General features: G+C 34.4%; 3 protein-coding genes across 5 annotated transcripts; 2 read left to right on the top strand and 1 right to left on the bottom strand.

Annotated features, from left to right (window-relative positions):
- The first annotated feature begins 37,994 nt into the window (after nt 1-37,994).
- On the top strand, nt 37,995-39,667 carry LOC105788485 (UDP-glycosyltransferase 89B2). Its single transcript, XM_012615403.2, has one exon. The coding sequence runs from the start codon at nt 38,118-38,120 to the stop codon at nt 39,561-39,563; it is 1,446 nt and encodes a 481-aa protein (XP_012470857.1). The 5' UTR covers nt 37,995-38,117; the 3' UTR covers nt 39,564-39,667.
- Nucleotides 39,668-39,755: 88 nt separating this feature from the next.
- LOC105788487 (pentatricopeptide repeat-containing protein At5g04810, chloroplastic) lies at nt 39,756-41,923 on the top strand. 3 transcript variants are annotated; one of them, XM_052627343.1, is made up of 3 exons: nt 39,756-40,188; nt 40,541-41,374; nt 41,466-41,923. In XM_052627343.1, exons 1-3 carry the CDS (start codon nt 39,895-39,897, stop codon nt 41,496-41,498), a joined length of 1,161 nt encoding a protein of 386 aa, XP_052483303.1. In that variant the 5' UTR covers nt 39,756-39,894; the 3' UTR covers nt 41,499-41,923. The 3 variants fall into 3 exon arrangements, with proteins under 3 accessions (XP_052483303.1, XP_052483304.1, XP_012470859.1); XM_052627344.1 differs by having other exon boundaries at nt 40,541-41,353; XM_012615405.2 differs by having other exon boundaries at nt 40,541-41,923.
- On the bottom strand, nt 41,787-43,666 carry LOC105788486 (UDP-glycosyltransferase 89B2). The gene has a single exon (XM_012615404.2). It carries the CDS (start codon nt 43,310-43,312, stop codon nt 41,906-41,908), a length of 1,407 nt encoding a protein of 468 aa, XP_012470858.1. The 5' UTR covers nt 43,313-43,666; the 3' UTR covers nt 41,787-41,905.
- Between the last annotated feature and the right edge of the window lie 28,423 nt (nt 43,667-72,089).

A 72,089-nucleotide genomic window follows, 5' to 3' on the forward strand; every position in this document is an offset into this window, starting at 1 on the left:
GTAAAATAAGAAAATAAAGTGGCAAAAAGGGAAATTTTGAGTTATGTCAACATTGGGAAGTATATTATGACATTAGTTCAAGAAATGATTAAATCGCAAAAATGAGAAAAGTTTTATTACCCGAGTAAATACTTAAAATTAGGGGGTTAAAGTATAAATATGAAAAAGTAAAAGGACCAATAGTGAAAATATTTTAAGGGTGGAATAATCTAGAAACTAAGGAAAATGGATGAATTAGGACCAAATTGAATAGGTGAAGAATTATGAGGGACTAAATCGTAATTTTACCAAATTAAGTGATGACTCAAGAATGAAATTTTAAAAGATCATAAAGGACAAAATGGTCAATTAGAAAGAGAGAACTCTAGAAGGTAATGATGATGTTGGTGATATTTTAATTAATTAATTAGATAAATGTTATTTAATTAATATTTTATTAAGATTTTTAGTATTATTTTATTATTGAATGATTAATATAAAAGGGAGGAAAGATGAAGAGAATTTACCATCTTTCATGCCTCCAATGTGAGAAGAATAATAAAGACAGAAATTTTATTTTCTTTACAATTTGGTCCTTTCACCAAAAATCCACCATTTTCACTTAGAAATCAAAAAAATTTTGATAACCACCAAGAGAAAAAATTGATAGGGAGACTATGGGGAGCTAGAATATCAAGTTAGATTCAAGAAATAGAAGCTGGAGGAGAGAGAAAATCAAGTTAAAGATTAAAATCAATAAGGCAAGGTAAGAACATCAAGATTTCAATATATTTTTGAGTTTGATATTATTGAAAAAGTATGAAATTGATGTTAATGTAGAGTTTTATTATATAAGGTTCTATGTTCTTGATATGTTAGTGAAGGGAAATAAGAGAAAGTGATGGGAAATATTGTAGAGAAAGGAAAGGAGGGTGTTATAAATTTGATTATCAACATCTTGCATTAAAACAGTTTTGGACAGCAGCAGTAGACTAAATTTGAAAAATCACTATAAATTTTGGAAATTGAATTAGAGGATGAAAAACATACGGAATTAAATATTGTTGAGTCTAGTTTCTCATAGAAGAAACGGTGTAAGTAATGGAATTTTAAATCATGAGATATAATCAATTTTGTGAGACAAGGTCATAATGAATTCAGGTTCCCCTATTCTGACTTTGGAAAATCATTAAAAATTGTATAAAAATGATTATGGGTTATATTTATATTTTTAAAATTATTAATGAGTATATTTTCATTAGAAACAAATAGAAACATCATCTGAATCCCGTACGAGGAGATAATTAATTTTTAGTGAAGAAGGGTTGAAACTGTTAGACAGTAGAATAGGGATGACTTTAAAGAATAAAATGTACTTATTGGATAAACCATAAATTCTTAAAATTTTATGGCTAGAATATATGTGAGTATAGTTTCAAATAAATTTAGCGGATCTTAATTCGGGGTTCTGTAGCTTAAGATATAAATAATTTTGTGACTATGACTCAAGTGGACAGCTTTGAATGAACATATAAATAAATAGTGAAATTAGAGATAATGTTACATATAAGCATGTTATATGCATTAAGGATGTGGAGTGGAGAGGAGGAGGAAAATATATGAATTCAAATAGCATGAGTTTTCATTAAAATGACTAATTTGCATGTTTTAGGTTTAGGAACTAAATTGAATAAAAGTAAAATTTTAAGGGTAATTTTGTAAAAATGTCAAAAATGACCAAATTGCATGAAATGAATTGTTTTATTATTTAAATTAATAAATTGAATGAAATATTAATTTAGATCACGATTGGGTGGAAATTCGAGGAAAATGAAAAATTACCAAAATGTCCCTAAATTTTGGTATTTCTGCAATTTAGTCTGGTAAGTTCGTATGTTTAATAAGTATTAACTTATACATGTTTAAAATGCTTAATTGAGATATTTATGGTGAATGCTTAAATATTGAATTTAATTGTGATTATAATGATTTGGAAATGTTCGACGGAGATTCGACAAAGTAAAAGTCCCGGTTGAACCTTAGGAATAGATAGGATACAAATGTCATGACATTAGGGTTACCGAGATTACGTGTAAGACCATATCTGGGATATGGCATCGATATGTGATTTCGTGTAAGACCATGGTTGGACCATGGCAGTGTTTATATGTAAGACTATAGTTGGACTATGGCATTCTGATGATAAGACCATAATTGGGTTATGGCACTATGAACGTAAGACCATGGTTGGATCATGGCAGTGTTTATATGTAAGACCATAGCTGGGCTATGGCATTCTGATGATAAGACCATAATTGGGTTATGGCACTACGAATGTAAATGATGAATTGACGGCAAATTATCTAAGTAAACCGAGGTTCAGCATTTGTTGCAGACTTTCGTGTTTACTATTTGTTTAGCTATCAAGAGCTTCTGTTTAGCCTTCGGGCTTTTGAAAACGATGTGTTCATATCGTAAGTCATTCTTCAAAAGGTAAAATATCTAGAGTTGTCATGAATGATATATATATGTATATGAAGAAATGGTAAGAGAATGATATATTTATGACTGTTGTGTTATTCATATGGAATGAGTGTAGAAAGTAAAGAAATGTAAGTGAAAATAAAGAAATTTGGAAGAGTATAAAGTTGTTTAAAATCCTATTATGCCAAGGATAATATGTACAAGTGATGATGTGGATTTATTTACCTTGTGAGTTGATGAATATAGCCACATGAGTATTGTGGTATCAATATTAAATTATTCTTAATATTTATAAATTTCATATTTAAAATGAATGGACCTGGTTAAAGTTTATACGAGCTTACTAAGCATTTATTGCTTACGTATTTGTTTTTCTTTACTTTTCAAATTATCAGAAGCTCGATTGGGTTGGAAGCTTGTCGGAGATATATCACACTATCCATTGGTTCTATCAGTAAGTTTGGATGATTTGATTCTGGTTATAATGGCATGAATAAGTTAAATTGGCCAACGTTGGCTCATTAATGTTTTGATTTTGACCGGTTTCAAATATGAATGCTAGATGAAATGAAATGTCTGATAATTAATTTGTAAACTCCGGTAATGCTCCGTAACCCTATTTCGGTGACAGATTTGGGTTAGCGACGTTACACAATTACTGTAGAAACCGAGGGAATACTAAGCCAATATGTCCACACCTGGAGGGAACATCGAGGAAAGCACCTAATTAAAACACTAACTCATTCTCATTGATAAACATAAAAAACAAGCAAACATATAAACAAACAAACCATATCTTCGTTTATTCATTTACTTTTTTGAAAAATTATAAGTTAATATTAATTATTAAAGTAATATATATTACAATACGAAATGATTTTTTTAATTTTTCTCGTACCTTGTGAATAAATCCTTACTTTTGAAAAGATTGTAATAAATGGAGGAAAAACTTAAATGAAAAAATAACACAAGTGAAAAAATAATTGGAACTAACCATATGAATGGTATAGTACAAACCAATTTAATAAATTTGTTGTGTATATTGTAAATAAGTGTACATTTGTTATGTAAAATAAAGAATACAATTTGGTGTCAATGAAAGTGGAACAAGTACATTATAGATGGAAACATTTATTACAACACAAAATAAAATTTAACAAACTAAAAAAATGAAGTATTTGAGAAAAATTACAAATAACAAAATCATGGGCGTCCCGAATGTATGCCACAATTGGGTGGCAATCGAGTATGCCTAGGGTTTCGTCAAACAAGTTGGGGTGCCAACTCCTCATACTCATCTTCATCTTTTCATCGACCTCGATATTGATCTACATATTTATCTCCTTCCTCCGTGGTTGAGTATGTTTGGGTCCTAAGAACCCATCCTACATCCCACGTTGTATTAGTAGGCGATTACCAAGATAACCCACCTCAGTAGAACAATGATGCTGGGGATAAAATGTGAGATAATTGTATGGTGTCGCATAACTCGATTTGGGATAAGAGGTGAGAATAGTCAGTGATATCGAATGCGTTGGTGTTGCTGGAGACATCAAAATTTAATATGGTCCAATGGGTGGTGGTGGTGCGAAAAATAGACTTTGAGAAGGTGTTGATATAGTGAATGATGATGTATGTTGTGGTGCTTGTGTAAAAAAATATTAGGTTAGCACAAAAAATATGAATCATACTGACTGAGAGTTTTCACACCTATTGGGAGCAGATATTGATCCCCCCATAGCATGTTCTCCCGACCTATGATTGCTGGACGCTCATGTTGACCTCCTAAGGTGACGTTGTCTACTCCTTTCCGCATCCAGCAGTAGATGCAACTTGCCGTTATGCCTTAACCAATCCATGCAATCTGCAGATGTCACCAACTTCGGTGTGAGAAATGGTTCACACGTTGGTAAGTAATCGTACCTTACGTTGCTACATCTCGATATACTTTTTGTGGAATCTTGGTCAATCTTCATCGAGTCTCCCCCGCAAGTCGATCTTGTGTAGGTCATTGAGATCCTAGGGTGACGTCGAAATACATTGCGTACACCCAAACTATCGCATCACTTGGTCAAATACATGAATCTTGATTGTTGTAAAAATTATCAATGACACTTTGACGTTCCAGATGTTATGATTGGCCAAAAAGTCGATCGGGATGCATTATTGAATTCTCGGATCGACATATGACATCCATTCAAACTACGGTACGAATTTATTAATTTTAGCACGAGTCTAATGTTTAATTTTAAATGTTGAAATAAATATTATATAAATTTAAATTTCATAAACTAACCTCCTCTTCCGATTATTGATATAATCCTAGTTGGATATCCTCGAGCTCAGTCGGTATACCTGTGTGTCTCGCACGATTATTCCACCTATTCAAATAATAAGTTATTTCAAAATTAGAATAATGAAAAAAAATATTAGGATAATGATATTATCAAATAATTTTTACCATATTGCGAGTGGGAATTCATAAGGGATCCACTCAGAACCATAAAAATGGTAGTCGGTACCATACCCACGATTGAAAAATGAGCTTGTAACAGTCGATTTTAACTTTTTCTGGTTTCGTCGCCCGACACATCTCTTGGTACAATATCTCCAACACCACTGATCCCTGACTGACATGCCCCACTTCTTTCAAGTCAAGTAGTAGTAGTAGCCACCTTAAATGTACTAGATTTTGAGATTTATTTGGTATAAGCAAACCCACGATCAACCTCAATATGAATGCACACATGGATTGTTCTTTTTCAACGTCACTCTTAGAGACATCGATACGTTTAAAGTTCTCCTCCAACCAACCCATCTCGATCCAGCTACCTCTAAACTTGTTCGACACCTTCCCTAGTAGTTGCTCGCATGTTGCGCTCCAATCAACACTCGCCACTCGCCACTGCCCCTGTAATGACTTCCCCATTGACTGATAGACCGAGTTGTAAACCAATGTCCTCAAGTGTAATTGTACACTCACCCCAAGGAAGATTTAATGTGTGTATCTCGGGTTCTCATCTTTCCACGAAAGCACTAATAAGTGGGGGATCCAATTTAGTCCCCTTAAGCATGCGAGCCATGTACAAGAATCTTGCATCTCGCAAGTGTCTATGAATGGAAATTGATGCACTCACACTTAAATTGTGTTTGTATATCTCCAAAATATGATATTCGGTTTGAGTATGTAAACATGTAATATGGTTCGGTGTTTGGAGGTGGTGGGAAAAATAGACTGTGAGAAGGTGTTGATGCAATGAATGATGGGGCATGTTGTGGTGCTTGTGTGAAAAAAATTAGGTTAGCACAAAAAAATATGAACCATACTGATTGAGAGGTTGCACGCCCATTGGGAGCAGATGTTGATCACCTCATGACATGCTCTCCCGACCTAGGATTGCTGGACGCTCTTCTTGATCTCCTAAGGCAACACTGCCTATTCCTTTCCACATTTGGCAGTAGATACAACTTGTCGTTATGCCTTAACCAATCTATGTAATCCGCAGATGTCACCAACTCCGGTGTGAGAAATGGTTCACACGTTGGCAAGTAATCGTACCTACGCTGTTACATCTCGATATATTTCTTGTGGAATTTTGATAAATCTTTCTCGAGTCTCCTCCGCAAGTCGATCTTGTGTAGGTCATTGAGATCCTGAGGTGATGATGGAATACGTTGCGTACACCCGAACTACCGTATCTCTCGGTCGAATTTGTGCATCTTGACCATTACAAAAATTATCAATGACACTTTGACATTCTAGATGTTGCAATTGGCCAAAAAGTTGACTGGGATGCACTATTGAATTCTCGGATTGACATATGACATCCATTCAAACTACGATACAAATTTATTAATTTTAGCACGAGTCTAATGTTTAATTTCAAATGTTGAAGTAAATATTATATAAATTTAAATTTCATAAACTAACCTCCTCTTTCGATTGTTGATATAATGCTAGTTGGATATCCTCGAGCTCGGTCAGTATACCTGTGTGTCTCGCACGATTATTCCATCTATTCAGATAATATTTTAATTCAAAATTACAATAATGAAAAAAATATTAGGATAATGACATTATCAAATGAGTTTTACCACATTACGAGTGGGAATTCATTAGGGGGTCCACTCATGACCGTAAAAATGGTAGTTGATACCATGCCCACGATTGAAGAATGAACTTGTAACAATTGATTTTAACTTTTTCTGGTTTCGTCGCCTGATACATCTTTCGGTACAATATCGCCAACAGCATTGATCCTTGACTGACATGTCCCGCTTCTTTCAAGTCGACTAGTAGTAGTAGCCACCTTAAATGTACTAGATTTTGAGATTTATCTGGCATAAGCAGACCCAGAATCAACCTCAATGTAAATGCGCTCACGAATTGTTCTTTTTCAATATCACTCGCGAAGGTATCGATACGTTTGAAGTTCTCCTCCAACCAACCCATCTCGATTCAGCTACCGTTAAACTTGTTCAACACCTTCCCTAGTAGTTGCTCGCATGTTGTGCTCTAATCGACACTCGCCACTCACCATTGCCTCTGTAACGACTTCCCCATTGACCGGTAGACTGAATTGTAAACCAATGTCTTCAAGTGTAATTGTACACTAACCGCAAGGAGTATGGAATGTGTATATCTCGGGTCTCCATCTTTCTAGTCCCCCTGAGCATGCAAGCCACGTACAAGAATCTCACATCTCGCAAGTGTCCATGAATGAAAATCAGTGCACTCACACTTAAATTGTGTATGTATGTCTCCAAAATCTGATCTTCGGCTTGAGTATGTAAACATAAAAAAATTATAAAATTAATCATTTTAACAACATAATAATTAACTAATTAAAATTTAATAATTTAATAATATTTTCTTACCATTTGTAAGTGGATGCCGGAGATGTGCTTGTCATCCAAACGAATACACTGATTTGTCATTTTACAAATTATAAGGAATAAAATAAAATTAAAGAGAATATGACTGAGAGAAAGATTTAAAATGAAATTATTGAGAGAATTGAGAATTGAGAGAATATTTTTGAAAGGAAAAGAATGAAGTTTAGAGAGGTTTATATAGGAAAAAATATGGTTGTTGGGGGATGTAGCCGTTGGAATTGTAACCGTTGGGGGGGGATGTTACCGTTGCCTGAAATCGTATCCTACAGGGCACATTTTCATTGTTGTTGGAGAGAGAAAGTGAAAACACGTTCACTTTCTCTCTCCAAAAACAACTTATTCTCATAAATATAAAAAACGGCCTAAATTCATAAATTTTATAAAAAAAATGACATATTTTTATAAATTAGTCCTAATTTGTTTTTGTCAAAGTAAATACTAAAATTTTATTTTGTTACCAGTTTAAGTACCAATGCTTGTTAAATTTTTTTGAACCAATCAAACTATGAAATGTAATATTTTAATTAAATAAAATGCTTAAAATTAAAATTCAATAAAAATCTCATCTCAATCTCTCCCGTCCATCTTCATCTTAACTAATAAAAATTTTTACAAAATTTTAAAATAAACTATACTTAAAAAATTTGTCCATTAAAACAAGCTCCCCATTTTCAATATTAAGAACTCAAAATAGAAAATGGCGAAAATAAAACCTCCCATTTTCTCTATTTTCAAGCCATAATAAATTGTTTTATGTGGCTTTTAATTTAAGATGAAAATAAATCAAATGAAAAGGAAGGAGAGAGATATGAAAATTTTAACTTTATTGAATTTTAATTTATATATTTTTATTTAACTAAAATGTCACTATTAGTGCAAAGATTTTTACTAAAATTAACTATTGATACTTAAAGCGATAACAAAATCATTTAAAAAAATAATTACCTAATGAAAATCATTTCATAATTTGAGTCTATAAATGGAAGGAATGGCGAGTCGTTCAAATCTAAAGGATTTACAATATTGAGGCAAGATAGTGATTAAAGAAATTATTATTACAAAATAGATTTAAATTTTAAAAGGAAATTATGTAACCAATAAATAATAAGAAAAGGACCCTACAATTGTAGTGATGCATTTTTAGAACATTATTGTAGGGATTTTTTTAAAGTAATATAGGAGACGATCTGTTGTTGTCGGCAGAGAGAAGAAAAAGGGTTATGATGAGAGATAGTTCTTTGAGCAGGAAAGATTGAGAAAGGCAAAGAAACACAGAGAAAAAAGAGACTGAAAAATTTAGAGAGAGAGTAGGAGGAAGAAGCAATTCATGTGTATGTTCATAACTACCTCACCTTTTTCCCAGTTGGTCCATTAAAAGGGTGGGTAACGGATAAAAATTAACAACCTAACAAGGGCCCTTAAAAACGTTCCGTTTAACTAAAACAGTTATTAACCTAAAACTCCCCATTTTGAACATGGATGTAGTTTCCCCCTACATGCACCGTTTACAAAAAACCAAAGTTCCAACACTACATGTTGTTACAAAACTTAAAATAACATTAATATAAAATAACTTGACGTTATTACAGTTCATCCCATATCAAGTAGTCCTCCCCCGAAAATGATCCTTGTCCTCAAGGATCAAAGAATGGAAATTTCTTCTGCAGCTGGTGCCAACGTTCTCAAGTGGAATCCTCCGAAAAGGTGTTGGTCCATTCAACTAGGACTTCAATAGTGGTTTGATTACCTTGTTTCATAATCCTTCTGACAAGAATACGAGCAGGTAACTTGATAAGATTGCCTTTAGAATCTGCAAGGGGAAGTGTAGTTGAACTGAGAGTTGTTTCAATATGTTTCTTGAGCTAAGAGACGTAGAAGGTAGGATGGATGAGAGCATCATCTGGTAAAAGTAGTGTATAGGCAACCTTTCTTCTCTTAGCTATGATTGGATAGGGCCTAAAGTAACGAGGAGACAGTTTCTGGCTACACATTTTTCTGATAGAATGTTGCTTATAAGGCTGGAGTTTTAAATAGACCAAATCCCCAATTTGAAATTCCCTTTCAGAACACCATTTGTTAGTCATTTGAAATTCCCTGTTTTCTCTTGAAATGAAAACGTAGCATGTGTCTCGCTGTTGTAATCCTCGATCAACAATGGTAACAGGAGATGAACTTGTCAAATAAGGAATATGATGGGGAGGCTCTTGGCCATACAAGGCCTCATAAGGAGTGAGTTGGATTGTTGTGTGATAGGTGGTGTTATACGACCATTTTGCCAATGGCAACTAAAGAACCCATTCTAAGGGCCTCTCCTCTGACATGCATTGTAGATAACCTTTTAAGCATCGATTTAGTACCTTTGCTTGACCATCCGTCTGAGGATGATAGGCCATGAGATATGGAGCTTAAATCATAGCTACTTAAACAAGGTCTACCAAGAACTGATCAAAACCTTGTCTCGATCAGAAACAATGCATTCAGGGATCCCATGAAGCTTGTAAATGTGGTCAAGGTACTGTTGACCCACAGTAAGAACAGTAAAAGGATGAGACAAAGCTAAAAAGTTTCCATATTTTGTAAGCCTGTCAACTACAACGAGAATTTTGTCCTAGCCCTTGGAATTAGATAGGCCTTCAATAAAGTCCAGATTGACTGATGCCCAAGCACGATCAAGAATGAGGAGGGGTTGTAATAACCCTGGGAAGGCAGGTGTATCATACTTGTATATCTGACAAACCTAGCATTCCTTCACCCACTGTTTCATTTAGAAAGGCTTTTCTAGTACAAAAGGTTGGTAATTCTGTGTCTTGTTTCATGGACCCCCGAGTGTCCCCCTAGAGCCTCTCCATGAAACAATTCAAAAAATTTCTTCCTTAAGTCTAAAATTTTCCCAACTATTACTTTCCCCTTCCTTCTCAAAACCTTGCCATCCTTAAGTCCAAATTTGAGGTTTGTGTTGCATGTCTTGGCAAACCTATTGTAATCTAAGGTCAGTAAAGCAAGAGTCCCTGATTTGACTCCACATCTCAGACCATTAAATGATGCAACACATTGTAAAAATTAACCCTCCCTTAAATGGTCTCTCCTAGATAAGGCATTAGTTACAATATTCTACCCAGTTGCTCTATATGTGATTGTATAATCATATCCAAGCATTTTAGCCACCCATTTTTGCTGATAGGAGGTAATGGCTTGTCTGTAAGATAGAAATCTCAGACTCTGGTGGTCTGTTTTGATGTGAAAGTGTCTGCCCACCAAGTAAGAATGCCACTTCTTGACTGCAACCAACACTGCCAACAATTTCTTTTCATAAATGGACAAGCCTTGATTCCTTATCCATAGGCCATTACTGAAGTAAGCAACAGGACGACCTTTCTGTTGGAGCACTACCCCCAGTCCTTGGCCACAGGCATCTGTTTCAACACAAAAGTCCTCATTGAAATCAGGCAAGATTAGGACAAGAGCTTGAGTCCCTGCCGCCTTGAGTTGATCAAAAGTTGCTTGGGTAGTGTCAGACCAATGCCAAGGGACCTCTTTCTTCAATAGAGCTGCTAAAGGTTGAGCCATCACTCCATAGTGTCTTATAAACCGTTTGTAATAACCAGAAAGACCCCCAAAACCCCTAAAGTCCTTGACTAATGTAGGTGGAGACTATTTGAGTACACCTTCTAGAGACTATTTCTGTAGAGATTATATGGCCCAAATATTCCACCTGAGTAGTTCTAAAGTAACATTTACTCTGTTTAGTAAACGATTGATTTTGTCTCAAGGTGTGCAGAACCTCTCTCTAGTGCCTTAAGTGCTTAGACCAACTATCAGAATAGATAAGAATGTCATAAAAAAAACTAACACTGATGTCCTTAACAATGGCTTAAAGATGCTGCTCATGAGAGACTGGAAGCTGGAAGGAGTATTGGTTAAGCCAAATGGCATAACCAACAACTCATAGTGCCCCTCGTGAGTTCGATGCCATCTTGTGAATGTCCCCTTCCCACATGTAAATTTGATGATAACCTAATCGAAGGCCAACTTTGAAAAATAAACAGCCTTGCCCAATTCATCCAGAAGCTCTTCGGTCATTGGTATGAGAAACTTGTGTTTTATAGTTAGCTGGTTGAGCTGCCTATAAGAAACACATAACCTTCAACTACTACAGTTCTTCTTCACCATCACAATGGGTGAAGCAAAAGGGCTATCATTCACTATCCCAACCGGCAACATCTCATGAATAAGCCTTTCAATTTCATTCTTCTAGACAGTAGGATAACGATAAGGCTTGACCTTGACTACTTGAGATTCATCCTGTAGAGGTATCATGCGGTCATGCATTCCAACAGGGAGCAAACCAGTAGGCAGTTGGAAGACTTCACCACGCTCAGCCAAAAGCATCTCAATGTCCTTGTAACGACCCAATAGTCAAGGGTGTTGGAAAGTGCATTCTCAGGACTCTATTCCCGTAAATCAGACTCATAAGTACTTAATATTTACGAAGTTAGTTGTGTAGTTAATTCAATTTCAATTAAGTAAATTTGCATGAATTAAGAGTTACTATATTATAAGGACTAAATCGCGTAAAGGGTTAAAAGTTGAATTATAAATTAAAAATTAACAGAAAGATTAAAGTAGTAATTACCCAATTACCATGTTTAGTGGACGACATTAATTAAGTATATATTATATGTAAACTTATTATATATATTATAGTAATTAATAAATTAAAAGTTAAAAGTATGCATATGTATATGTATTATATAATATATAATATATAATAAATGAAATTATATTAGATAGAAAGTGGAGAGATGTGAAAGAAGACACGCAAAATTAAATAAAAAATAAAAGAAAGAAGAAAAGGAGAGAAACGTGCGACCACAAGGGTTCAAAACTTTTCAAGTTCAATTGGTTAGTCAATTTAGTCCATTTTCTTGTAACATTTATATTTTTGGAATCCTGGTGTAAGTACTACCCGACCCATGTTGAAATTTTAGCATTGTTTAAGATTTTAGATGTTGTTAATGTTGAATAGTTTTAGTATTAGGGATTAAATTATAGATTTTAAGCTAGAAATGGAAAATGATTAAATTGTAGAACAAATTGTAAATTTTGAGTAATAGGGACTAAAATGTGAAAATTTTTAAATTTAGGGTATAATAGAAAATAGGAGATAAATTTAGTTTAAAGTGAAATGAGTATGAAAATATAGAGTTAATTGTGAAGAATAAAAATTAGTCTCGGTTTAGGGACTAAATTAGAATTTAAGCAAATATTGAGTAAATTTGAAATATTCAATGTGAAATTGAATTGTACTGTTTTGATGTATTTTAATTTTTTTAATTTCATAGCTAACATCATACCGGAATCCTCGACTAAAAAGAGGAAGGATAAAATTGACATCAAATAGCTCAGAATCCATGGTTTGTATTTCTATAATCCGAACCTAGTTGTTAATTGTTGTATTTTGATTTAATGCATATGGTAAGTGGTTGAGGTAAGTATTTTGGCACTTTGATAGTGAATTGAAATTATAGTTGATTGAAATGGATTGAATTGGTATATACATTATGAATGTATTGATTATTTAAATTGAAATGATTATATGTGTAAATGTGATAATGTGCAAATATGAGAATTGAATATTGGTTGTATTTGAAAAGTGAAATGAAACCCTATTAACTGTATTGAGCTGAGTCAGATATAGATGTCATGCCATAGGATAGGAAGATTTTAGGAATTTCTTCGACTTCGAGTTGATGAGGCACTGTGTGCCAATTTGCTTCGGTTTAATCGATGAGACATTGGGTGTCAATTTATATAGCGCTGGGCACAATTATTACTTTGGATTTATCCAATAAGGCACTGGGTGTCAAACTGGTGTGTTGGTTGGATCTGTGTATCTATTTGAGTCCGAGTCGTGTTAATAGGGGTAAATAAATAATAAAGTTCTATAATTGATATTGAAATGACATGGTATGTGAAATGGAAATGAGATAGTGGATTGAAAATGAAATGTGAAATATGTTATGAACAAATGGAATATATGAGTTATGTACTCATGAATTGAATATGGAATGGATAATGTCATTGTTTAAATGAAATGTGGATTGATATGTGAAAAGCTATTTATATAGAAAGTGATGTGAACTGAGATATTTGTTAAACAAATCAAATATGATAGAATGTGAAAATTGAGTATGGTATGAAATGATATGAATATGCATGAATTTCAAATGATGGTATATGGAAATTGTAAGCTTAGACAATAGTATGTTCGTATAATTCAAATTATGCATTCTTACATCATTATGTCTTAAATTGTTCAGATTACAGAAATATCACTGAGTTTACTCAGCGTACGATTTTATTTTTCGTATGTAGGTTAGGTACTTCTCTTTTGATCTCCGACTCAGCATCTAACAACGATCCCGATCTCAAGTGTGGTGATGTTTACATTTTTTAATGACATGTACCTAGGAAGTTTATAGTTATTTTGTGGATGGATTGTAAATGAAGTTATAAGTATAATGTTGGTTTGAGTATATAAGTATATGTTGTGATTGGAGCCATAATTTGGCATGTTGTTTTGAATCAATGCTTGTTAGGTGTATGTGAACTTAAGTTTGATGTTTAGGTAATTATAAACTACGCTTAATTGAGTGATTTTGGCATGTTTTAAACATTGATTTGAATGATGCATTGTTGATATGTTTTGACGATATAAATGTGGTACCAATGAGGGTACATTGGTTAAGCACCTAAGATGATTGTTTTGACATGTTTGGAGTATGTTTGATCGTATTTCGGATAGGTTAATTAATTGGTTTTTGAGTTGCTTAATGCCCAAGCAAGTAGGAAATGGTAAACTTGTTGTTTAAGGTATATTTTAGGTCTACACGGCTAGACACACGGGCGTGTGTCTTCGCTATGTGAGATACACGGTTGGGCAACATGGCTATGTGTCATCTGATGAGTGCTTAGGGAGCAAGCCAGCTAGCACACGGCCTGGCACACGGGTGTGTGGCTTGGCCGTGTGACCTAAGTCAGAGAGTTACACATGAACACGGACACGGGCTGAGACACGACCGTGTGTCCCTATTTCGAGAGTTACACGGCCTGAGACATGAGCGTGTGTCTCAGCCGTGTGACTCCTACAGTTGAATTTTTTTAACTTTTTCCTAAATGTTTCAAATGTTCTCGATTTAGTCCTGAAACACTAATAAAGTGATTTTAAGGCCCCGAGGGCTCGAATAAGGGATGATATGCTTGTATAATATTGGATTGTGCTTTGTTCATTGAAATGTTTGGAAATGAATGATTTAGGTTACGTTTATTTGGTAATGCTCTGTAACCATATTCCGTCGACGGATACGGGTTAGGGGTGTTAGAGTCCTAATGCAGAGACTGACAGAAAAGTGATAATGTAGCCTGATTGGTGGTTGTCAATAACATAGGTTTAGGGCCCTGTCCTAGCCAGCTGAAACACTTAGAGAACTGTGTACCAGACATGATTCGAAGACTACCAGGTAAAATCCCTTAGATAGTGCAAAGTTGTCCCAAATACTCAAACTAGATCGTGAGAGAAGAAAAATTCCAGACAATAAAGCCTAAATATAAGAGCCATTGAATTTTAAGAACCAAGTCACAACCTTTGACAATTAATACCATGAAGTTAGTAAGAAATGCATACCCTTGGACCTCCAATTCATTGCTCGACTGACCTTTTGAGTTGCCAGTTGTACTCCATTAGCAACCATGACTCGAAGCTTACATGTGGGATCAACTGAAAGTTGAAGTTGTTTCACCAATTTAGAGTCAATAAAATTGTGAGTGCTACCCAAGTCAACTAGTACAATGACTTCTAGGTGCCCTATTATGGCTGACGATCTCAGAGTATTAGGGTCCTGAGAACCATTCAGAGCATGGAGAGACAACACAGGTGCCACTGAATCCACCTCACCTTCTAGGGTTTCCAATTTCTTAAGGCAATCTTAAAACTCTACTGAAGAAAGGGCTAATTAACTCATTGGTTATGTCAACAGAAGGCTCAATCACTAACTGGTATAGCTGTGATTTAACACATTTATGCCCGAGTGTATACTTTGCTGCACACCAAAAACATAATCCCTTCTTTCTCCTATCATCCATTTGTCATTGAGACAGAGCTTTAGTAGGTTGTTTGGTACTATGGAGCATGGGAGTAGTACCCATTGGAATAATGGCATTCCCATGGTTGTGGTGAGACTTAACCAAAGAGAACAGTGGCTTAGCGTAACTAGAGGCTCCTGATGAGAGCACATTTTTTCTTGGAACTGAGACTAACAATATCCTCCATTTGTAAGGCAAGAGTTAAAGCCTCATATAGGGTTGCAGGCTTATATAGTCGCAAATACTACTCTATTTCAGTTTTAAGGTTGTGGACAAAAATACTCAACGCATAGCTCTCCAGTAAATGTAGTTGGTTCAAGAGACTTACAAAGCTATCATGGTAGTCTTCAACTGTGCTTGTCTACTTCAGAGCTACCAGCTCAGTCATGGGATCTAAGAAACGTTCATATCCAAATCGGTCTTGTAAGGCTCAAGCATAGCATTCCCAAGTGAGTTAGTGGAAACCTTCATGTCTTTGAGCAAAGAAATAATGCCATTCAAGGGCTTGACCATCTAGATTCAACATGACCATCCAAACACTTACTTGATCTCCAACATTCTCAGCCTCAAAGAATTGCTCTAGCTTGGACCACCAACTTCAAAAATTTGTTCTACCAAACCGAGGGTATTGCAGTTGTAACATTCACCTTACAGAATCGTTAGTAAAGGCTCGTGAAGGATTACCCAAGTGAGCTCCATCAGTTGGAGACATAACAAAATTGTCCTTAGGTGGAAAACCTGGTGGAAGAGTTCCCAGCAGTCCTTTGCCACGATCCTGACCCACTCCTTCTGTAAACGTGTAGTGATTCCATTGTTGGCCATGAGAATCACAAAGCTCTGATACCTTTGATGAGGGATAGTTATTCAAGCAAGAAAGATTGAGAAATGCAAAGAAACACAGAGAAAAAAAGAGCGAAAAATTCAGAGAGAGAGCACGAGGAAGAAATAATTCACGTGTATGTTTATAACTACCTTACCCCTTTCCCAATTGGTCCATTAAAAGGGTGAGTAACGGACAAAACTTAACGACCAGGCAAGGGCCCTTAAAATGCACTATTTAACTAAAATGGTTACTGACCCAAAACTCCCTGTTTTGAACATGGATGTAGTTTCCCCCTACACGTACTGTTTTACAAAAAACCAAAGTTCCAATGCTTTATTTTGTTATAAAACTAATTAATCTAACTCTTCATCTTCAAATCCCTTCCACATTAATTAATTGTTACATAATTAAATTAATCTTGCACAAAATAAATTATGAAGAGTTAGAAATGTGAAGAGACTTGAAAATGAAGAGTTAAAAATGTGAAGAGACTTGAAGATGAAGAGTTACACACATGCATGTAGATAAATAGTCACAACTCCTATAGTATTTAAGTGATGTAGATTACAACTCCTATATAAATAGTTGTATATGATAAAGCATTTGTAGAGTGTGTGAAATAAAAAAAAGAAAAGTTTATTAGAAAGGGTGTTTCTCTCTTCCATACAAAATTTATTTCTCTTCTCCATTATATTCTTCATCATTTTCTTTGTTTTATTTCTCCAAATATTAATCAATTTTCTACAAATTGGTATCAAGAGCAAAGTTCGATCGACATGAACAATTCTATTCCTCTTTTTTTCGTTCCCCAATTAACCAAAGAAAATTATGGCAAATGGAATATCCAAATGAAGGCTCTTCTTGGATCTCTAGAAGAATGGGAGATTGTTGAAAAAGGTTATAATGAAGTTGAGGCTGAAGAGGAGGAAGGATTAGCACAAGCTCAAAAAGAGAGTCTAAGGAAATCAAGGAAGAAAAATCAGCAAGCCCTATTTTGGATATTTCAAAAAGTTCAATCATATGAAGCGGCTTGGGAAAAAATCGCTTGCGCCACCTCGGCAAAACAAGCATGGGAGATTTTACAGAATTCATTCAAATGAGATGAAAAGGTGAAAAGAGTTCCCTTGCAAACTCTTCGAGGGGAGTTTGAAAGATTGCAAAAAACAGAGTTGGAATCTGTTTCTGATTACTGTTCACGGGTTTTGTCCATTGTTAACCAATTAAAAAGAAATGGTGAAACTATGGATGATATTCATGTTGTTGAGAAAATCATCTATTTTTTGGATTCCAGATTTGACTACATTGTGGTAGCTATTGAAGAATCAAAGGACTTGAGTACCATGACCATTGATGAACTCACAGGCTCGTTGCAAGCCCATGAAGAAAGATTAAATAAGAAGAAGAAAGAAGTAGATCTAGATCAAGCACTCTAGTCAAAGTTGTCTCTAAATGAGAAGGGAGATTTTAAAAATCAAAGAGGGAGAGATCGTGGTCGTGGAAGAGGAAGAAAATTTAGAGGAAGAGGCTCAAATGCTCGTGGAAGAGGTCAAGATGAAAGAACGGAGAATGGATAGAAAGAAGCCAACCAAAATCAAAATTTTAAAGGTTCACAAAGAGGACATGGACATGGAAATCAAAGAGGAAGAGGTCGTGCTATTTTGAATGTTATCATTGTCACAAACCTGGTCATTTGGTGAGTGAATGCTAGTACAAGAAAGAAGAGAAAGATGAAGCTAATATAGTGCAAAATGATAAAGCGGAAAAGTAAGAAACTTTGTTGCTCGTGCCTCATGGTGGAGAGTTGATGATGTTTGGTACATAGACAGTGGTGCTAGCAAGCTTATGACAAGTAACAAAAAATTATTCTCGAAGTTATTTGAATCTGATTGTGGAAAAGTAAAAGTAGGAGATGGTAAAGCTTACAAAGTTAGCAGTGTTGGTGAGTTAGAGTTCAAAACAAAGCAAGGAAGGGTTGAGAAAATGTCTGAAGTTTATTTTGTTCCTGGTCTTAAAAATAACATGCTTAGCGTTGGGCAACTCTTGAAGAAGGGGTATGATATTCATTTTCGTGACATGACTTGTTACTTGTTAAGGAAAAATCAGGTTGTTGCTAGAGTTGGAGTAGCATCAAATAATATTTTCTCTCTCAACCTTTAAAATCAGAAGATGTCTTGTTTTATTGGTGCTCATAAAGGAGTTTCAAAGTTATGGCATGATAGATATGGACATTTGAACTATGAAAATTTGGAGATGCTTTCAAGGAAGATGATGGTCAGAGGTTTACCAAAGATCGATCGACTTGATGATGTTTGTAAAGCTTGTCAGCTTGGAAAGCAACACAAAATTGATTTTCCTTCTCAATCATCGTGGAAAGCAAGAAGACCATTGCAACTTATTCACTCGGATCTTTGTGGTCCAATGACAGTTTCATCTTTGGGAGGTAATCATTACTTTATCTCTTTCATTGATGATTACTCAAGAAAGTTATGGGTGTATTGTGTCAAAGAAAAATCAAAGGTTTTTCAGATATTCAAAGATTTCAAGGCAGAAGTGGAGAACTTTACTGGGCTAAAAGTTAACACCTTGCAAACAGATCGTGGAGGTGAATATTTTTTTAAAAATTTTGAGAAATATTGCAGAGAAAGTGGCATTCGGCATAAAATGACAGTCCGCCATACACCTCAGCAAAATGGTGTGAGTGAAAGAAAGAATAAAACAATTATAGAGATGGTTAGACGTCTTCTTAAGAAGAAGAGGCTATCGAGAAGATTTTGGGCTGAAGTTAGTTCTTGTGCAGTTTATCTTATGAATAGGTCACCGACAAGAAGCTTGGAGAATTGCACGCCACATGAGGTGTGGTATGGTACAAAGCCTAGTGTTCGTCATCTTAGAGTATTTGAGAGTGTTGCTGACTCTCATATTCCAGATGCAATGAGAAGCAAGTTGGATGACAAGTCAGAGAAATGCATTTTCATTGGCTATAATGAAAGAATTAAGGCATACAAGTTGTACAATCCGGTGACAAAGAAGATTGTAATAAGTCGAGATGTTCGGTTTGATGAAAATTTCATGTTTGAAGATATGGAAGTTGAAAAGGAGAATTTGCCAATTTTTCCTTTTGAACTTGAAGAAGAAGAAGCAGTTATTGAGAATGCTGAAGATGATGCTCAAGCAGGAAATCCTCCTGCTTCCCCAAGTTCTTCATCAAATTCTTCTTCATCCAGCCCGATCCGAAAAACGAGAAGTATCCAAGAGTTATATGATGTAATTGATAAAGTTGTGCAAAATGATGTTGTATTCTTTGCCTTCTTTGCAGGAGAAGATCCAATTTCTTTTGATGATGCTTACAAGAAGAAATATGGAGGAAAGCCATGAAAGAAGAGATTTTCTCAATTGAAAACAATGATACATGGGAGCTCACAGATTTACTGCTGCACAAGAATTCTATTGGAGTCAAATGGGTGTACAAGACAAAGATGAATCCAAATGGCTCTATCAACAAGTACAAGGCAAGACTGGTTGCAAAAGGATACAAGCAAAAAGAAGGAGAAGATTTTACAGAAGTATTTGCTCCAGTTTCAAGACTTGAGACAGTTCAATTACTTATTTCTCTTGCTACCCAAAACAATTGCAATATGTTCCAAATGGACGTAAAATTTGCGTTTTTGAATGGTGTTCTCAAAGAAGAAGTCTATGTTGATCAACCACCAAGGTTTGTCAAAAAAAGGAGAAGAAGAAAAAGTTTACAAGTTGAAGAAAGCTTTATACGGGTTGAAGCAATCACCTCGAGCTTGGTACAGCCACTCGATTCTTATTTTCAAAAGTGTGGATTCCAAAAATGTCCATATGAGCATACTCTTTATATCAAAGGCAATTTTCAAGGAAGATTCATGGTTGTAAGTCTCTACGTTGATGATCTTATTTTCACAGGAAATGATGTGAAGATGTTGAAAGAATTTCAGCACTCAATGATGGCAGAATTTCAGATGACAGGTTTGGGAGACCTTTATCATTTTCTTGGTATTGAAGTTTATCAATCCGAGAAAAGAATTTTTATTTCACAAGAGAGCTACGCAAAGGAAGTTCTAAAAAAGTTCAAGATGGAAAATGCTAATCCAGTCTCTACTCCATGCATCATAGGTTTGAAGTTAACTAAAAAGGGTGAAGAAAAGATTGTCAATTCCACCATATTCAGAAGTTTGGTTGGGAAGTTGATGTATCTGACTTTGACAAGGCCTGACATCGTGTATACTGTTAGCTTGTTGAGTAGATTCATGGAGAAACCTTACTCCAATCACTGGGAGGCTGTCAAGAGAGTATTAAGGTATGTGAAGGGAACCATTGATTATGGAATTTTCTATAAAGCTAATACATTAGTTGATCTCATTGGTTATACGGATAGTGATTTAGCATGAAACATTGATGATAGCAGAAGCACTTCTGGTTATGTTTTTCACCTTGGTAGTGGTGCAATTTTATGGAGCTCAAAGAAACAATCAATTTTGGCACTTTCGACTACAGAAGCTGAATATATCGCTGCATCTTATGCAGGATGTCAATTGATTTGGTTACGTGGAATTTTAGAGAGTCTTAAGCAAAAGCAAAACAAGTCAACGATTTTATTTTGTGACAATAGTTTTACTATTTCGGTCACAAAGGATCCAATTCTTCATAGAAGGACAAAACACATTCGCATTCGGTATCACTTCTTGAGGGAACTGGTGAATGATGGTGATGTTCAAGTTGAATATTACAAGACGGAAGATCAGATGACTAATATCTTCACAAAGCCGCTTAGTGGACAAGTCTTCAAGAAAAATGTTGAAAGGTTGGGAGTTCGAAGCAAGTTTAATTTAAGGGAGGCATTGTTGGCACATAATTAATTTAATCTTGCACAAAATAAATTATGAAGAGTTAGAAATGTGAAGAAACTTGAAGATGAAGAGTTACATACATGAATGTAGATGAATAGTCACAACTCCTATAACATTTAAGTGATGTAGATGAATAGTCACAACTCCTATAGCATTTAAGTGATGTAGATTAATAATCACTTACAACTCATATATAAAAAGTTGTATGTGATGAAGCATTTGTAGAGTGTGTGAAATAAAAAAGAAAAGTTTATTAGAAAGGGTGTTTCTCTCTTCCATACAAAATTTATTTCTCTTCTCCATTATATCTTCATCATTTTCTTTGTTTTATTTCTCCAAATACTAATCAATCTTCTACATCCTCCACCAACATCTTCATTGACACCATTGATGAAACTAAACGAGAACGAGTTATTTGCGACGTAGATCATCGTTAATACCTTCGAATAACTTGAAAGAGAGTACGTGAAAGAGTACAAAAGCAATTAAGGCAATGATAAAGTGTGGTATATTGACCTAGTTTTTATCGTCTACAAGTTAATCTCTCATAAAGCTAAAAGAGGATAAAAATAGTATTGTTTCGAAGAAAAAAAGAGAACACATAGTTTATTGCAGGTATGGCTAGACTCGAAAGAACCTAGCTCAATGATTTGCTATTTAGTTGTGATAATGGGCACATAGACTTCAATGGGTTAGTTTAGGGTTTGGTGGGAACAATGGTTCACAACAGTGGCGGGGGTTTAGGAAGCAGTGAGTGGCAGAGGTGAGTTAGGAAGCAACAACAAGGGATTTTTTTAAAAAAAAGTAAAGAAGAGAAGAGGACAACAACGGTGAGTGTGGTCAGAAAAAGTATTCGCAGGTCGAATGACGGTGCTGAAGCTTAGGGAGTGAAGGCCCAAAAAGGATGCTAGGTTTTACAGTTGAGAGAAGATTGCTTATAAATCTAATCTGTTAGTGATTAATGAATGTTTTGACAATAGTGACTAATTCGCATAATTATTTTAATTAGAGTGACTAAATTGAAAAAAAAATAAAACGAAAAAAAGAACAAACCCTATTTTAAAGTGACTATAGGTGTAGTTTACCTTAAATATTTTTACAAATTTTTTGTTATATTTTAACTTTAGAAATTTGTTTACAATTTAAGGAAAAAATGATGAATTGTTTACATTTTATTGACTTCTTTTAACTTTTAGATTTTGACCTTTTGAATTTTAAAATTTCTCAATTTCTTTTTCAAATTTAGTTGATTTTTGAATTTATAAACTTTTCTTTTAAATAAAATTTGGACTACCAAAAGATGCTAAAATTTGTGATATATTTGGATATCCAACATCACCATGTAATATTTCTTAAAAAATTGAAATTGCATAAAATAAAACTTAAAAACAAAAGAAAAGAAAATTCTTCCATTTCTCCAAAACATTTTTATTAAAATATCTAATTTTCATATTTCAAAATCTTTAAGCAAAACACGTTTGTAACACCCTATTTTGGCCCGGGTCTAAAAGACCCGCATTACAGACAGGCCCGCATGGCCCAACTAATAAAAACAAAGATTGGCCTATATGGCCCAAATCCAAACAAAACAGCGGCCCAAATCGGACCCTAGCCCAAAGCTCGGGGAGCAGATGGAACCCCTAGGCGTGTATGAAGCCAAGCTTCGTCCCCGAATCTTCGTGATCTTCACCTGCAAGGAAACCAACAACATATGGAAAGAAAAATCATGTATTTGCGAATCAAAGATATGACCAGATTTTTTTTCTTTCTTTGATTTACTATTTCGGCTATAAAAAAGCCATAAACACACTGTAATGAGGATCCCGATTTCGAAAATAGAAAAAGGCTTGTACTTTCGCAATACAGAATAAATCGATCAAAAAAGGTTGATACTTGTTTTTTCGTTGTTATATTTATTTTTTTGTATCTTTTTATTTTACATACGTATAAACAAAAATAATAAAAGAGAGGAAAGCTACCTTTTTTTGCTTCTGAAAAGCCGTAGGGTATTCCGAGAATCGTCTCTGATGACAGACGACTAGAAACCAAAAAGTTTCTAGGGTTTTTCTAGTGTTTTTTTTGTCGATTTTGGGGATTTTTAGCCCAGATTTGGGCCTAGAGGGCTCGAAAATATTAAAAAGGGAACTTTCCCTTTTCCGGCCACCGCAAACGGCAGCGCCGACACTGGAAATCAACGGCCGGTGTGGTGGTCGATGACCGCCGATGACCGCCGATGACCGGCCGATGGTCGGAGGACTGAGGGGCTGAGAGAGTTTTTTTTGAAAGATTTGGTTTTTTTTTTAAATGTTTTGAAATGTAATTTTTGTTTTAATTTTGGCTTAAATAGCCAATTGAAAATGGCGCCGTTTTGAGGAAAAGATCCGCGTGTCGACCCGACCCGGACCCAGGATCCGCGTGTTTCTCATACGGAGGGGCAAATTGCATTTTTGACCCTTCCGCCTTTTAATGAATTTTCAATTAGGTTTTTTTGTGTTTTTTAAATTTGTTCTTTAATTTATTTTCCATTTCAATTTAATCCTACTGGAACAGCGCCGTTTTAGAGGAGAAGGGAAAATTTCCCTTCCAGCCCCTCTATGTAATTCGCGCGTTCAATTTAGTCCTTTGATTTTTACTATTTGCGGATTTTACCCTTTTTTTAAACTGCAATTCAATTTAGTCTTTTTTTCCATCATTATTTTTTTATTATCAATTAATAATATTTTTTCCTTATATTACCTTTTAAAAAAAACCTATATATATATGTATATTTTTTATGTATACATTTTTTTGCAACTAATATTTTCTCATGTTTATGTGTATACATATTTATTTCATTAATTAACTTGATAATGTAGATATTATTTAATTCTTTTAAACCTATATATTTTTATGTGTACATGTATACATTTTTTTTATTTCGATCATTTGCCTATTGATTTAGGTTTACATATTTTTATTATCTTGCCCATTTATTTGATATTTTGCATGCCATTATTGTATTTATTTGTTTATATATTTGCATTATTTTTATGCTATCGTAATATTTATTATTGCATTATATATTTAAAGTGGTATAACATTACATTTTTTACTCAATTTTTTTTAAAAATCAAACTTTTCAAAATAGAGATAATACTCGTATTTAGGATTTCTCAAGGAAATTGAGCCCTAACATATTGAGTTCCGATTTTTTTTTGAAAATCTAATGATCGAGGATTGCTCTTTAAACCAACTAAAATAAGAACTCATTATTGAGAATTCAACACGTTGTGTCCTAACGTATTGGATGTGACGCATTGATTTCTCGAAATGAAGATTTTTTTAAAAATAATAAAGTAAATATTCCGAGTTTGGGATTTTAGAGGAATCGTGCCCTAACGTATTGGGTGTGATTTCTTAAATCTTGGATAAGTGGATATTCTTTTAAAGTAAAGGAAATATTCCAAGTTTGGGATTTTAGAGGAATCGTGCCCTAACGTATTGGGTGTGATTTCTTAAATCTTGGATAAGTGGATGTTCTTTTAAAGTTTTATTGCACTAGTATTTTGGCCCAATTCATTTTGGAGGAAATTAGAATGTTGTGCCTTAACGCATTGGGTGTGTCATTTTTGCTTCTCTAAATTGAGAAGGGTCTTAATACACAATGTTTTAAGTTTTTTTTTAAAGATTATATTTTTAAAATTTTCGACATTAAGACACTAATTAATCAACTTGGTACCAAATTTTGGGCGTTACGAGGGTGCTAATCCTTCCTCGTACGTAACTGACTCCCAAACCTGTTTTTTTCTAAAACTCGTAGATCAAAATCATTTTAGGTGATCCAATCACACCTCAACAAAAGATTGGTGGCGACTCCCATTTATTTTGTTTTTTAAAGTCGACAACCTAAAATTTTTATTTTTAAAAAAAAATAGTTTCAACAGCTTGGCGACTCCGCTGGGGACCTTTTTTTTAAATAAGAGAGTCAAGCCACAAAGTTGATTAATTTTTGTCTTAGGGTCGAGAAAATATTTTAAAAAAAAACTCATGACATCCTTTTGCATTTATTATCCTCGTGTTTAAATATTGTTTGCATTCTACATTTCATGAGTTGAACAATTTTACCCTGTTAAGTGGGAGTGAGAAGCTATGCCTTCGTAAGGTTTTTACATCCGTATAGGATAGTGGATGACATTTCGGAGGAAAAATGGATGGCCATTCTTCAAAATCTTCAAGAGGAAGATGTTGAGTGGAGAGCTCATTGGTTACTACCAGATGAGATCCTATATAGGTGTGGAAATTTCGATTGGGTACCTTTATTGGGTATTTGGGGAGCTGCTGGATATGCCCCATTGTTGGTGCTAAGGCAATATAGGTCAAGGCAGTTTATACCTGCGACCCAAGGGATAGCTGATTGTGAATTTTCATACAAGGATGATGGTTATAGAAAGAAGATTCAAGAAATGTCCAATGCGTGGAAACAGACTCGCCGAATGAAGAGGTTAGCTGTAGGGCCGATGACAACTCCTGAGTATCATGGATGGTGGGCTAGGAGGATTAATGATAACACACCTAAGTTAAATCATGAGGACGACCAATCAATAGAAGAGCATTTACGAGTCATCCCTTCGGAATTGGAAATTGTAAGACAAGATTTTGAGAGAAAGAACGCGGATTTGGAGAAAAGGATAGAGCAAATGGAGACAGAAAAGACGAACTTGAGATTGGACATAGACGTTCAGAAGCTTGAGAATGAGAGGTTGAAGAATGAGAAAAACAAGGCTGACGAGGAACTGGGCAGTCTACAGACGGATTATAAAAAGTTGCGTTTGTCAATAAGAACTGTTAATGGGAAAGACTTGAGCGATGGCGGCGAAATCCAAGAAGAAAAGGACAAGGCCGATAGATGGGAACAGAGATTTCAAGAGATGCAAAGGCGAAATGAGGCTTTAGAAAAGAGTTTGTCAGAAACCCAGCAGGAAAAAGGGCGAGTTAAAGGATAGGGTGATTGTGTTGGAAAGATCTCTTCATCAGTATCGAAGCCGAAACTCTACGATAAAGTTGAAAGCAAGCTTGAGCAAGATTGACGAAATGAAGAAAAGAATCGAAGAGCTAGAAACGGTGCTGCAAAATATTGAAGTTCAGATCAAGCACTTGAAAGCAAACGAAAGTCGTAATAATGAACAGCTTCACCACTTTCAGAGTCAAGTTAGAAGCAGAGATCATCTTATCGAGGAAGCTGTGGTCCAGATTCGAGAAGTAGCTGATCACATACAAACTTTAGCAGTACAGGCTGACACGCTGAGTGTGAAGTACGGATTAGAATCGGATCGGGGGCAAGAATTAGCTTTGTTACTTAGAAAGATTAGAGTTCTGGGTACTAGGGCAAAGTCTTATTTGTAATTCGCTTTATGTAAAGAAATTTGGTTTCTAGTAAGGTTTTCTTATATGGAATTGAATCAAAATTGACGTCTTTTTTTGCATTCATGCATTGCATCACTTCATATGCATTTAAAAAATGTTAAAAGATTCTAATTAATTTACATCATTCCTCAGTTAATCTGGAAACCAACCAACCTACCCAGCACCACTACGGTACTCGATCGAAAACTAGAGACATGGACCAAAGGCTAGAACAGTTCCAGAAGGAAATACATGAGCAAATGAATGAGTAACTTGAGAAGATTCAACAAAAGATGATGGATAAATTAATGGAATCTCAGGGGAGTATGATGGCTAAGTTGACTCAGTTATTGACTGGAGGAGTTGACAAAGGGAAGGGCTCGGTGCTCAACATTTAAGAAGGAGACAACGAGGGACCTGTTTATTCCTCAGGACTTACCTCTCAACAAGTGGGGATATATCCGCGCAAATCCTCCGTCACTATCAAGCCTCAAGACGGTACTGAAACACCAATAAACTTTCAAGCTAAATTAGGCTCCAACCCTAGAGACAATCTTGCTAATCCTGTTATCCCTGACTTCGACGAGACAATCGAGAAAATGAATGGTGAATTGCCGAAACAGCTCGAGGAAAAGTATAAATGGCTGGAGGAAAAACTTAGAGCGATGGAAGGTACTGAGAGCTACCATGGAATTGATGCTAGAGTATTGATCTTGGTTCCAGGTTTAGTACTTCCTCACAAGTTCAAAATGCCAGAGTTTGAGAAGTACAACGGGACTAGTAGCCCCGAAGCCCATATTACTATGTTCTGCAGGAGGATGACTGGATATGTTAATAATGACCAGTTGTTGATACATTGCTTCCAGGATAGCCTCATGGGTCTGCATCCAAATGGTACAATCAATCGAGCTGTACCAGAGTTAATTCATTGAGAGATCTAGCACGAGCATTCTTAAAGCAGTCTGACCATGTGGTGACATGGTACTGATAGAATTACTCTGCAGAACATGGAGAAGAAGCCTGGTGAAAGTTTCAGGCAGTACGCACAGAGATGGAGGGAGGTTGCTGTCCAAGTTCAGCCATCTCTTCTAGAAAGAGAGATGACGATGCTTCCAAAAGCTTTTCTGACATAATTATGAACGGGGAAATGATAGAAAATGCCATCAGAAGCGGGAAAATAGATGTTGGAGAAAGTAGCAGAAGGTCAGCTTCGAAGAAGAAGGAGAACGAGGTTAACAACACAAGTTCATATTCAAAAACGATTACAGTCAATCAACCGGGAAAGATGGCTGTTAACCAGCAGGGATCATCAAAGCAGAGATCTGACATAAGACAAAATACAAAGAAGCTTCAATTTACGCCAATTCCAATGTCGTATAGGGAGCTATATCAGAATCTATTCAATGCACACGTGGTTGCCCCTCACCACTTAAAACCTCTGCAGCCTCCATACCCCAAGTGGTACGATGCAAATGCACGGTGTGACTATCACGTGGGAATTGAGGGGCATTCTATAGAACATTGTACGGCGTTCAAGAAGTTGGTGGAAAGACTTATAAGCTTGGGTGTGGTTAAATTGGATGATTCACCCAGTACAGAAAATCCGTTACCTGATCATAATAGAGTGAACATGATAGGTGGAAGCATGGGTAAAAAGATCAAGGAAGACATATCAGAGGTGAAAATTCCTTTGAGGTGGGTCTGGAAAAATATGGTAAAAAGGGGATTGATCGTCCCAAATTCAGAGAGAAGCTTCGAAAGGGTGGAAAATTACTGTGAGTTCCATCACGATGAGGGACATGATATCCAGGAATGCGCAGAATTCAGAGCCTTGGTTCAAGACTTGATGGATAATAAGGAGATGGAATTTTATGATGAAGTTAAGGAGGAGGGGAGCATTTGCACATCAGAGTCTTCGAAGGTTCTAAGAGTAGTGCAGCCTGTGGTCGTTATCTCACGACCCAAGAAGGATGAGGTGAGAACACCAGTAATGCCAAGGATCATAATAAAGAAACCTGTAACCTTTCCTTACCAAGACAGTAAGAAGGTCCCATGGAACTACGAGTGCAATACGACTGTCCCAGGAAAAGAGACTGCAAAGAGCCAGTGTGTGAGTACCAATCCAGAGTCTATGAAAGAGGCTATAATAGGGGAGAAAAAAGGGAAAATAGTTGAGCCAGTAAAGGAGGAAGAGGCTGTGGAATTCCTCAAATTTTTAAAGCATAGTGAGTATAATGTCGTCGAGCAGTTGCATAAATAATCAGCCCATATATCTGTACTATCCTTACTCTTGAATTCAGAAGTACATCGAAATGGGTTGATAAAGATGCTAAATGAGACCTATGTGTCCAAGGATATTTCTATCAGCAAGCTAGATCGGTTGATCAATAATATTAGTACTGATAATTTCATATTTTTCAATGATGATGAATTACCTCCTGGGGTCATGGGATCTACCAAAGCTTTGCATATTACTGCACGATGCAAGGGACATATTTTGCCAGGAGTATTGATTGACAATGGATCAGCTTTGAACATATTGCCATTATTCACACTTAATAGGCTACCCATGGATAGTTCGCACATGAAAACGTGTCAAAATGTAGTGAGGGCGTTTGACGGTACAGAAAGAAAGGTCATGGGAAGGATTGAGATACCCCTACTGATTGGCCCAACGGTTTATGAGGTAGATTTTATTGTGATGGACATCAAACCTTCCTATAATTGTTTATTAGGAAGGCCATGGATACATTCGGCAGGGGCAGTACCGTCATCACTGCATCAGATGTTGAAGTTAGTGTCAGATGATCGACTAGTGACAATAAAAGCCGAAGAGGATATAATAGCAGTTGTATCCAACGAGACGCCATACGTAGAAACCAATGACGAGTCACATTTCGATCTTTGGAGTTTGTAAATGCAGCATTTGTTCCTGAAGGAAGCAAAATTTTGGTGCCAAAATTATCTAAAACTACAGAGATGGGTTTACAGTTGTTGGTGGGAAAAGGAGCTTTACCTGGAAGAGGGCTAGGGAGATATCTTCAAGGGAGAACTGAAGTTCCAGTGCTGAAAGAAAAGCAAGATAATTTTGGCTTAGGATACAAGCCAAATAGAGGACAAAGAAGAAAAGAGATAGAGAAAAGGGAGGAAAGAAGAAGGGCGCGTTTAAATAGGGAGGAAGCTAAGTGGGAACCAATGATAATTCCCCACATATCCAAAACTTTCGTATCTGGAGGAATTATTCATCAAGAGAGAAAGAAATCAGTTGAGGAAAGCATCGAGGAGACGTTGGGAAATATGCACATTAATGCCATTCATGAGCTTGGGAATGAAGAAAGAAGTTGGCTAGACATTCGTCCTTATGAGCCTGGGAGTGTTCTAGACAATTGGACTGCGGACGAAATACCTAAAGTCTTTAGAACTGTCTCAGAGTAATATTCAGAACAAACTTGTTGTTTTAGCCTAGAAACAACAAGAATTCTTTTGTGAAATAGGCTTATATTTAAAAATTATTATTTTAATAAAATACATCTTTGCAATTGTTTCGAGTAAATATTCTTTCATTTTTCCGATACGTCTAAATATATTCTTTCATTACATAAATAATTGTACATAAATTCATACATTCTTTTGTAACCATAATAGGTCTCTGTTATCAATGACGTGAATGACACTGCTACGAGCTCAGAGTGCCCTTTTGAACGAAATGTGTGTTTAGAGGGATCGCGCGACTTTGAAGGTGATAAAGAGGGTAGTTTATCTTTGGACTTGTTGAGGATGGTGGAACAAGAGGAAAAGCAAATCCTACCTCACAAAGAGTTAGTAGAAGTGGTGAGCTTGGAAGAAGGGAATGAGGTGAAAATTGGAACTGAAATTCTCAAAAAGACAAGATGAGACCTCATTGAATTACTCCAAGAATTCAAAGATGTCTTCGCATGGTCATACCAAGATATGTCTGGATTGAGTGCTGACATTGTAGTGCATCGCCTACCTATAAAAGAAGATTGCAAACTAGTTCAACAGAAGCTCAGAAGAATGAGGCCTGATATTGTGCTCAAAATAAAAGAGGAAGTTAAGAAACAGTTTGATGCTGGTTTTTTACAGGAGGTCAAATATTCTGAGTGGGTAGCCAATATTGTCCCAGTCCCTAAAAAATATAGAAAAGTACGAATGTGCATAGATTACAGGGATTTGAACAAAGCAAGCCCAAAGGACAACTTCCCATTGCCACATATTGATACTCTGGTGGATAATACGGCGGGATTTTCGCTGTTTTCTTTTATGGATGAGTTCTCAGGATATAATCAGATAAAGATGTATCCGGAAGATATAGGAAAGACTACGTTCATTACTATATGGGGAACGTTTTGCTATAAGGTGATGCCATTCGGATTGAAGAACGCGGGAGCAACATATCAGAGAGCCATGGTAGCCTTGTTCCATGACATGATGCACAAAGAAATCGAGGTGTATCTTGATGATATGATTGCCAAATCCAGAACAGAGGAGGAACATGTGCAGGTCCTAAGAAAATTGTTCTTAAGATTAAAGAAGTTTCAGGTCAAGCTTAATCTGACAAAATGCACTTTCAGAGCCAGGTCAGGGAAATTGTTGGGCTTCGTAGTTAGTGAAAAAGGAATTGAGATTGATCCAGACAAAGTCAAGGCAATACGAGATTTATCGCCACCACGTACCCAGAAAAAAGTTCGAGGGTTCTTGGGAAGACTGAATTACATTACTCGGTTCATTTCACAGTTGACCAAGAAATGTGATCCCATATTTCGCCTTTTGAAGAAACATAATCCTAATGTCTGGAATGAAGAATGTCAGAAGGCCTTTGAAAAGATAAAGCAATACTTATCCAATACCCCAATTCTGTCACCACCCAGCCCAGATAGACCCTTGATTTTGTATTTAACGGTGTTCAACAACTCCATGGGATACGTGCTGGGTCAACATGATGCGACTGGAAAGAAGAAAAAGGCGATTTACTATCTCAGCAAGAAATTCACTAATTGTGAGATGAGATATTCGCTTATTGAAAAATTGTGTTACGCCTTGATTTGGACGACCAAAAGGTTGAGGCAATACTTACTCTATCATACGACTTGGCTAATTTCAAAATTAGACCCTTTAAAGTATATGATGGAGTCAACAACATTGAATGGAAGAATGGCTAGATGGCAAATCTTGCTCTCTGAGTTTGATATCGTATACGTAAGTCAGAAGGCCGTCAAGGAAGTGCGATAGCAGATTTCTTGGCTAGCAGGGCTCTAGAAGAATATGAGCCTCTTGACTTTGATTTTCCGAATGAAGATTTGATGTATGTGGCGAATGCTGAAGAGGATCCCCAAGAGAATCATTCTTGGAGATTAAACTTTGTGAACATCGAATGCATTAGGCAATGGGATTAGGGCGATCTGGTGTCTCCGAATGGAGATTATCATCCTTTCACCAGTAAATTAGACTTTGATTGCACTAATAACATGGCTGGGTATGAAGCTTGCATCATGGGTATACGAGCAGCCATAGAACAAAAAATCAAGACATTAGAGGTGTACGGAGACTCAGCATTGGTAATATACCAGCTAAGAGGGGAATGGGAGATGAAGGATCCTAAATTGATCCGTTACCGGAGATTGGTTTTGGGATTGATCGAAAAGTTTGACAATATTACCTTCTGTTATCTCCCAAGAGAAGAAAATCAGATGGCTGATGCTCTTGCTACTTTAGCTTCCATGGTTAAAGTGAATCAGTTGAAGGACATGAAGCCCATTCCAATTAGTATTTATGAGATCCCAGCCCACTACTACAGCATTGAAGAAGTGGAGAATGATAATAGTCCCTGGTACCAAGATATTTTGCTATATGTAAAAAATCGCGAATATCCTGATCAGGCAACGGAGAATGATAAGAGGACATTGAGGAGACTAGCTATTGACTATGTCTTAGATGGGGAGTATCCTATACAAAAGGGGAAAGGATCGAGTACTGTTAAGATGCGTGGAAACTGTAGAAGCTAAGGAAATTTTAGAAGAAGTCCATGAAGGTATTTGTGGAACGCACGCTAATGGATTCACCATGGCTAGACAGATTATGAGATTCGGGTATTACTGGTCCACTATGGAAGGAGATTGCATCAATCATGCCAAGAAATGCTATAAATGTCAAATTTATGGGGATAAAGTGCACGTGCCTCATTCTACTCTTCATGTTATGACTTCTCCATGGCCTTTCTCCATGTGGGGTATGGACGTCATTGGACCAATATCACCGAAGGCTTCTAATGGACATCGTTTCATTTTTGTGGTTATTGACTATTTCACTAAGTGGGTAGAAGAAGCCTCATATGCTAATGTCACGAAGTCAGTAGTCAGTAGGTTTTTGAAGAAGGAGATCATATGTCGATATGGAATGCCTGAAAGGATCATATCTGACAATGCGTTGAATCTGAATAACAGCACGATAGCGGAAGTCTGCGATCAATTCAACATTAGACACCATAATTCATCACCGTATCGCCCGAAAATGAATGGTGCAGTGGAAGCGGCGAATAAAAATATCAAGAAAATCATGGCGAAAATGGCTGAAACTTACAAAGATTGGCATGAGAAGTTACCTTTCGCTCTTCTTGCTTACCGAACATCTATCAGGACTTCTACTGGGGCAACACCTTTTTCGTTGGTTTATGGAATGGATGCAGTTTTACCCATTGAGGTTGAAATTCCTTCTCTCCGACTTTTGGCCGAGTTAAAATTGGATGAGGCCGAATGGATCCAATCTCGGTATGATCAACTGAACCTGATTGAAGAGAAAAGATTAAAAGCCATTCGTCATGGCCAAATGTATCAGAAGCGAATGATGCGAGCTTATAATAAGAAGGTTTGTCCCAGAGAATTTCATGAAGGGGATTTGGTTCTGAAAAAGATCCTCCCTTTACAAAAGGATTTCAGAGGGAAATGGATGCCAAACTGGGAAGGACCTTATGTTGCAAAAAAGGCTTTTTTCGGAGGCGCTTTGATTTTGAGTGAAATGGATGGCAAAAATCTTCCGAATCCTGTAAATTCAGACTCGGTTAAGAAATATTTCACTTGAAGAAAGGGAGGAATCAAAGTGAAAACCCGCAAAGGGCGCTCTGATTTCCAAAAAAAAAAAGAGAGGCCAAGGTGAAAACCCGAAAAAGGCACCTTGAGACTAAGGGGGTTTGAGTTGAAAACCTAAAAGGGCGGCTCAAACATTGTCAGATTGGGACATATGGTGATCTTGCTTCGCTAAAGTCAACAATAAAAAGATGTACGACGTCTTGGGGCATTGACAAAGTACTGTAGATCCCCTAAACACATGTTAAGTTCAGAATGGTTCTTGGCTTGCATGGAGAAGTTCAAGCGGTGATATCCAAAGCACCTAGCCTTCATAATATTTGTACCAAGTTTGTTGGTTCTTGTAAAAACTACATTCTTCGCTGTTCTTGAATACTTTTTTCTTTTAGGACACTTACTATCAATAAATTCTTGAATTAATTCATCTCTTACTCAGTATTTTTGATTTTTGCGCAACCATGTCACATTAGAATAATGATTGATGGACTAATAAACTTTCACAAAAGAAGTTTTGTATATTACTTTGGGAATTTCTAAATAATTTAGCAACCTAAAACAGGACTATTGGTTAGAACACCCCAAGATTCAAAAGTCTAAATTAAGACCGCCTTTTCAGATTTGGATAGTGAATGAGACAGCAAGAAGTCTAGAGGGGGGTAGGAAGAAATCCCCTATGGAAAGAAAGCTCTTCATTTGGGCATGAGCATTTGATAGGACACCCTGAGAGTGGTGTAAAAAATTTCATAATCTATATCCTTGAATTACGATAGGAGAAGATTGAGAAGAGTCAAATTTTCCTACTCTTAAGTTACGGTGGAAGGAATGTAGTACAAATTCTGCCTTCTAGAGGGTTGTGCTTTAAAAGTGCACAATGGAGGCAATTTGATTAAGTATTTCTTTAGAGATATCAGCCAAGTAAAAAGCGTCAGCGACAAAGCAGAATTGATAATTCTCGAAAAATGACATTTTGCATGCATTCAAATGTCATTCATACACGTCTAGTTAGGAACATTTGATTCATTCTGATCATGACATCCTAATCTCTAGGCATAATTAAGTTCATAGAACAGATTTTTACAGGTCATGTTCCCTAGAGAACAGATCGGTAACCAGTAGTCTTATCTCCCTGAAGTTACAGTGGAGCAGATCGAAGACGGCGAATCTTATCTTTCTAAGATAGTGGGAAGCAGATTTAAGCCACCAAGCCTTGTCTCCCTGAGTAGTAGAGGAGAAGGTTATAGATCTTATCTCCCTAAGCAGTAGTGGAGTAGATCGAAGACGACGAATTTTATCTTTCCAAGATAGTGGGGAAGCAGATTTAGGCCATCAAGCCTTGTCTCCCTGAGCAGCAGCAGAGAAGGTTGAAGATTGTAGATCTTATCTCCCTAAGCAGTAGTGGAGCAGATCGAAGACGGCGAATCTTATCTTTCCAAGATAGTGGGAAGCGATTTAAGCCACCAAGCCTTGTCTCCTGACGAAAGCGGAGAGAAGGTTGAAGATTGTAGATCTTATCTCCCTAAGCGATGAGTGGAGCGGATCGAAGACGGTGAATCTTATCTTTCCAAGATAGTGGGAAGCAGATTTAAGCCACCAAGCCTTGTCTCCCTGAGCAACAGCGGAGAAGGTTGAAGATTGTAGATCTTATCTCCCTAAGCAGTAGTGGAACAGATCGAAGACGGCGAATCTTATCTTTCCAAGATAGTGGGAAGCAGATTAAAGCCACCAAGCCTTGTCTCCCTGAGCAGCAGCGGAGAAGGTTGAAGCTACAAGTCTTATCTCCCTAAAGTTACAGAGGAGTAGATTGAAGCACTAATTCCTATACCTCTGAAGATGCAGTAGGAAGGAATGAGGTTACTTGAAGAAGAATACCAAGATCCAGAATGACCGGGCAAAATCGGGTGTTTTAAAGGCCCAACTAATAAAACAAAGATTGGCCTATATGGCCCAAATCCAAACAAAACAGCGGCCCAAATCGGACCCTAGCCCAAAGCTCGGGGAGCAGATGGAACCTTAGGGCAGCGCCGCAAGCCAAGCTTCGTCCCCGAAACTTTGTGATCTTCACTTGCAAGGAAACCAACAACATATGGAAAGAAAAATCATGTATTTGCGAATCAAAGATATGACCAGATTTTTTTTCTTTCTTTGATTTACTATTTCGGCTATAAAAAAGCCATAAACACACTGTAACGAGGATCCTGATTTCGAAAATAGAAAAAGGCTTGTACTTTCGCAATACAGAATAAATCGATCAAAAAAGGTTGATACTTGTTTTTTCGTTGTTATATTTATTTTTTTGTATCTTTTTATTTTACATACGTATAAACAAAAATAATAAAAGAGAGGAAAACTACCTTTTTTTGGCTTCTGAAACGCCGTAGAGTATTCCGAGGATCGTCTCGATGATGACGATTAGAAACCAAAAGTTTCTAGGGTTTTTCTAGTGTTTTTTGTCGATTTTGGGGATTTTAGCCCGATTTGGGCCTAGAGGGTCGGAAATATTAAAAGGAACTTTCCTTTTAAGCCACATAAGCAATGGCGCTGAAAATCGTGACGGTAGCGGTGGTCGGTGACCGTCCGATGACTGGCCGATGGTCGGAGGACTGAGGGCCTGAGAGAGTTTTTTTTTTGAAAGATTTGGTTTTTTTTTTTAAAATGTTTTGAAATGTAATTTTTGTTTTAATTTTGGCTTAAATAGCCAATTGAAAACGGCGCCGTTTTGAGGGAATGATTCGCGTGTCGACCCGACCCGGACCCAGGATCCGTGTGTTTCTCATGCGAAGGGGCAAATTGCATTTTTGACCCTACCGCCTTTTAATGAATTTTCAATTAGGTTTTTTTGTGTTTTTTAAATTTGTTCTTTAATTTATTTTCCATTTCAATTCAATCCTACTGGAACGGCGCCGTTTTAGAGGAGAAGGGAAAATTTCCCTTCCAACCCCTCTATGTAATTCGCGCGTTCAATTTAGTCCTTTGATTTTTACTATTTGCGGATTTTACCCATTTTTTTAAACTGCAATTCAATTTAGTCTTTTTTTTCCATCATTATTTTTTTTATTATCAATTAATAATATTTTTCCTTATATTACCTTTTAAAAAACTTATATATATATATGTATATTTTTATGTATACATTTATTTTTTTGCAACTAATATTTTTCTCATGTTTATGTGTATACATATTTATTTCATTAATTAACTTCGATAATGTAGATATTATTTAATTATTTTAAACCTATATATTTTATGTGTACATGTATACATTTTTTTATTTATTTCGATCATTTGCCTATTGATTTAGGTTTACATATTTTATTATCTTGCCCATTTATTTGATATTTTGCATGCCATTATTGTATTTATTTGTTTATATATTTACATTATTTTTATGCTATCGTAATATTTATTATTGCATTATATTTAAAGTGGCATAACATTACATTTTTACTCAATTTTTTTAAATTAAACTTTTCAAAATAGAGATAATACTCGTATTTAGGATTTCTCAAGGAAATTGAGCCCTAATGTATTGGGTTTCGAATTTTTTTGAAAATTTAATGATCGAGGATTGCTCTTTAAACCAACTAAAATAAGAACTCATTATTGGGAATTCAACACGTTGTGTCCTAACGAATTGGATGTGACGCATTGATTTCTCGAAATGAAGATTTTTTTTTAAAAATAATAAAGGAAATATTCCGAGTTTGAGATTTTAGAGGAATCGTGCCCTAACGTATTGGGTGTGATTTCTTAAATCTTGGATAAGTGGATGTTCTTTTAAAGTAAAAGAAATATTCCAAGTTTGAGATTTTAAAGGAATCGTGCCCTAACGTATTGGGTGTGATTTCTTAAATCTTGGATAAGTAGATATTCTTTTAAAGTTTTATTGCACTAGTATTTTGGCCCAATTCATTTTGGAGGAAATTAGAATGTTGTGCCCTAACGCATTGGGTGTGTCATTTTTGCTTCTCTAAATTGAGAAGGGTCTTAATACGCAACGTTTTAAGTTTTTTTTAAAGATTATATTTTTAAAATTTTCGACCTTAAGACACTAATTAATCAACTTGGTACCAAATTTTAGGCGTTATGAGGGTGCTAATCCTTCCTCGTACGTAACTGACTCCCAAACCTGTTTTTTTCTAAAACTCGCAAATCAAAATCATTTTAAGTGATCCAATCACATCTCAATAAAATATTGGTGGCGACTCCCATTTATTTTGTTTTTTAAAGTCGACAACCTAAAATTTTTATTTTTTTCAAAAAATAGTACCGACAACGTTTTCATATGCTATTCCACTTTTCCACCATGAAACACACACTTCTTCATTGGAAAACGATACCACGTAACTCCCCGTTTGAATCCTTTGGCTACATAACACTCCATAACCCTTCAACTTCCTTCATACTTCAATCTCTCCTTGTCTTCTTTTTTTACATCACATGGCAACTTTGAGGAGCAGTTCCCACATTCTTGTTTTCCCTTTCCCAGCGCAAGGCCACATCATCCCTCTCTTAGATTTCACCCATCGCTTAGCCTTAGCCGCCACTGACATTGATCTAACCATTACCGTCTTAGTCACCCCAAAGAACCTCCCTTTATTAACCCAACTCCTCGCTGCCCACCCGCGGATTCAGCCTTTGGTCCTCCCTTTCCCTCCCCACCCTTCCATTCCTTCCGCCGTCGAAAACTTAAAGGACATCCCTCAACGGTGTTTACCTGCCTTAATGCATACCCTCGGCCAACTCTACCATCCTTTGCTTTCCTGGTTCCAGTCCCATCCTTCGCCTCCTTCGGCCATCGTCTCCGACATGTTCTTGGGCTGGACCCAACGTTTGGCCTCCCGTGTCGGAGCTAAACACATCGTTTTCTCGCCTTCCGGCGCCATGGCTTTGTCTATTTTGTATTCCCTGTGGATGGAGCTTCCTAGACTCGATGATCCCCGTGATCAGACGGCTGTCGTTTCGTTTGATAAACTTCCGAATTGTCCGAAATACCCTTGGTGGAAGATCTCTGGCTTGTATCGAGCTTGCGTCGAGGGAGACCCAGCCATGGAATTTATCAAAGATATTTTCCACGCGAACATCCAGAGCTGGGGCCTTGTGGTCAACTCCTTTAATCAACTTGAAAGGCCTTATTTTGACCATTTGAAACGGGTGATGGGCTGTGATCGAGTGTGGGCAGTGGGACCCTTACTCCCTCTCCATGACCACGATGACCTTACCCTGGCTGTTCATAGGGGTGGGTCCAGCTCGGTGCCGTTGGATCACTTGCTGACGTGGCTTGACGCGTGTGAAGATGGCGAAGTCGTGTACGTTTGCTTTGGGAGTCAAGTCGTGTTAACCAACGATCAGATGGCCGGTGTTGCATCCGGGTTGGAAAAGAGTGGTGTCCGTTTTATATGGTCGATCAAGGAGCCTTCTGTGGGACACGTGGAGGCAAATTACGGAATGATCCCGAATGGGTTCGAAGATCGCGTCGCTAACAATGGACTCGTGATCAGAGGGTGGGCCCCGCAAGTTGCTATACTGAGTCACCGAGCAGTGGGTGCATTCTTAACTCATTGCGGGTGGAACTCGGTGTTGGAAGCAGTGGTAGCTGGCGTAACCATGCTGACGTGGCCATTCGGAGCGGACCAGTTTGTGGACCAAACATTGTTGGTGGAAGAGCTAAAGGTGGGTAAGAAGGCATGTGAGGGTCCTCAAACAGTGCCGAACCCAGAGGAGTTGGCCCGAGTCTTGGCGGAATCAGTGAGCCGGGAGAAGGGAGTTGAGAGGAAAGGAGTTATGGAATTGAGAAAGGCAGCATTGGAAGCAGTAAGAGAAGGTGGCAGCTCGGCCCAGGACATGGAAGAGATGGTGAAGCAGTTATTTTGTATGCAAGCCTAGATCTAATGTCGTTTTATTACGAGCATATTTAGACCCTATTTTTCATGTTAGTATGTTATTAGAGATTCCATTACCTAATTATAACATTATATTAGTTGGGACTATGAACACTTTTAGCAATTATGTGGACTTCAAATCAAAACGGAAGTTATATGTCACTACTAATTACATAACAAATTAACTATGTGCCTTCCAAACTTTTACATCATGGATGTATTTGTAAATGAATTAATTAATTGATGTTTAAAATATAATAATTTTAAGGTCAATAAATTGGGGGGTTTTTTTCTTTTACAACCAAACACGCCCTATTCCCATTTCCACTGTGAAGATGAAATATTTTCCCAGGCAAACAGGGGGGAGAACAATGGCGTTCCTTGGCGAGGGTTTTTTAAGAGCCGTAGCTAAAAGAGGTTTAAGTTCTCAATTTGTTCAAACCCCTTTTAAATCTCAACGCTCGTTATCGTCTTTGGATCCTCTTCCAAACAAGCTGCTTCAGTTGCCCAGCGCATTAATCAAGTCTACCCTTGATTCAGCTACTTGTTTTCCCCAAGATAATCCCCACTTTTCCTGGGATTCCCTCCTCGCCTGTCTCCCCTCTTTGTCATCTGACAAGGCTCGGCTTGTAAGACCCTAAAACCCATTTCTCTTCTATTTTTTGCTTTTTCCTTTCTTTTATTGACAGATGAGATTGCTTTGGCTGCTGAGATTTTTGAACATGAATGAGTTCAACAACCCATACCCTTCTTTTATTTATGTTGTTCCCACTCTTAATTTTCTTCTACTACTTATGTTCGAATCATATTTAAGTATGGGTGAAGAAGATACGAATCCCCTAAATACTCCAAATAGACGATCTAACTTACAAATAATTGAACCTGATTTACATAAAATAGCTACTTAACGATGGCTTAATTTACTGAATGAATGCCTTTTTTTCCCCATTATTTAACTTAGATTACTATTTTATTGCTCAGGTTCTGGAATGGAAATTAGAGAAAATGTTGAAGGGAAATGAAAGAGATTACGATCAGTATTTGTATTTAATGTCTCTTTGTGCAAAGATCCGAAATGCTTCACGGGCAATGCATGTGTTTACTTCAATGGAGGTTCATGGGATTAAACCCACAACTTCCCTTTTCAATTCCCTTATACACGCCTGTTTGTCTTCGAAAGATTCGATTACAGCATTGAGCTTATTCGAGATTATGCAGAGTTCAGAGGATTATAAACCAAATGATGAGACTTATGAGACCTTCATAATTGGGTTTTCGAGTTTAGGAAATACCGATGCCATGAAAAGTTGGTACTCGGCAAAAAAAGCTGCCGGTTATTGTGCCACTCTTCAAACATATGAATCTCTTGTTTCCGGTTGCATTAAAGCTAGAGACTTTGATGGTGCCGATAGATTCTACGATGAAATAAAATCAACTGGAATAATGACTAGTGAGACCATATTGGAGAATTTACTGGAGGGGTTTTGTAGACGCCGGAGATTCAATCAAGTTAAAGAGTTCATCAAATCTTGTCTAGAAGTTTGGCAGGAAATTAGTGTCTGGATGGTTGAGAAGGTTGTCGGTTTATATTCGGAACATGAAAAAGTAGAAGAAATGGGGGAGCTACTTTCAACTGTAGTGGAGTCAGGTCAGGCTGTCACGGTTTTATCACAGGTGAACTCCGGGATCATAAGGATGTATGCTACGTTAAATCGATTGGATGATGTAGAATACTCTGTGGGCAGGATGTTGAAAGAAGGATTATCTTTCAGATGCGCCGATGATGTTGAGAAGGTTATCTGCTGTTACTTCAGGGTAGAAGCTTATGATAGGCTAGATCTATTTTTGGAACATATTAAGCGTTCTCATAAGCTCACGAAATCGACTTACGATTCGTTGGTTGCAGGGTATCGGAGAGCTGGGCTTTCTCAGAGATTAGATACGGTGATTAAGGATATGGAATTGGCTAGAGTTCGGTGATAACGTCATAGTTGGAAAAGTCAGATTCTTGCGTTGATGACACTCGATTCATAAGTGATTTAGGATGTGCTTCCAGACAATCAATACTGTATTTGAAACATGGTTTTCGCAACGCACGGAATAGAACTGAGCTGACACTGTTGGGATCGGTAGGGACTGTTATATGGTGGCTATCTTTTAGTAGTTTGCCAATAATAGGGCAGTGGTTGAAGTTGAGTTTTAATTTTTTTTCTTCACAAGATGTAAATAAAGACGTGAACAGGAGCAGCTTTATTGTAGTAATTGTGTTGCTGACTCATAACATCAAACGAATCAATTAAATTTGGATAAGAGTGAGTTTTTTATGAAACAGGACAGGTGATCCGGTCAGATTTTATTGCTTCCTGTAGAGGGTTTTATTTCATTAATCGCTTTAACTAAGGAACCCAAATCGTTGTCTGAAGTTCCACCATTGACTGCATTCAGGGCTTCCTCACTCAACATCTTGGCTTGACTCCTCTCTGCTCTGCTCCCATCGAGTGACTCCACCAACATTCGAGCCAACGTGCTTGACTCTGGTATGTTTTGAGTCGACTCACCCACTCGTATTCCCACCCCACATTCATCAACCAACAACTTGGTATTCGTAAACTGGTCTGCACCCATCGGCCATGTCAGCATAACCACCCCGGCGGCAATCCCTTCCAATGTCGAATTCCAGCCGCAGTGTGTCAAAAAAGCCCCCACGGCTCGGTGTCGAAGAACCGCCAGTTGGGGCGCCCACCCTTTGATTAAAAACCCTTTTCCCGCCACACGATCCTCAAATCCATCCGGAATCACGCCGTGGTCGCGCGAGACTTGCGAGGCCTTGGGTTCCCTTACGGACCAAACGAAGTTGACCCCACTTTCCTCGAGCCCGGACGCCACCACATCCATTTGCTTAAGTGTCAACACGTAGTGACTCCCAAAAGATACGTAGACGACGGAGTTGTCGTCCCGTGAATCCAACCACGCCACCAGCTCCTGAAATGGCACCGAACTAGACCCACCGCGATTGGTGGTGTCCAAGCCATCGTCTCCCAGTACGGGCCCAACCGCCCAAATCCGATCATGACCCATGATCTCTTTCTTCAAGTGGTCAATGTAAATGGCCTCCAAGTCAGAGAAGGTGTTGAAAACGACCCCCCAACTCTCCAGATTCTGGAGCCAGTTTCTCCTGTAGAATTCCTTGTCTGGGTCGGCATCTTTGTATGTCCTGTAAATCGAGTTGATTTGATAGGCCGGGTATTTAGGAGAATTAGGGATATCCGGAAACGATAACGTTTGCTTTTCGGCCTGGGGATCATCGATCCTCAGTGATTCCCGACACAACGACATGTTCAAAGAGTAGCTGAAGGAACTGGAGGGCGAGAAGACAATCCGTCGTAGGCCTAACTCGGAAGCGAGACTCTGAGTCCATCCAAGGAAGAAATCGGAAAAAATAGCAACAGGGGGAGAAGTTAAGGACTGAAACCATTGGAGCAGAGCAGGATAGTGAAGGTCACGCAAGCGGCGCAATCTAGCGGGGAGGTTGGGTGCTGGCAATGGGTCCATGTCGGGGAGAAGCAGGTGATGGAGTGAAGAGGAAGCATGGCGGGTCAGGAGCGGGTCGAGGAGATGGAGGTTGTTGGGTGTGACCAATACAGTGACAGTTAGGCGGCGATTGAGTAAACGGTGAGTAAGGTCGAGGAAAGGGATGAAATGGCCGGACGTCGGAAACGGATACACCAGAATATGTTGGCCGGCGGCGGACATTGCTTTAGTGTTTTAGAGTTGAGAGTGAGAAGTGGCGTTCAAATTGTAGGGTATGGAGCTGCTTTTATGTGGACTGGTTTAGCGATTACGTCATGCCTTACGAAGAAGGTTTTTTTTTCTTTTTATGGATACTAGAGCTGGCAGAACATGGTGAATGAACTGCACTAAAACCCCAAAAATGTGTTACACCTTTAGTGAATACTTTCATCACGAGTTTATTCTTTTGGGCAGGCGACCTCTGAAATAAATGTGGGAATCCCCAAAAAATGCATGATTGGATGATTGAATATGGTTGTTTGGTGGTGGTGGTGGTGGTGGTGGTGGTGGTGGTGGTGGTGGTGGTGATTTGTTTCTTCTCTGCTTATTTTCTTAAGCAAAAAGCTTAGTCGTTGCGTTGATTTTACCCACTTGAAGCTTCCTTGTATGTAATGTTGACGTACAAATTTGTAATGATGAAGGTTGAAAGTTTGTTAAAGTTATTTAAATTATAATGTATATTTCGATGAAATTCTTAATAAAAAATTGTTTATTTAACAATTAAAATAAATATTTTAGATTAATCACGAAAAGAATTGTTTTTATATGAAAATGCTTATGTTGTGTTTATGAAAATGGTTATGTTGTGTTTATTTCATTTAAAATAATCTTTGGAAAATGAATTCACAAATTTTGTCAAAAATTGAAAATGTTTTGTGTAAAAGCATCAGAAAATATCACATTTAAAAAAATTATATTGTTGTCCAAAAATTATTTTTCGGAAGTAGTTTGTAGTGAATCAAACAACCATCAATTTTAATCAAGGTAGTTAGTTAGTATCGTCTGATGGGTGTATTGTTTTTCTTTTAATATTGATACATCTTGAGTACAGGTTTGCTTTAGTATACCATTTCGGATTTATCGTTATTTTTGAAAATATTTGATATTTGTATATAAAAGTAATTACAAATATCAGATGATAAAATTAAATAAATCACAAATATAAAATATTCATAATGGTTGAAGTGATAAAGAAAGGATTTTTAAAATGTTGGTGACATAGGTTCAAATCTCACACACACAAAAAAAAACTCATCAACTATATAAAATATTCTTTAGTAAGCTTCACAAATACAATCTATCATTAAACAAACTTAAAATAAATAAGCAAAAAAATTATTCCAAATAATTTAAACAATAAGATCATCTCATACTAGGCTAACCATTTATAATTCAAAAATTCAAAATAAATAATATTTTTAAAATTTAAATTTAATATATATATTTTACAAATAAATAATAAAAATTAAAAATTAATTTTTTTGGTATCGACCAGTATGAACGAAATCAACCGGTACACATCAATCCTAATCAAAATTTACATTGGAATTGAACCTAAATTTTATTGTTCTGATTTACTATCAGAAAAACATATTTCGGCAGATACAAGCAATGCCGGAACGATACTAACTACCATAATTTTAACTCTTTTTCACCAGATGTAGATCAAGACATGAACCTGTATTTCCTTTTCTTAGTTTATAAATTTGTTTATATAAATTCAAACAAACTTTTAAGTGTTAACAATTTGTGTATGTTTTGATGTATTCGTATGATTATTATTATTTTTATCTTGCATATTAATTATTTATCATATTTTGTATCTTTATCATATAGTAACTTATTTACTGTTGTATTAATTTCAAGAGATTTGTCCATATTATTTAACAGGATCATACCAATAATAAATAATGTTATTTTTATTTTATATTGTAATTATTTTTGTGTTATATAATTTTTATTGTGATTTTATTTATAGGAGAATTTGTGAATTTGTATTGAGGTTCTCACATTTTAGTTCATAAGTTCTCGTACCCATTTAATTTAGAGAAAATATTTATGTATTTGTATTTATGCTCATGAGGTGTATGTAATTTTAATTATAAACTTAAGAAATTAATATTTTTTATATAGATTTTTCAAATTCATAAATTTGTGTAATATTTTGCTAAAAGTATCACAAAATTGCTTGTAATATATCCATTTTAGTCTCTCTATTAAAGAAATGGGTAAATTAGTCCTCATACAGTAGATAAGTAAGTAAAATAGTCCCTTTGTTAAATTTTAGTGTTTATATATAAGGTATAATAGTAAACTTAGCCCTTAAACTTTACACGTTTATTTAATTTGATCCCTACTCTTTTATTGGAAATATATTAGAAAATTTTGAAACTAATACAATTAAAGGGTCAAAAAAGCCTTAGTAACAATTTAAAAAAAATCAATTAAGCCGTTTTAAAATTTAAAATCATGAACACAATTTATAAAAGAATTATAAATTTTTATTAAAAATAACAACACTAGCACATTAAAATCTAATGGCTAGAATATTTTAAAAAATTGACCCTACTCTTTTATTGGGTTGGTATTGTTATTTTTAATTAAAAATTATAATTTTAAAATTTTATGATTTTTAAATTTTTTATATTTTTTATGATTTTTAATAATTTTAAATTTTAAAATGGATTAATTAATTTTTTAAAATATTACTAAGGCCTTTTTGACCTTTTAGCCTTATTAGTTTTAAATACTTACTAATTTACTTCCAATTAAAAGAGTATGGATCAAATTGAATAAACGTGTAAAGGTTGAGGATAAATTCTTACTATACTTTATATATAAACATCAAATTTTAATGGAGGGATTGTTTTGCTCACTCATCTAACGTACAAGGACTAATTTATCCATTTTTCAATAGATGAGCTAAAATGCAATCCAACGTATACTACTGGGGGTTTTGTTGTACTTTTATTGTAATATTTTAATTGTTTTTGTATTTATTATGTTTGAATTATCTAATATTTGTTATAAAATAAAGAGAAATGAAGAGAATAAAGAATAAAGAAAATATGAAAGCAATAGAGAATGTACTTTATTAATCAAATGGATGATTACAATGCTTCATCGATTCTCTATTTATAGGCATAAGAAGTATTAAAGAAGTAGAGATCTAATTCTAATAACTATTAGAATTTAAAGTACATCAAAAATTTATCTTGATCATGATGAACATCCACTTAATAAGATATTCATTAGACTCCCCCTTAGATGTCCATTGGTAGATAATGTGCCTCATTAAAACCTTATTAGGAAAAACCTTGTGGGATAAAAACCTAATGAAGGAAAAAAAAGTACATAATCTTCTATTACAAGCTGCCTCATTAAAAACCTTTACTAGGAAAATCCAATAGAACAAAACCTTAGTTAAAGGAAAATAGTACAACTTGTTTTAAACTCCCACTAATGGCAACATTACATTACATCTTTGAGTTGACACATTCCAATCTTGTGTAGTAGTCTTTCAAATGTTGAAGTTGGCAATGCTTTAGTGAAAATATATGCTAAATTATCACTAGAACGAATTTGTTAAACATTTATATCACCTCTTTTCTCAAGATCATGGATGAAGAATAATTTTGGTGAAATATGTTTCGTTCTATCACCTTTGATATAACCACTGTTCAATTGAGCTATCCATGCTGCATTATCTTCATATAAGATAGTTGACATCTTTTCCTGTAAAGGTAAATTACATATCTTCTAGATATGTTGGGTCAACAACCTTAGTCAAACACACTCTCGACTTGCCTCATGCATTGCAATTATTTCTACATGATTTGAAGAAGCAACAGCTAATGTTTGCTTTGTCAAACACCGTGATATGGTAGTACCCCCCAACATGTAAATAAATATCCTGTTTGAGATTGACCTTTATGTGGATTTGGTAAGTATCCAGCATCAGTATTTCCAACTAATAGGGATTTTAAATCATCTAAATAAAATAACCCCATATCAATGATCCTTTTGAAAGATCTAAATATATGCTTAATTCCATTCCAATGTCTACGTGTTGGAGAAGAACTAGATCTTGTTAACAAATTTATAATGAAATCTATACCAGGTCTTGTGTTATTTGCAAGATACATCAATGCTCTTATGGCACTTAAGTATGATACTTCAGGAACAATAAACTTTTCATCATTCTCGTAAGGATGAAATTAATCTTTATTCACATCTAATGATCGTACAACCATCGGAGTACTTAATGGGCGTGCTTTATCAATGTAAATTTTCTTTAATATATTTTGCATATAAGTTGATTAATGAACATGAATTTCATCTTTTAAATGCTCGATTTGTTAGCTAAGATAAACATTTTTTTTCCAAGATCTTTCATCTCAAATTCTTTCTTTAAACAATTTATTGTATTTTGAAGCTTTTCAGGAGTTTCAATAATATTTAGATCATCAATATAAACAACAATTATTACAAAATCTGATCCAAACCTTTTTATAAAGACACATGGACAAATCAGATCGTTTTTGTAACATTCTTTTAACAAGTATTCACTAGGACGATTGTACCACATATGTCCAAATTGTTTTAATCCATATAAATTTTTCTTTAATCTGCTTGAACAATTTTCTCAAGAAACTCTATATCCTTCTCAGATTTTAAATCCTTCAAGGATTTTCATATAAATTTCACTATCAAGTGTACCATATAAATAGGCTATAACAACATCCATTAGATGCATATCAAGTTTTTCACATACTGTCAGACTAATAAGATATCTAAACGTGATTGCATCCCCCATAGGAGAATATGTCTCTTCATAATCAATGTTGGGCCTTTATGAAAATCTTTGTGTTACAAGTCGAGCTTTATATCTTACAACTTCATCAATTTCATTGCATTTTTGCACAAATACCCATTTATATCCTACCAGATTTACACCTTTAGGTGTTTGGACTAGAGGTCCAAAAACTTCACGTTTAGAAAGTGAATTCAATTCTGCTTGAATTGCATCTTTCCATTTTGGCCAATCTTTTCTATTTTTACATTCCTTAGTAGATTTAGGCTCAATATTCTTATTTTCGTTTGTTATTTCAATAGCAACATTATAAGCAAAATTGTTGTCAACAACTACATTTTTTTCCGGTTCCATCTTTTTCTCGTATTGACATTACTTATCGAGATCTCTTTATTTTCATCATTTCCATTTTCACTTTTAGGTGCCTAAATCTCTTCTTGAGTTTTATAATTATTTATGTCATGGGTCTCTTTAGGAGCCCCCGCCTCCACTATATGACCATTTTGAAGGTTTGCTCCTTTTCTTTTACGAGGATTTTAATATCTGGAACCGATCAGTCTTTCACGCTTTAAGCATGAATTACTTTCTTTTGCACTAACAATTTGTCGTATTAGGACATCAATTCGTATTGGAGCATTTTCAACTGGTATGTGAGATTTAATGAATTTGGCAGTTGATTTGTAAAATGAATTATCTGTTGAACTTCTAGTTCACATTTCTTCGTACAAGGATCTTAGACATTGATAATTCGTTTTAAGTACTTTATTAATCCAACTTTTTATTCTCTTCCCCCTAATGTTGGGGAAACGAACAACTCATGTCATAACTAAATATCAAATTAATAGCTCAAAAATATTATAAGGAGACTCATATAAATATAAATTCTCAGTCTCTTATTATGACCCATCTTTGTGCGTTGTGGTGGAGCAGTTGGAACATATGCCGCACATCCAAAAATTGTAAGATGGGAAATATTTGGCTCTTGACCAAAAATAAATTGTAATGGGGAGTATTTATAATTTATTAGCTTGATGCGTACAACATGTAAATCAATACAATCTCATGCTAAAATAGAAAGTTTTGTCCTCATAAGTAATGATTTAGTTATTAGTTGGAGGCATTTAATAAACAATTCAGCTAAATCAATTTTGTGTGTGAACATGAGCTATAGGATGTTCAACTTTTATCCCAATTAACATGCAATAATCATTGATAACTTGGGATGTAAACTCACCAACATTAGCAAGATGAATTGTTTTAATTGCATGATCTAAAATTAATCATTTAAACAAGCAATCTCGCAAACGACAGGTTGCGAGTTGGTAACGCATGTGATTATTTTATAGATGCATCTACCAAAATCATATAATATTAAAACCATCCACATGGCGGATGAATGGGCCCATATTGTAATACCCCGAAAGTTACTATAGTAAGAAAGTGAAATATTGTTCTTGATATAGTAACATAAGGAAATAAAGTGACAAAAAGAGAAATTTTAAGTTATGTCAACATTGGGAAGTATATTATGATATATTAATTCAAGAAAGGGCTAAATCACAAAAGTGAGAAAAAGTTTTGTGGCCCAAGAATAAATACTCAAAATTTGAGGGGTTAAAGTGTAAATATGAAAAAGTTGAAGAACCAATAGTGCAAATATTTTAATGGTGGAATTATCTAGAAACTAAGGAAAATGGATGAATTAGGACCAAATTGAATAACTGAAAAAAGTATGAGGGGTTAAATCACAATTTTACCAAAATGAGTGATGAGTCAATGTAGAAATTTTGAAGAATCATAAGGGGCAAAATGGTCATTTAGCAAGGAAGATAATTTTGAAGAGTAATGATGATGTTGGTGATATTTTAGATTAAATAAATAAATAAATATTATTTTATTAATACTTTGATTTGGCTTTTAATTATATTTTATTATTTTATTTAGTATATAAGGAAAGAAAGATGAAGAATTCTCTTCATCTTTCCATGCTACTAACGTGAGAAGAGAAAAGAAAGAAAGAAATTTTCTTTTCTTTACAATTTGGTTATTTCACAAAAATTACCATTTTCACCAAGAATTCCAAGAAATTTTCATAGAAGTTGGAGGAGAGAAAGTCAAGTTAAAGATTGAAATCAATAGGACAAGGTAAGAACATCAAGATTTCAATATATTTTTAAGTTTGATATTATTGAAAAACATGAAAATGATGTTAAAGTAGAGTTTTCTTATATAAGGTTCTATGTTCTTGATATTTTAGTGAAGGAAATAAGAGGAAGTCATGGGAAATATTGTAGAGAAAGTAAATGAGGTGTTATAAACTTGGTTATCAACATTTTGCACTAAAACAGTTTTGGATAGAAGCGAGTAGTCTAACTTTGAAAATTCACCAAAATTGTAGAAATTGAATTAGAGGTTGATTAAAGTATTAAATTAAATCATATTTAGTCTAGTTTTACATAGAAAAAACTTTGTAAGCAAAAGAATTTCATATTATGAGATATATGAATTTTTGTGAGACAAGGTTAGATTGATTTCGGGTTCCTTGTTACGACTTTGGAAAATCATCAAAATTATAAAAAATTAATTAGGGGTTTAAATTTATATTTTAAATTCTTAATGAGTCTATTTTCAAGATAAACAAACGGAAACATCATCCAAACCCTGTACTAAGAGATAATTAATTTTAGTAAAGAAAGGTCAAAGCTATCAAATAACGAACATGGATAAATTTGAAGATTTTCTTGTACTTATCGGCTAAATTATAAATTCTGAAATTTTATGGTAGAAAGATATTTGAGTATAGTTTCAAAAACATCAAGCAGATCTTAACTTAGAATTCTGTAGCTCAAGATATAAATAATTTAGTGACTATGACTCAAGTGGACAGACTTTGATATGAACACATAAGTAAATAGTGGAATTATAGATAATGTTACATATAAGCATGTTATATACTAAAAGCTAAAGATTCTAACAAATATATATACATTAAGGATGTGGAATGGAGAGGAGGAGGAGGAGAATATATATGAATATTTAGCTAGTAAGGGTTTACATTAAAATGGCTAATTTGCATGTTTAGGCTCGAGGACTAAATTGAATAAAAGTAAAATTTTAAAGGGTAATTTTGTAAAATGACAAAAATGACCAAATGTCATGAAATGAATTTTTTATTATCTAAATTAATATATTGAAAGAAATTATATATCAAGTTAGTTTAGAGCTTTAATTTTGTTGTATGATGATATTATAAAGTGGTTTTATTAAATATTGATGTTAGGATCAAATTGTGAAAATGGTTAAAATATTAGGGTTTGGTATTAAATTTCTATTTTATTAAGGGCAGTATGATAGCCTAGAATATTTGGATAAATTATTAATTGAGAAAAAATAGTTGATTTGATAGATTAACTAGTTAAGAGACTAAATTGCAAAAGTTGTAAAATTTGGGGTAATTGTGTAAATTCAAAAAATTGAAAGGTATAAATTGTGAAATGAATTAGAACTGAAATATATGCTAATGAATGAGTAATTTTATATTTTGATCAAGATTTCGTAGATACTCGTGAAAAAAAAGAAAAAATAGTATAATAGTCCCTGAACTCTTACAATTATTACAATTTAATTCAGGTAAGTTCGTGTCACTAAATTTGTATATTTATATGTTTGAATTAAATGTTGTGTATGTAAATTGTGTAATTTCTATGTATGAATATTGATCACATATCTGAAAAATATATGACAAGTATTAAGTCCCGTTTGAACAAATGAAATTCGATGGATACAGGGTTGCCAATATATGGCTCTCACGAGCTTCCTGTTATAGCTCTTCAGAGCATCCCGACTGGTTGTGTTCGTACATGTGTTGCGGACACACCACAGCTCGAAAGAGTGTCCCGTTATTAGCTCTCATAAGCTTCCAGTTATGTAGTTCTTGCGAGCTTCCCGTTATAGCTCTTTGGAGCATCTCGATAGGTTGTGATCCCGCATGTGTTGTTGACACACCTTAGCTCTTATGAGCATCCCGATATATGACTCTTCGTGAGCTTCCCATTAATTGGCTCTTTGTGAGCTTCCTGACATGTCTCGCTTGAACTTTCCGATATATGGCTATCCGGAGCTTCCCGATTAATGGCTCTTTGGAGCTACCTATTATAAGCTCGCATGAGCTTCCCGATTAATGGCTCTTCGGTGCTACCTGTTATAGGCTCGCATGAGCTTCTTGAATATGGATCTTATGAGCTTCCCGTTATATAGTCTGGATAAGCCTCCCAATATTGGCTCACATGAGCTTCCTGTATATGTGCTCGAATGAACATTCCTGAATATGAATTGACGAATTACAGATTGTACACTTCCTGTGTACTACCCGTGTATCCATCAATATTTAAATGGTTCAACGGACAAAGTTCTAGTATGAGATAATTTGAATTTGAGACGAATCATTACGGAAATAAATTTGAAATATATAGATTTGATTTGTACCTGTCATATGGACATGTAATGTGGAAAGTATATGTATATGGAAATTTGATTATTATTGAGCTCATACATGTTTCTTGATATTTATACGAAATATGTGGAAATTATGGTACATGAGATATTGATATAATGAAATGAATGATATATGATTATGAAGAAACAATAAGAGAATGGTATGTATCACGATATGCACATATATGAATATTTTGATATGATGATACAAGGAAATTATGTAAGTTGAGACGAGTAATAAACTCAAGTGTGACATGTTGAGAAAATAAGATTATCAATGTTGAATTTATATGAAATATGTTTAAATACACTAACAAGTGTTGTTTGATGCTTAGGCAAGTGCCAAGCTATAGGCTAAATGGTAATATGTTTATTTATATGATGCATTTAAAGGGTAAGTACTCAAATGAAAATATGCTAGTGCTCATGAAAGAGTGGTAAGGTTTAAGTTCTGTAATTTCTTATGAAATGATTTATCATATGATTAATTCGAAAAATGTCTAAGTTTAAATGCACTAGCTTGTAGCTATGGTTGAATGATATGGTTATGACTGGTGTGTTATGCATATGGAATGAGTGTGCAAAATAAAGAAACGCAAATGAAAATAAAATTTTTTTGGAAGAGTTAAAGTTGTTTAAAATCCTACTATGCTAGGAATAATATGTATAAGTGATACTATAGATTTATTCACTTAGTGAGTTGTTAAATATAACTTCATGAGTATTGTGGTATCAATATTGGATTATTCTTGATGTGTATAAATTTCATATTTGAAAAGAAGTATTATGATTAAAGTTTATACGAGTTTATTAAGCATTCATTTCTTATGTATTTATTTTCATTTACTTTTCAGATTATCGGAAGCTCGATTGGGTTGGAAGCTTGTCGGAGTTGTATCACACTATCCATCGGTTCTATCGGTACTTTTGAATTTTTTGATTTTGGTTATAATGACATGTATAGGTATTTTGTTTAATGATGACCTATATGCAATTTTTTGAGTTTAGCCACTTATTTTGGCTTGTTTTGGATGTCTAATTATGACTTGTTGATATGTGTAATGTTGATTGTAGACTAACTTAGAATTGGGTGAGAAATATGGGTTGTAAAATGACTTATTTTCGTCCACTTGGGCAGAGACATGGGCGTGTGTCTCAATCGTGTGTGACACACGGCCATGTAACACGATCGTGTGTCCCCTGTATCTTAAATTTGCACAAAACAGAATGCTCACATGGTCTAGCACACGAACGTATGACTTGGCCGTGTGACCTAAGTCAGTATATTCACAAGGGCACAAACACGGGCTGAGACACGGCCGTGTGTCCCTATTTCGAATGCCCACATGGCCTCGGCCACGGGCGTGTCTCCAAACTGTGTGAGTCACACGACCTGGCCACACGGCCGTATGATCCCTACAGTGTTGAAAATTTTAAATATTTTCAAAAAAGTTTTTAAGTTTTCGACTTAGTCCCTATTTGTTTCTAATGCGTAATTTGGGCCTAGAGGGTTCGTTTAAGGGACAATATGTATGATTTTGATTGGTTTCTAATATGAATGCTAGATGAAATGAAATGTCTGATAATTAATTTGTAAGCTTCGGTAATGCTCCATAACCCCGTTTCGGCGACGGATTCGGGTTAGGGGTGTTACACATTTATTTCAGAAATGCAAGACATTAAATCTCAACTTTAGCTAGTGAGTTTCTAAGAATCAATTTTCCTTGAGAATAAGCAACAAATGAGATTTCTTTAAATTAAAGAATCTTATGGTTCTTTTATGATTGTCCATATGAATTCTCAATTAATTTTCGCATCATATATAATCCAGGATGGTCTAACTGGTCACGCTAAGTAGTAAATGCATTTGTATTAGTAAACTTCTGATTTATTTTAGCATGTATTTCAATTGTACTAAATTGTAACAAATTGATAATTTTATTATCATTCCTTTTAATTTGTATCCACATATAAGTACTATTGTGACATTTACTACTGGAAATGTCTAAATCAATGTGAATTCTATAATGCCACTAAGTCAATAAATATAATTTCCAAATAATTATATGCAGTATTCGCTTTAAGGAATATGCCAAAATCTTCAAATGTCCAAAAATCTATTAATAGCAAACTTTGAGAGTGAATCTTATTTTCCAGGTGTACAACATGTATATAACCAATGGCCTTTCATACATAAGTTCTCTCTCTTGCAAGTTCTCATCTAGGGGTGAGCATTCGATCGAATCGAATCGAATCGAATCGAAAATTTTCGAGTTAATCGAGTTTTCGAATCTCATTTTATCATCCTAACTTTATTTGAAGTTTTCTCGAATCGAGTCGAGTGAGATGAAATTCGAATCGAATCGAATCGAATATATTTGTTCGAGTTAAATTTTAAAAATAATTTTAGGTCCTTGTAACCATTGTCACCCATCGTAATAAAATTTGTCCACCTTAATCAAATTTTTATTAACTTTCATCACTTCATAATTTATTTATTAATTTTTTATATCTTGGTTAGCTTCTTTGCTTGCTTAGTTGTTTCAATTATCTTGATTCTTGTCACTATGTATTTTAGAATTAAAAATATATTAAATGTAAAAATATGATTTTTAATAAAATTTATTTTAAAAATAAAATGTGAAATTGATACCAATATAAAATTTTAACACGAATATTTTATGGCATAATTAATAATTCAATTTTAATATAAATATTCAATATGACTAAACAATTCAATAATATAAATAATATAAAATGTGAAATTTAATTTAATAATATAAATAGTAGATATAAATAAAATTATTACTATTTGTGTTTAGTGATTTTTATTTGGATAGTAAAGGGTGAGAAGTAAAAGTTTAGGGGAAAAATAAAAAGTTTTGGGGAATAAAAGTTTGAGGAAAGTAAATAGGGGAGTAAAATTTTGGAGGAAAATATTAAAAAATTGGAGGGGGGAGGGTTTGGGATAGATGGGAGGTGAGATGGGAAGAGAATAAAAGTTTTAGGGGAAAAGTGGGAGGGAGTAAAAATTTTGGGGGAAAATAAAAGATTTTAAGGGTTTTTGGGAGTAAAATTTTGAGAAAAAATAAATGGGAGAGTAAAATTTTGGTTGGAAATGGATTTTGGGTAAATTGGGGGGTTGGGAGGGGAGTAAAAGTTTTGAGGAAAAAGTAAAAAGGTTTGGGAGTTTGGGGTAAAAATGTAAAATATTATAGTTTGATATTCGAATTATTCAAATTATTCGAGTTATTCGAATTCGAAAACTCAACTCGATTCAAACTCGAAATTTGAAAAAAAAATTTGAGTTGATTCGAATAACTCGATTCGTTTAACTCGAAATTCGAATTTTTTTTTGATTTTTTCGAGTCGAATCGAGTTTTGCTCACCCCTATTCTCATCAGTAATATCTTACCACGTAATTTTAATTGAGAACTTATTTTGAATATTATAGAGTTATACTCACAGTTTTTTAAAAAACTTGCAACTTTAGATGCATCCAACCATAATAAGCTTAGATAGAATTATCATATTCTATTGCTCATAAGTAGATCTTTCACGATTAAATATTTTGCTTTCAACCCTTTAATGGGGATGATGACAAAAGAAGATCACAAAGATTATAAAATAAATATAAATTAATAACCCAATCCCTTTTATTTATTTATATGAAATATAATATTTTCCTCATTCACAATATCAATATGAGATCCATTACAAATATCTTTTAAAAGTAATGCATTAACCATCGAAATTTAAATGCGTTTTAGATATTGATATATTAGATCTTACGGAGCTTTCAACTAATTTTGCACTATCAAATATTGAAATAATATTTTTTGTTTCAATGCCAAATAAGATAAATATTTTCTATCTGTAATGATAGAATTCATTATTAAATTTTCATATCATTCCTCAAAGAATATTAATAGAAACAAAATATTTGGGCATACGCCACATATGTGGCCAATAATATTTCATATCAGATTGATAACATAAGTTATATTTACCCTTTGAAGAGTTATCTTAGGAAATCTCATTGTTCTCTTATTTATTACTATGTTCCCACCTTCATTGGTCCATAATTATATCTTTTATTTTCTTTATATTTGCATTCACTTCAGGAAATGTAACAAATTTGGTAGGACAAACTTCTAAACACCTCTATTGATTTTTATTTCATAATAACCATCGTAAACATACGTGGATTTTAAATCGAATCTATTCATTCATGTTGTCATGATTATTCTCCAATTATAATAAATATGATATAATAAATAAAACATAGTAAAATATACCGAAGATCTTTAACATCATTGACATCACCTTGACTATTATTATGAGCACTATTACAAGTAGTAAAACAAATTTATTTTCATAATAACATTTATAATCTAATAGTAAAATTATTTAATAAACAATCAAAATTTTCGTTGATAATGCTTGAAAATTATCCGATACACATTGTATTAAATTTCAATACCACATATATATGATAAAATCTTATGTTGATCTTAATAAAATATTTATAAATTTAATTTAAAAGATACAATACAATTATTCAATATTAGCAAGTTAATAAGACTAAATAGATCCTATCAAATTTCTCTTTAATCAACAATGGTAGGTTAATAACACTTTCCACCATAATTTTAATCAAATTCAAGAATAAATAACAAGAAAAAATTTAAACATAAAAATATTATGCATAATATAACTTAATTAAAAAACTCAAAAAAATACCATATTAGTAGCAAACATATCTAATCAACAATTATGTCTTTTACTTAAAAAATTTAACCTAGAAAGATAAAAATCAAATATCATCGAATGTGAAATTTATATTAAATAAAAATTAGTAGTAGTCATACCTTAATTGAAAATGAAAATATGGTTGAAATATAAAAGTTTCTTACCAAACCTATTCTTTACCCATGCTTGTAAAATTATAAATCAAAGATCGGGAATAATAACCATAATCTATTCTGAGATTGAATCTTTCAACATCCTGAAGATGAAGTTGTAAGGGTGAAAGTTTAAGGTGAAAAGAAATTTGATTTGTGGGACGACTTCAAAAGATTTTGAAAAATTAGAGAATCATCGTGCTGATAACGTGTTATAAAACAAAGAGAAATGAAGAGAATAAAGAATAAAGAAAATATGAAAGCAATAAAGAATGTACTTTATTAATCAAATGGATGATTACAATGCTTCATCGAGTCTCTAATTAAAGGTATAAGAAGTATAAAAGAAGTATAAATCTAATTCTAATAACTATTAAAATTTAAAGTACATCAAAATTTATTTTGATCATAATGGACATCCCACTTAATAAGATATTCATAGCAATATCATATTTTTAACTCATTTTTATATAATGGGTAATTATTCTATCCTTTACCAACAGGGTAAAAAACCTCCACAAGTGGATTTAGAAAATGTGAAGTGTCTTTTTAATTATTTTATTATTTTAAGAAAAAATATTTAGTATACTACCAGTGGAGTTTTAAAATTCTTTTTTTTTTGATATTCCGTTGAGTTTTAAAATTCACAAGTAAGGTTAGGGTTGACAAGTATCCTATAGAAATATAGTAAAATATTACAAAAAAAACACATATCAAATTTTCAAAGCCGCTTATACTAACATGTATTTTAATACACCCTAAAAATAAGTGACATCAATCCAAACTTGGTTATGGAGTTTTTTACTCAACTACAATATTAATTTTAAATTTATTTATTTAAAATATTAAATTATTATTTAATATAAATAAATTTATTTTTTATAAATGAAATATTTAACCCCGAGTAATGGTATGAGAAATGGAGAGAATGCATGATGAAATAGGGAAACACAAACCTCGGTTCTGTCAAAAATTAAATTATGTGATATTAGATATCTAGAAGAATTTTTTAAAATTTCTTCATGAGTATCAAAAACTAAAAATGAAAATATAGAATTTTGGAAAAATAACACTTTCATAAATTACCACCACCATGGGATGAGATATGCATAAAAAATACTTCTCTTATCTAGAAAAACATAGTAAAGCAATTTGAGTACCACCAGAAAATATAGACTCTATAGGAAATAGGATAAACAATAACAATAACAATATAGAACAAGAAGAAACAAGAGTAACCACAAAATAATATTATTTGGAAAGAAATTTATAAACTTTGGACAGATAGAAGACGAATATTGGCATATCAAAATGGAAGCATCCAGAATGATAGAAATGAAATTATCAAAAAAGATAGCCGAAATAGAGATTAAAGATTTTCCATATCATATTCTAGAAGAAATCAAAAGCACATGGGAGACTTGGAATTCATCACCAAAACTTTCATTAAATTAACTACATCTAGATGACATTGAAGAAATGAATCTAGGTAACATCCAAGAATGATAAAGCCAAAATAGGCAGCTGCGTAGAAAGAGAAAACGACTTGAAAAACAAGGCATCCAGATGCAAACAAATTGCAAAGTTGAACTATCATCAAATCAATAATAAATGATGGAAGCAACCATTAATGAAGACAAGCTACCATTAAAGCAAGTCAATGACTTGGAAGAAATCATTAATTCAACTATGCAACATGGAAGAAACCATGTTCATGACAAAGATAGGATCCTTATCAACAAATTGTGCGGGATTCAAAAAAGAATTAACTAGAGTTTTGTAATTGTATTATAAATAGAGGAGGAAAGAGCCTAAACGAGGCATCAATGGTAATCTTAGCTTTCTTTTCTTTTCTTAGATAGATTGTAAAAAGTTTTCCTTTACTCTTGTAAAACCCTTAAAGACTTCCGCAACAATCCCTCAAAAACTTGTAATAATAGAGATGCCTTGTTTTTAATAAGTTTTATTGGCATATGAAATTAATATGAAATCAAATTGAACAGGTATATTTTCATTTAACCCATATTTCTATTTTTCCTACAGAACCAAGTAGAAATTCTAGAAACACTAGAATGGAAGAAATACAAACTTCAACAATCATTCAACAAATGAAAGTTGGAACAAATGATGTAATTACATTTTCAAATTTCCAATCCAGAAATATTATATATATATTGAAATTACATTTCAATTTAGAGAATATAAAACATATTCTTTACATGCTTTATTAGATGCAGGAGCTACAACAAGTAGTTCCGAAAGAATGTTATTCTTGTAAAAAATGGGAACTTATGAAACATCCAATAAAAGCAATAGGAATAGATGGTAATGAAACCATAATTCAATATAAAGCTAGAAATATACCAATATATATAACTAATGTAAGATTTGTGATACCTAAAATTTTATGTTTTCACGCAATGTATGGAGAGATATCATTAGGAAATAATTTTATATATCAATATTTACCATTTTCTATTGATAAAATTTAATTATATTATCTATAGAAAAATCTTCTATAAAACTACCATTTTTGTATGTGATAAAATTTTACATCACCAAGAAAAGAACATATTAAACAACTAGAAATAAATCATTGGTTGTTTAAAATTTTAAAAGACAATTTTAATGAAGAACCATTAAAATTATGAAAAATAGCCCTAGATATTGTGAAATCAAATTGGAAAATCCAAATAAGATTATTAGAGTTAAACCTATGATCTATACTAAACAAGATAGAGATGAATTTGATATATAAATTAATGAATTATTAGAAAAGGATTAATAGAAAAACTAATAGTCCATATTCTAGTTCAGATTTTATGATAAGAAACCATCTTGAAATAAAAAAAAAGGAAAAACTAGAATGATTATTAATTATAAAAGATTAAATCAAAATATTATTTTTGATGGATGGAGGTAAAAAACCTCTAGAAAAAGTTGGTGAATAGACAATTGTCTATAACAGACCCAACAAAGGGAAAACAACAAATTCTAATCAAGGATTTCTGAATATACCTGTTCAAGTACCATTTTATCCTAACCAAGGGTATTATGTTTCATATCCAATGGTAAGACAACCGGTTTTATCATCACATATTGTAAGTCAATCACCCTGGTCCCAATATCCAAATTCAGCATTCCAAGCCAGTTATGCTGAAATGATAAAGGGAGCAGAAAATTTGTTGAAACAACAACAAATAAATGAAATAAATGATTTTTATAATCCAGGTTTATCATTAGAATTATATAATTTTATTAATAAGATATGGAAACCCCATGTTTCTGAACAAAGAGCCAATTTCCCAAAAGCTCTTACAAGATTTTCACAATTTTAGTTGAAAAACAACTAAAGATAATGAAGTGATAATTTATTATTAAATTCTATTTTATATAGAGATTGGGATGACTTTGAATTAGAATATAAAGATATTAAGGAGATAAACAATCTTCTTGATATATTTCATATTTTATTAATAAAGGAAAAATAGTTCCATTATGAATAAAGTGTTTAGACTATGTTTATATAATAAAGCTAGACAAATATTACTAGTAGAAATTTTTACAAAAATAAATGGAGTTATTTGCAAACAACAAGCTCAATTTTAAAAAGCTTTTTAGAATATTTTCTACAAGCTTATATTTTTACTAATGATATAGAGGAAAATTTTCCTACTATAAAATTTAAATTGGATCATGAACCATTTGATATAACCAGTATTAATGGGGTTTTACTAAAGAAATAATAGTTCAAAATTTTTATTTTCATCTTTTAAAAGACTTTCTGCGTCAGTTAAGTGTATATTATTAAATATAATTAATAATGATGATTTTTACTATTATTTTCATATTGAAATTAGTAGTCTTATTGGTATAGCTGAAAAAGAAAAATTTTATCAGGCATATCAAATATGGATTATTCAAAGGATCATAGGAAGCCCCCGATTATCAGCAATCAAAGAAGACAAAGAATGACAAAAAATATTGAGAAGTGTTACAAAGATCCCAGATATTATCATACCCAAATAAGGATAGACTTGATGTCAAAAGCCCAATATTTACTTAATTAAGAAATTTATAAACTTTGGACAGATGGAAGATGAATATTGACATATCAAACTGGAAGTATCCAAAATGATAGAGATGAAGAATGTTCGCGATTATTAAAAAAGATAGCCAAAATGGAGATTGAAGATTTTCCATCTCATATTCTAGAAGAAATCAGAAGCACATGAGAGACTTGGAATTCATCACCAAGACTTTCATTAAATTCACTACATCTAGATGACATTGAAGAAATGAATCTAGATAACATCCAAGAAGGATAAAGCCAAAATAGGCAGCTGCGTAGAAAGAGAAAGCGACTTGAAAATCAAGGCATCCAGATGCAAACAAATTGCAAAGTGGAACTATCATCAAATCAATAATAAATGATGGAAGCAACTATTAATGAAAACAAGCTACCATTAAAGCAAGTCAATGATGTGGAAGAAATCATTAATTCAACTATGCAACGTGGAAGAAACCATGTTCATGACAAAGACATGATCCTTATCAACAAACTGTGCGGGATTCAAAAAAGAATTAAACAGAGTTTTGTAATTGTATTATAAATAGAGGAGGAAAGAGCCTAAACAAGGCATCGATTGTAATCTTAGCTTTCTTTTCTTTTCTTAGATAGTTTGTAAAATTTTTTCTTTACTCTTGTAAAACCCTAAAATATTTTCGCAACAATCCCTCAAAACCTTGTAATTGGTATCAGAGCTTCTCGGAGTAACGATACTTGGAAAAATAAAGTATGTAAAATAGAACAACTAGTAAATAATATAGGAGAAGTCACAAAATTAGATTTGTAAATAACCTCTAGAAAAAGTTGGTGAATGGACAAGAAGAAAAATCAATTTATATTGGCATATCAAACTGGAAAAATCACCATGGTCCCAAGATCCAAATTCAACATTCCAAGCCAGTTATGCTGAAATGATAAAGGGAGTAGAAAATTTGTTGAAACAACAACAAATTACTGAAATAAAAGGGTTTTATAATCTAGGTTTATCATTAGAATTATATAATTTTATTAATGAGATTTGGAAAACCCATATTTCTGAACAAAGAGCCAATTTTTGAAGAGCTCTTACAAAATTTTCCAATTTTTTGTTGAAAAACCAACTAAAGATAATGAACACGATAATTTATTATTAAAGTCTATTTTATATAGAGATTGGGATGACTTTGAATTAGAATATAAATATATTAAGGAGATAAACAATCTTCTTGATATATTTGATATTTTATTAATAAAGGAAAAAATAGTTCCATTATGAATAAAGTGTTTAGACTATGTTTATATAATCAAGCTAGTCAAATATTACCAGTAGAAATTTTTACAAAAATAAATGGAGCTATTTGCAAACATCAATCTCAATTTCAAAAGCTTTTTAGAATATTTTCTACAAGCTTATATTTTTACTAATGATATAGAGGAAAAATTTCCTACTATAAAATTTAGATTGGATCATGAACCATTTAATATAACTAGTATTGAATGGCGTTTTACTAAAGAAATAATAGTTCAAAATTTTTCTTTTCATCTTTTAAAAGACTTTCCTGCGTCCATTAAGTCTATATTATTTAATTGGAAATCTTTAAGGGTTTTACAAGAGTAAAGGATAATTTTTTACAATCTATCTAAGAAAAGAAAAGAAAGCTAAGATTACAATCAATGCCTCGTTTAGGCTCTCTCCTCTTCTATTTATAATACAATTACAAAACTCTATTTAATTCTTTTTTAAATCCTGCACAGTTTGTTGATAAGGGTCCTGTCTGTATCATGAACATGGTTTCTTCCACGTTGCTTAGTTGAATTAATGATTTCTTCCACGTCATCGACTTGCTTTAATGGTAGCTTGTCTTAATGGTTGCTTCCATCATTTATTATTGATTTGATGATAGTTCCACTTTGCAATTTGTTTGCATCTGGATGCCTTGTTTTTCTAGTCGCTTTCTCTTTCTACGCAGCTGCCTATTTTGGCTTTATCCTTCTTGGATGTTATCTAGATTCATTTCTTCAATGTCATCTAGATGTAGTGAATTTAATGAAAGTCTTGGTGATGAATTCCAAGTCTCGCATGTGCTTGTGATTTCTTCTAGAATATGAGATGGAAAATCTTCAATCTCCATTTCGACCATCTTTTTTAATAATCGCAAAGATTCTTCATCTCTATCATTCTGGATGATTCCAGTTTGATATGCCAATATTCGTCTTCCATTTGTCCAAAGTTTATAAATTTCTTGATGAAGTGAATATTGGGCTTTTGACATCAAGTCTATCCCTGTTTGGGTTTGATAATATTTGGGATCTTTGTAACACTTGTCAATATTTTTTATCAAGTGTTCTTTCTCTTCTTTGACTGTTAATAATTGGGGGCTTCCAATCATCCTTTGAATAATCCATATTTGATATGGCTGATAATTTTTTTTCTTTTTCAGCTAAATCAATAAGACTACTAATTTCAATATGAAAATAATAGTAAAAATCATCATTATTAATTATATTTAATAATATAGACTTAAGAGACGAGGAAAGTCTTTTAAAAGATGAAAAGAAAAATTTTGAACTATTATTTCTTTAGTAAAACCCCATTTAATATGGTTATATCAAATGGTTCATGATCCAATCTAAATTTTATAGTAGGAAATTTTTCCTTTGTATCATTAGTTAAAATATAAGCTTGTAGAAAATATTCGAAAAAGCTTTTTGAAATTGAGAACAAGAAGAATATGTTTTATCCTATTGCTTGTATTGGATGTTTCATAGGTTCCCATTTTTCTGAGAATAGCATTCTTTTGGCAACTACTAGTTGTAGCTCCTGTATCTAATAAAGCATGTAAAGAATATGTTTTATATTCTTTAAATTGAAATGTAATTTCAATATATGTATAATATTTCTGGATTGGAAATTTGAAAATGTAATTACATCATTTGTTCCAACTTTCATTTGTTGAATGATTGTTGAATTTTATATTTCTTCCATTCTAGTGTTTCTAGAATTTACGCTTGGTTACAGTAGGAAAAATAGGAATATAAACTATTTTCATTCCTATTGGTGTAGAACTAGTACTTATATTATCCTCTTCTTCCTCTATTGTAGTAATGAACAACAAGAGATAAAATTAGGAAATTTAATTGGAGAAGAAAAAGACTTTTTGATGATGATAGAAAAATAAATAAAAATAATATTTCTAAAGAAGAAACATATAAAATATCTAAATTCAAAATATAAAGTCAAAGACATATAGAGAAAATAAGTGGAAATACGGTAGCAAAGGCTACTAGAGGAGGATTAACAGGTATAATATTTAAAGTTATGATGGGGTCGAAAAATGTAGATTCTTTAGTAACTCAACTTTATTATAACTCGGGTAGGATACAAAAGCATCAAATGCTATCTAGTGGGATGACACCATAATAATACATGCGCATTGAAGATCTCTGCCTTTCATTTAATAACTCTCGGAATAGAAAGGAGCTCACATTTTCGAATTTGTTTGCTAACACTGGAGTAGTGTTTGAATTTCAGTTTTAACTTCTTTTTTCCAAAATATATATCAATTAAATTCAAATAAGGGTGAGTTTTATGGAACAGGACAGGTGATCCGGTCAGATTTTATTGCTTCCCCTTTTGGCTTTTATTTCATTAATCGCTTTAACTAAGGAACCCAAATCATTGTCTGAAGTTCCACCATTGACTGCATTTAGGGCTGCTTCAGTTAACATCTTGGCTCCACTCCTCTCTCCTTCGCTCCCATCGAGTGACTCCACCAACACTCGAGCCACGATTGAGTAAGCGGTGAGTAAGGTCGAGAAAATGGATGAAATGGCCAGACACCGGAATTGGATACACCAGAATATGTAAGCCGGAGGTGGACATTACTTTAGTGTTTTAGAGTTGAGAGTATGAGAATTGACGTTCAAATTATAGAGTATAGAGCCATTTTTATGTGATTGGTAAGCCAAATAGGACTCGTCCGGAGGTGGACATTACTTTAGTGTTTTAGAGTTGAGAGTGTGAGAATTGACGTTCAAATTGTAGAGTATAGAGCCATTTTTATGTGATTGGTAAGCCAAATGGGACTCGTTTAACAAATCATCTAGCCAAAATGTTCGCGTTGTTGTCTGCTTTTGATATAAAAGGTTGATCTAAAATCGCGGAAGCTTTTGAAAACTCTAATGTTTAAATTTTGTGTCTTTGAAAACAATAATTCTTTTGAAAATTCATCATCTCCTAAACTAACCGTTTAAAATAAGTAAGCAAGAGCCCAATTAAAAATTTAAAAAAACATAAAGGCCTTATTACATAAACAAAACCCAACATAAACATTAAAGTTAAATGAAAGCAAATGTAGAACTGCTGCAGTTGTGTGACCACCTTCAAGTACCTCGGAGCACCAAATCGCCTAAGACTGAGGATTACCTGCACGATTAAAAGGAAAGAGTGAGTTTACGAAACTCTGTGTGTAATCCCCTATTAGTCAATCAGTATACAACAAGTAGTGACAGTCTGGGCCTGAGCCCTGTTTAGTAACAGTACAATGTGGGCCTTAGCCCAATATAGTAACAATGTGGGCCTTAGCCCAATACTGTAACAATATGGGCCTTAGCCCAATACAGTATCGGTATAGCGCAATAATGCAACCCATCCCAATCCAGCCAACACACCACTCCGTACCACCAACACACCATGTGGGGATAAAATCGACCCACCCAGCCAACATAGTAACATCACAGCAAAGTTGTCAATAAAATAAATGGCATATAGCCATTAGTAGGTCTACAGTCGTCTTGGACGACTCGTGCAACCTTATCAGTACGGTACACTTTCTCCAAATATAACAACCCAACCCACATGCAATATGTCGTGACATAATATCGTACGTGTATGCAAAATGTCATGCTCAATCACTGTCATACATATCATAGACCAAATCAGTCATAACATAAGGCCATAACAGTCATTTCATCTCTTAGGGGTATAATAGTCATTTTACCATATGGGGGTATTTCAGTCATATTACCCTATGAGGGTATTTCGGTCATTTTATCCTGTGGGGGTAATTCGATCATTTTACCCTTTAGGGGTAATTCGATCATTTTACCCTGTAAGGGTAATTTAGTCATTTTACCCTATAGAGGTAATTCGGTCATTTTACCCTGTGGGGGTAATTCAATCATTTTATGACCTCTCGAAAGGTCTGCAGTCATCTCGAGTGACTCAAGTAACCTAAATGGTCATAACAGTGTAAATGGGCCTAAGGCCCAATACTCGGCCAAAGTGTGCCCACACGCTCGTGCGGCCCGCTCAACCCAAATTTTGCCACGGCTATGGAATCCAAATAGCCCAATGCAGTATTTGCCTTAAATCGTGGATTTTGTCCATGTGGGGCCCACAAGCCCACCGAGCCCACACGGCCCATTTTGGCCCAACGGGGCCCATTACGGCCCAAGCCTATGAATTTGCTCATGGAGGCCTCTACAGTCAAATGCCTATGTTTCGCGGGTTGGGCTTGCCACACGAGCGATCGTACACCTGTGTGGTCTCAAACGCCATATTTTTGGCTTTTCAACTTTTTGCCGTTCTACAGTTACAGTGGGGTGGTTACACACCTGATGTGATTTGCAGGTTCCCTTTGTTCTGAACAATCTTATTCTGAAAATCAATGATCATCGCACCCTTGGGTCCCATGCAATTTGCCAATCAACCTCGACCACCACCAATTAGGAATGGAAGCAATGCAGGTTGGAGAAAGCTACGAAAACCTTGAAAACCTCGCTGATCTCCCATCGAGAACAAGGAACAAATGAGATTATATTTATCTCTCCACAACAAAAACCTCCCCAAATCCCAATATTCTCTCCTCAAATCTCTCCAAATATCCCTCCTCAATTCTCTCTATGACCAGTTCAAACTCCATTTAGCAGTATTTCAATCCAACTCTACCACCTACACGAATTAGGCAGCAAAATAAATACTCCCTTTTTGATGGGCCACCACTCGAACCTTAGACCCCATGTACACTCCACACGCCTCTTACCACTAGACCAACAACTCCTTTGTATCATATTTTAACCACAATAATTTAAGAACCTACTATCTAGATCCAAGGATTTTATTCACTTAAAATAAAAATTGTGCAGAAGCTAAGGCTTGAACCTTTAGCTTCTCAGACACTTCCAAACACTCCTAAATCACTTAACCACTGAAGCAGACATTCATTTATGTTACTTCCTTACACAACTAAATATTTATGTGCAGTCTCCTAACTGTTCCCTTGTTCAAAACCTATTTCTCCTAGGCCCAAAATTTGGGGTGTTACATGTCGTATTCAAAGTATTACTTATTTAAATTCTAAATAAGTTAATAATCATTCATATACTTTGATATATTGAAAATCATACGTCTTAAGGTAGTCAACATAAAATTATAAAATTGGTCTGTTGGGTATATGATTAGTACATGACATTTCACTCAAAATAATGAAATCATAATTCTATAAAAAGTGAAATCCTCACATTGGCATTGTATGATTACTGAAAATGAAACATGACCATTTTTCATTTGTTTGAGACAAATGACTTTATTAGCACTATCGAAATCTTTTGGAACTCCACTTTTATTTTAAAACAAAGACGGAGACGCAACCAATCCTTTTTATTAGGTATGATTGGGTCACCTCGAGATTTAATCATTTTAATAAAAGGTTAAAATTACTAAACTGATAATTGTCAGTCTACAAAATCCAGGAAGTGGGTTCGGGATTCGATTACGTATGAGGAAGGATTAGCACCCTTATAATGCCCAAAATTGGTACCTAGTTGACTACTTGATGTCTTAGTGTCGGAAATTGAGAATTCGAAGAGAGTTTAAATTGCGATCCCCTTTTTCCATAATGATTAACGTATCACTAACTAAATTAAATTTTATGGAGAAGGCTCTCTTATTTCAGGTCAACTAAGAAGGAAAGATCATGTCATGTAAGTTAGGGCATGACATCTCGAATCCCCAAAAATAAGGATACTCATAGTTTAAGGATTACCTAAATTCTATGTGTTTTATTTTCCTTTTTTTTTAATTTTTAAAAAGGACATTCGATTATTTTGGTTCGAAGAGAAAGTCGTACCTCGTAAGTTAGGGGCACAATTTCTCGAATCCCTTAAATAAAGAACATAGTCTCGGTTCTAATTATTTTCTTATGTATCGTATAAAAATGAATGCAATATTTAATGCGATATTCGATTAATTTATTCGAGCATGGCACGAAAATGAACGAATATTTAAACATGTTATATAATATGGTAATGGAAAAAATAGAATAAAATAGCTACGTGGGTAAAAAAAAGATGATAATATAGCAAAAAAATCATAAAAATAAAGATAATAGTAATCATGCTAGTAAATAATAATAATAATACACCGCCTCCAGTGGCTGAAGTTCTCAAGAACTCCTCCCTTTGAACCCCTTAACCTGAAAAACACAGATCTGGGGCCAAAACTCCCAAAAACCTAGCCGAAACTCCAAAAAGGGGAAAGAAACCTTTCGGTTTCCTTCTCTTTGACGAAGACTTAGACGAATCCTGATGGATTCGGAAGCCCTACGCATCAGAGAATACCATCTTGGAGACGGGGCCCTCACCCACCTACGACGGAAGACGAAACGTTAGCCAGGTAAAAAAAACCTATCTTTCTATTATGTTTTCCAGAAATTAAAAAATGTAAACAAAGAAATTATACCTTTTAATACTTTTGCTCTTTTTTGTTTTGTGTTCTCTATTCGATTTTTCATTAATCTGTTACAAAATGGTTTCGACTTTTATAACCAAATATATTACAAGATATATTATCTTTTCTTTTTTGTTTTTTTTCTCTGCTTCTGTTTTTTTTCTTTTTGCAGGTATTTTTGTGGTGGTGGAACGGAAGGCCTTCGATCAACGGTGGTGGAAGGTGTGCCCCTTTTCTATTTCGGTGAAACAATGGTAGGGAGCAGACCTTGAGGCGTGGGAGACTTTGGGAGGTGTGCCTGCTGTCGTGGTGAAGGGCGGCGGTTTCTGATGGATATGGAGGAAATTATTGTTTCTGTTTAGGGTTAGGATTTTTGGGCTTGGGCTTAGGTAATTTGGGCTTGTAAAGGGACTGTTATTTTTGGAATTTTTAAATTTTTTGTTTATTTATTCCTGTTTTTTGGTTGGATTGGATGGGAAGAATTTGGGTCATTATAGCTGCCCCTCTTTGCTCATTGTCGTGTAACGAGAAGGGAGCAAAGATTTTAAAAGAGGACCAATTCTGTCTAGTCCCACTGGATCTCGACATTTTTAGTGCTTCTCTTTTTCAAGTAACCCACTCTTTCAATTCATTGGTTACTCTACTTCACTGTATTCGCTTCGTTACAACTTTAGGAAGGTAAGACTTAGTGTCACAATTTCATTTTGCTACATTGCAACTTTAAGGAGATAAGGTTTGCTGTTGTAGTTTCATTCCAACTCACTGGAACTTTAGGGGGACAGGAATCACTGATTTATCCCTTTCACTATAACTTCAGGATGATGAGATTTGAGGTTATAACTTTATCTTACTCCACTGTATCTTCAGGGAGATGAGATTTGTCATTGTAGTTTCGATTCATCCCACTACAACTTCAAGGATATAGGATTTGTAGCTTAATCTTGCTCCACTGCAACTTCAAGGAGATAAGATTCGTTGTTATAATTTCAATCCGATCCACTACAACTTCAGGGATGTAGGATTTGTAGCTTCATCTTGCTCCACTACACCTTCAAGGAGATAAGATTCGCTACTGTAGTTTTGATTCAATCCATTTCATCTTTAGGGATACGAGTTTTGAGATTGTTTTAATTATCCATCACGCCATTCTCTAGGGGATCAGGACCTTTAAAATTCATTTCATAGGCCTATATTTTATGCCAAGGGTTTAGGATGTTATGATCGGAATGAATCAAATGCTCCTAACTAGATGTGTATGAATGATATTTGTATGAATGTAAAATGTCATATTTGAGAATGATCCTGTCTTTTAGTGCTTAGTTCAACATTGCTTGTCATTCGTCCAGGTCCTATCATTGATGTGTTACCATGCCTTCCATTCAGGTTTGGCATCTTTGATAGGAAACCCGAAGAGGTAGTCACAATCTGGACTATTTGTTTCAGGATCTTTCCAACTTTCAAATTTGGTTATTTCCAACTAGCAGTCCTGTTTCAGATCCTTGTACTATTTAGAAATTTCCAGGGTGATATAGAAAAATCTTTTTATACTTTATAATATTGTTAGTCCATTAATCATTATTTCAATGCAAAAATGCTTAACCAAGGCTGCACTATGGACAAGACTGAAATTTATTGGGTGAAAAAACTTTAGTGAAAGGATTAATTAAAATGAAAAACATTGCTAGAACACAAAGTGAGTAAAAAAATTTAGGTGCACCAGATATCACAGTATGAGCTTCTCTAAACAAACTTGTTGAGGATCATTCTGAGCCTAATATGTGTTTAGGAGATCTAGAGTAATTTGTCGATGCCACAAGATGTAAAGCTCCTCCTCTTCGTTACCTTTGAAGGGAAACATCTATTACATGTCCATTCTTGGGCCCAAATTTGAGCCACCCTTTTCGGGTTTTCAACTCAAAACTCTTTAGGTTTCAAAACGTCCATTACGAATTTTTATCTTGACCTCTTCCCTTTTTTTAGGTGAAGTATTTCTTGATTGAATCCGAATTCACAAGGTTGGGTAGATCGTTGCCATCCATCTCAGTCAAAATTAGCGCTCCTCCAAAAAAGGATTTTTTTACCACTTAAGGTCATTCCCAATTTGGCATACATTTTCCTTTAAAGTCTTTTGTATAGGAAGGACCTTTTTCAACACCAGGTCCCCTTCTTCGAATTCTCTAGGACAGATATTTTTGTCATAAGCTCGCATCATTCGTTTTTGGTACATCTAATCATAACGGATAGCTTTCAGCCTCTTTTCTTCGATCAAATTTAACTTATCATATCTGGATTGGATCAAACACAGCTTCTCGATTGGCAAATATCTTGTCTTGCATTTAGTAAACTTCTTGCTGAGGTAATGGATCACTCTTTATTTCCTTCCCGACTCATCATGTTGGCCTAGTACGCATCCCATAGAGTTTCCAAATATTGTCAAGTATAATATCAATAGTTTATCTGGTCTAGGTGGCATCAGCACTAGGGCATTGGACAAATAATGTTGGACCTTGTAGAAGGTCTTCTGGATTTCATCATCTCATACAAATGGATTATATTTCTTAATGAGACAGAATATGGGGTCACATTTCTCAGTTAGTTGTGAAATGAACTGGGCAATATAATTTAATTTCCTTAAGAAACCCTAAACTTCTTTTTGGGTACACGGTGGTGATAACTTCTGTATGGCCTTGACTTTATCCAGTTCAATCTCAATCCCTTTCTCGCTGACTACAAATCCTAGCAATTTGCCCGACGTGGCCTCGAAAGTGCATTTTGTTAGGTTCAACTTTAGCTGGAATTTCTTCAACCTTAAGAATAGTTTTCTTAATACTTTCATATGCTCGCTCTCTGTTTGGGATTTTACGATCAGATCATCGACATAATCCTCAATTTATTTGTGCATCATATCATGAAAAAAAGTCACTATGGCTCTTTGATATGTTGCTCCTGCATTTTTCAGCACAAATGGCATC

This window comes from Gossypium raimondii, chromosome 2, assembly GCF_025698545.1.
Source record: "Gossypium raimondii isolate GPD5lz chromosome 2, ASM2569854v1, whole genome shotgun sequence".
Classification (NCBI taxonomy): Eukaryota; Viridiplantae; Streptophyta; class Magnoliopsida; order Malvales; family Malvaceae; genus Gossypium; species Gossypium raimondii.

What these genes read in the sequence shown, in the direction of transcription:
- LOC105788485 (XM_012615403.2), top strand. Translation starts at nt 38,118, where the DNA reads ATGGCAACTTTGAGGAGCAGTTCCCACATTCTTGTTTTCCCTTTCCCA.
- LOC105788487 (XM_012615405.2), top strand. Translation starts at nt 39,895, where the DNA reads ATGAAATATTTTCCCAGGCAAACAGGGGGGAGAACAATGGCGTTCCTT. An exon ending in CATCTGACAAGGCTCGGCTT is followed by an intron (nt 40,189 to 40,540) that starts GTAAGACCCTAA and finishes TTTATTGCTCAG; the next exon opens with GTTCTGGAATGGAAATTAGA.
- LOC105788486 (XM_012615404.2), bottom strand. Translation starts at nt 43,312, where the DNA reads ATGTCCGCCGCCGGCCAACATATTCTGGTGTATCCGTTTCCGACGTCC.